Here is a 66,142-nt window from a genome sequence, read left to right on the forward strand (position 1 = left end):
GCTCATATCAAGCTTAACAACCATGTAACCTTCTCTTCCTTTCAAACATGAACTCATGGTATGAAAAGTCTCATAGGCAACTAACACATTATCAGTATTGAGACGACCGGGTATGAATACACTTTGGTTTGGTGATATAATATGAGGCAGAATAGTCTTCAGTCGATTGACAAAGACTTTTGAAATTATTTTATAGATGATATTACATAAGCTGGTGGGATGATAATCTGTTACCTTAATTGATTCTTTAACCTCTAGGATAAGGGTGATATAAGTATGATTTATAGCTATCAAAGAATCTCCATTATTAAGAAACTTGAGAAGACTATGACATACTTTATCACCAAACACATCCAATTTAGCTTAAAAAAAGAGGTAGAATAACCATTTGGACCTAGTGATTTGTAGGGAGATATCTAAAAGAGTTTTTCTGACTTCTTCTATTGTGAAGGTCTTTTGTAAGCAGTTTTTCATATTATTTGTCACTACGTGGTTAATAACTGATAAACAAGTTTCAATATCCTTAGGAGATTAAGAAATAAAAAGCTGAAAGAAATAGTTTGTGAAAACAGGCTTGATGTCATTCTCTTCATGCAAAGTAAGCTTAGTATCAGTTTCAACCCTACGAATATGATTAATTATTTTCCTCTGATTTGTAGAACAATGGTAAAACTTTGTATTGCGATTACCATATCTTAGCCAATCCACTTTAGCTGTTTGCTTTCATCGTATATCATCATTCTCATGCAATACATTTATTGCATATTGTACATCTCTAAGCTCATCCATTGATTCATATGAGTTATCAAACTGTAGTGTCTCTAGCTCTGCTTCCAAAAGATGAAGTTATCTCCTCACATTGTCATATTTGCCTCTACTCCATCTTTTCAAAGCTGCTCTACAATTATTTAGAGTGCAAGTAAGGGTTGCTAGATTATCAGATTAATGATCCTCATAATTCCAACTATTCAATTAATTGTTTTACAACTATCATCTAAGTTCTAGCAAGCCTCATATCTTCATATATTTCTTTTAGGATGAGAAATAAAACATGGAGATTGAACACAACTTAGAATTGGATCATGATCTGAAACTAAGTGTGGAAGAACCTTAGCAGTAGCTCTAGCAAAAGAAGTGAGCCACTCATGATTGGCAAGAGTTCTATCTAATCTCTCTATGGTGAAGGTATCATCTGATCTATGATTACACCAAGTAAATTCTAGACCCTGATAACCCATATCACATAGCCCACAATCCATCAAAATAGATTGGAAGTCATCCATATGTTGAACAAATATTTTAACACCACATTTCTTCTCAAAGGGACTCAAAATTTCATTAAAATCACTCATTAAAACCCAAGGTGAAGAAATACCCCTACTCAAAAATTTGATTATATCCCAACCTTCCTTCCGTTTGTGTGTAATTGGATTCCTATAAAACCCTGCAAAGAACTACCAACATGAACTTTGCAGCAATCTGATTGTAACATGAATGTGTTGTAGAGAAAAATTAAGGAGGTTAACATCAAGATCATTGTGCCAAAATAATGCTAATCCACCACTTGTTCTCATATTATCAACAATTATTAGATGATTAAAGCCTAGTTTCAACTTCAAAGACTAAACTTTATTCTCTATTAACTTAGTCTCCATTAAAAACAACAAATGTGGCTTATATTTCTTTACCAACTAGTAAAGACTACAAATTGATCGATGGTTGCTAAACCCTCAACAATTCCAACTTATGAGATTTATTTTTGTTGGCAGGGTTGGGAGCCAGCCTCCATCGACATCACAAGAGAATTTATTTTATCACCTAATTGTTGCACATAATTTTTTAGTAGCATCTGATCCAGACACTATGTCAGATTCAATATTGCCAACCTGATTCTTACTCTTCACTTTCATAGGCATCTTAAAATTGTTTTGCAAAGTTGAAACATATTGTGGAATGGCTCTAGCCCTACGTTTCCAAGCAATGTTTTGAATACCGTACCGGATAGTAATTGATATGGGTGAGGCATGTGTTTCGTATCGGGTCAAATAATGGTCATTTCGGTGTGTTTCAGTCAATACCGACTAATTTTTGGTGTACCGACCGATTTTCAGTATATCGGCTAAAATTTATATTTTTGTATTTTTAATGTATTTTCATAATTTTGCACTCTAATTTTCACATCTAAAGACTATTTTCTTAACTTTTTTTAATTCTCTTTTCTCGAGGAGTGAAAATCAAATCTCCACTCTCATTTTCGTGATGAGGATGAATAATTTTTTTTTAATAGTTGGATTGAAAACTTACAAGTATTATTGAGTTTTATAAATATGTATTTTAACTTTTTATGACTTGCATTGATGTTATTTTGAAATATAATTTATAAATATATAATTAATTTATCTATATATAAACTATCTCAAAACAGTACCCGAAATGATATCGGTATCAAAATATTTCGTTCCAATATCTTAACCGAAACGGTATTCAAAACTTTGTTTCCAAGTTCTATTATTCACAGACTAGGAGAAATCATCATTGACTTTGGATGACTCTAAAAAACCCATTGTATGTCTCGTATGTTTGCATCACAAATTGGTGGAACATTATTAGGAATAATATCAGAGATCTTAAGAGTAGTGACTAAAACATTGTTCCCATCAATATTTTAAATGTCCTTCTTTTTCGCAGAGGTTCCAACTAAAGAATTGTCCAACCTGCAAAAAACTACTTTTTTTAAGCATCCTTATTAATTGCAAGAATAATTGTCACTTTATCAGTAAACTTCTCCATTGATTTCTCATAGTCTAAATCCCCAGAAAATGAGTGGTAGGTTGCTTTTTGATTGCCGGATTTGAAACTTGACTCGATGCACGCAACCATGTCCCATTTTGAGCCTGAGAATTAGCACCATAGAGAGTGTTGTTAGTAGATAATCGACATCTTATAGCAACATGTGCAATAATACCACAACGAAAACAGAATTGTTGCAACCTCTCATACTGAAAAGAAATCCATGTAGATTTCCCTTGAATGATCACAATTCTCTCTCGTAGTAACAGATGAGTGACATCCAAAAGGATTTTGACCCTTAAATGTTTGCCCCCAACCAATGCCAAAATCATCATCATCTAATGTTGGATAGGACCAATCATCGAACCAATCTGTTCACCAACTTTTGTATTCATACAACCCACAAGGAAGGCTATGTAGTTGAACCTATAAAGAGATCATGTGGAATTCAACATTAGTGGAGATACAAAGCCATCAAAATCTTTCTCACTTTTTTACTCATCGTGGTCTGAACTACATTCTTGTTCATAATCTTATTAAAAAAACAGTTTCCCAAGCAATCTTTCTCCCTTCTTCAGAGTATCTTGAATGTCCAAGTCAAAAATAATAATGCCACTCTTCTCCTCATATGTTAGAGAGAGATTCCCACACAGATGAGATAAATCTTCATACATCGTAAACGAATTACAATCTTTTCAGATCGAAATTTAGAAGAATAACTTGCCACTCCCACCCCTTCAGTTGAAGAGAGAACTTTTTATTTCTTTCTTTAACAATGTCGCATGTAATTGGTTGAGCTCTCTCATTTCTTTGTATCTTTCTCTAATAATATCATTTTGCATGCTTGAGTTAATTTTCTCTTTCTAATATTTTTTAAATCTTACAATTTGTATCCCAAAATCATAAAATCTTGAAAATTTTTAATAAATTTAAATTTGATTGTTAAATTATTTAGGTGTCTTATTATTATTATTATTATATCAATTTTAACCAAAATGTATATTTCTAAAATCCAATTGCTTATGCTACAAATTCTCAATTTTAATACTTCAATGAAGAAAATGAGATTTTATTTTAACTCTTTGTATGAGAAGTTTTAGATTTACAAAAAACATTTCATAAAAATAAAGGGATACTTGAGAAATGAGATAAAATGAGAAATTTATAAATAGTAGTAAGATTATTTGAGTTATAATGTTTTATAGGATTTTGGAGATTGAGAGAGAAAAAATTGAATAAAAATATTATAAAGTTAAAATATTATTAAAATATAATTTTTTAATATAATTTTTATTTAAAAATTTAAAAAAGTTGAATTACTTTTTGTTTTTTTTTTGTTTGAAATTTTGAAAAAAGTGTAATAATTAATTTAAAAATATTTTATATTTAAATAATATTTAATAAATAAATAAAATAAAATGAGATAAAAATTATTTCCAAACATTAAGTTATAAAATTTGTGATTTTATTTGGTTGGACAGAATTATTTTATAGTAAAAATACTTTCAGTTAAACAAAATTTTTAATATGACGTCACATCGAGTACATGAATTTATAAGTTTCCTTTATATATTTTGTGGAAGAAGATAAATTTCTCGTACTGATTCTTAGGGATGTAAATTCAAACCAAAAAATTAGAAAATCGGACCGGACCGAACCAGTTTTACCGGTTTTGAACCGGTCCGGTCCGGAATCGATTTTTAAAACATAAAAACTGGTCGGTTCCGGTCCGGTTCCAGTTCCGGGATTTTTTGGACCGGACCGGACCGGTTGATTAAAAAAAATAAAAAATAATATTTTTATATATAAGTTTTATACAAAATATTTTATATATATTAAATATTAATATATAAGTTTTATATATAATGTATAATTATAAATTTTTATGTGAAATTTTATATATAACATATATATTCATATATGAAATAATTTCTTATTATAATTTATAAATTATTACATAAAATGTTAATACTAAATCTCTAAAAGTTTATAACTAATATTAATATATAACTTATAACTATACTAATAGTCTAATATTAATACTATTATATAGTCTAATATATTAATAAAGTATAAAAAAGTTTTTTTTAAATCAATTTTTTTTTATAAATAAATTTTTAATAACAAATTGTGAAATTTACATTTTAAAAAAATCGAAAAACCGGATCAAAAATCGGTAAAATCGAAAGTATCGATTTAAGAGAGTAACCGGTGCGTAATCAATTTTAAAAAATATAAAATCGATACATTCCGATTCGATTTTAAATTTTATCTAAAATCGGAACGGATCGGTTCTGCGTAGAATCAGGAGGTGGGGTCTGTCCCCTTGGCATCATCGCACGAAGAATTGAACTTGAATTGTTTACATGTTTCCATTTTTCCTCCGCAGCCAATCCAACTCAAATTGTTTTGATTTTCGTTTACTTTTTAGCTAAAATGAGTGAAGGCACCCATTCGGCCCCTCGCAGTGAGGCGAACTTCAGCCCTAACCCTAACAACAAGCGCGGAAGCGATTCCGAGGATCTTTCCGATGGCGGGGGCGTTGTCAAGAAGCCGAAAACCGACGCTTTTTTCGAGATCGAAGCGGATGCCGCGGAGGATAAGGGGTCCAGGCACACCATGGAAGATGCGTGGGTTGTGCTCTTGGACGCCACCGCCGGTTCTCCTGGAAAATTGAGGTCTTTCATTTTATTTCGTATGCTGTATTGATTTTCTTTCCGTAAGCACTCTCGTGCATTTCATTATTTTGCAAAACCTGGGCTTTATTGTTACGGAACTTGTTTTTAGTTGCGGGTAATTGGTATAATTTTAATCTTTGTTGCTCTTGGCAATTTACATTTGCTCCTCTTTGAGCAATTATGGTGTTTGGAAAGAAATTTATTAGTTATGTTATTGGTTTGTCTTTTCCTTGTTAGGTGTGCTCATTTTGCAATCTATGATGGACATGGCGGTCGGTTAGCTGCAGAGTACGCTCAAAAGCATTTACATGCAAATGTCCTTTCGGCTGGCTTACCACGTGAGTTGGTGTGTTAGCTTGGTCTAATTCCATACATTTCGTTTAGTGAGGCACTTTTTTTGTTTTTTTGATAAGTAAGAATCTTTATTAAATAGAATGAAAGAGGCAATGTCCAAGTACACAAGAAGTATACAAAGTGAGATACCTAATTACATTCTAGTAAGCTGGAAAGAAGATAGAAACTCGTGAACATTCCCACCCTTCAATACAATAGCAGAAAACCACTGTAAAAGAGATAATACAAATAAATTCCAGATTTTCCCCATTGCACGCTCTTTGTTTTTAAAGCACCTATCATTCATTTCCGACCATAAACACCACATTAAGTATGAAGGTATCATTCGCCACACTGTTGCCTGTTGAGTGCTATTATGCCTCCTGTTCCAGCACGGTAGTAGTTCCACCACACTCTTAGGCATTATCCAACTCAGCCCGGCTCCTCACAATGTAAAGGCAAATGATCTTTCGATTCCCCATTCCTTTTACACGTAGCACCACTCCATGACCACCATGCCGCGCTTCCTTAGATTTTCAACCATCAAAATCTTCTCAAGTGCAGCTGTCCAAATAGAAAACGCAACTTTAGACAGCACTAAAACCTTCCAAATGCTCTTCCACGGAAAGAATGTGGACTGTTGGACTGTCAAAGCCTTGTAAAAAGATTTAACAGTAAACTTTTTTCTCCCCGTGTGAATCTACAACATATGGTCATCCCCATTGTCTCCTAACTTTGCTGAATACAAGTAACTATAAAATCTGCCAGCTATTCAAGTTCCCAATCTTGAGCATTTCTAGTAAAAGTGACATTCCAAGTTACCGTCCCATTTGCACGACACAACAATTCTGAAATTGCAGCTTGCTGATTTCCAACCAAGTTAAATACAACTGGAAAAACAATGGAAAGAGGGCTCTCCCCACTCCAAACATCGAACCAAAAGCGGATTCTTGCTCTATCATCCACCTCAAACTTAATATGTTTTTCAAAAGTGTTCCACCATTTTCTAATAAATTTCCATAGGCTTACTCCATAAGACCCCATACCCTCCTTAGAACACCATCCCCCCACGCACTACCATACTTGTGATCAATAACCTCTCTCCATAACGCGTTCCCTTCCATTTGGTACCTTCACAACCACTTTCCTAATAGTGCATTGTTAAGAACACACAAATTTCGCACCCCTAAACCACCATTCGCAATCGGACAGCTCACCCTGTGCCAATTCACAAGGTGAAATTTAATTCCCTCCCCGATGCCACCCCACAAGAAAGTTCTAAACAAATTTTCTGTCCGGTTTGCCACACTCACCGGTAATGGGAAGAGAGAAAGATAGTAAGTGAGAAGATTGAAGAGGGTGCTTTTGATAAGTGTTAATCTCCCTTCTTTCGATAGACATAACCGCTTCCACCCCGATAATCTTTTCTCTATCTTCTCTACTATACCATCCCAAATATTATTTGCTTTGAATGACGCCCCCAAGGGAAGTTCAAGATATTTCAAAGGAAGAGAGACAATTTTACAACCCAACAACTCTGCTAGAGAAGCAATATTACTCACATCCCCCACCAGAACCAACTCTGACTTCACCAAGTTCACCTTGAATCCCGAAACAATTTCAAAGCACAACAAAACTGCCCTTAGAGCTTGAATTTGATCACTAACAGCACCACAAAAAATGAGTGTGTCATATGCGAATAGTAAGTGAGAAATGGAACTGCCACCATTACTCTTGTTGCCCACCGAAAAACCAGCAAGAAATTCCCCCCTTCCGGCAATCTCCACCATGCGACTCAATGCCTCCATTACTATAACAAAAAGGAAAGGGGATAACGGATCCCCTTGTCTCAAACTCCTCGAAGTCGGAAAAAATCACAAGATTTTCCATTTACTAAAACCGAAAACCGAGCGGTCGAAACACAATGTTTAACCCATTCACACCACCTATCCCCAAAACCAAATCTTCTTCGCATATAAAAAAGAAAGTCTCAACACACATGATCATAAGTCTTTTCCATGTCTAACTTGCAAAGTACCCCTGGATGCCTTCTCTTAACCGGCTGTCCAAACACTCATTTGCTATCAGAACTGAATCCAAAATTTGCCGACCCCGAATGAAAGCATTTTGAGGTTTGGAAATGAGTTTGTCCATCACCAAACTCATACGATTAGCTAACACCTTTGATATGATTTTATAGATTCCACCTACCAAACTAATAGGTTGGAAGTCTTTCAATTCATAGGCACCAACTATCTTCGGGATAAGTGCAATGAAAGTAGCATTTAATGACTTCTTAAACTTAAGACTAGAATGAAAAGTATGGAAAATCTGCATCACTTCCTCCTTCACTGTATTTTAACACTCTTGAAAGAAGGCCATAGAAAAACCATCCCGGCTTGGGGCTTTATCTTTGCACATACCTCTCACCACTAGATGCACCTCCTCTTCATCAAACGGCCTCTCCAACCAACTTGCTACATCCGAATCCAGCTGGCCAAAAATTAAACCATCAAGTTTGGGGCTCTATTATACTTGTTCAGCAAGGAGATCCTCATAATACTGCACAATATGATCTTGGATCTTTTCAGGAGAATGTAACACATTTGAGCCAGAATGGAGGACTTCAATAGCATGGTTGCGCCTATGAGAATTAGCCACCTTGTGAAAGAACTTAATGCATTTATCCTTGATTTTTTCCTTCAAGATATTTCTTCCATCAACAAAACTTTCTCAATTTTGGTCACCACCACATTCTTCCTTAACAAAGAATCCTCATTAACGTCCCCTTCCTCCAATGCTTGCAACTCATCCCAAAGAATATTTTTCTGCAGTTCCCTGTATCTAAATGCTTCTTCATTCCACTTCTTTAAATCAAACTTTTTGATAAGTAATAAGATATTTTATTTATCAAAGAGTAGGCATAGCCCAGGTACACTGGAAGTATACATGTGAGTACACCTATTTAGGAACTAAAAATAGTTACAAGTAAGTCATGGAAGCTGAGACCATGCATATCTAAAGCATTGGCCCACATAAATAAAGTCTTCCACATAAAAATTCTAAACTCTTCTAAGGAACGTTCATGATCCTCAAAAAGGCTATCATTTCTTTCACTCCAAATGCACCAAAGAATACATAAAGGAGCCATCTTCCACACTGCTGCTATCTCTGGTGTCCCAATAATCCCTCTCCAACTTGCAAGTAGTTCCACCACTCTTCCCGGCATTACCCATGCAATTCCCATTTTACTAAAGAAATAATTCCAAATTTCTCTTGTAAGAGTAGATGGTCCACCGATTCGCCACTATTTCTACACATACAACACCAATCTGTGATAATTAAACCACGTCTTCTAAGATCATCAATAGTCAGAATCTTCCCTAATGCTGCTGTCCAGACAAAGAAAGCCACCTTAGTAGGTGCCTTAGTCCTCCAAATGTTCTTCCAAGGAAAATTCTGCCTCTGTTGAATGGTAGTTGATTCATAGTAGGAGCGTACAGAAAAAATACCTTTCCTAGAATGTCTCCATACCATTTCATCTTCATTTGTGACAGCAATATCAGCAGAATACAACAAGTTAAGAAACTCCACCAGCTCCGCCACTTCCCAATCATGTGTATCACGAGTAAGGTTAATGTTCCATTCTTGTAAGCCATTAGAAATAACCCTCAAGTCAGCCACCATAGCATCTTTGTCCCGAGTAATTCTGAATATAGGGGGATAAGCCTCCTTCAACGCCATGTCTCCCATCCCCGCCACTATGAAGTTAGGGGTACCATCAAAATAATAATCATCCCACCAAGCCCTTACCTTCTCCACAAATCACAACTTCGAGCCACATATTCTCAAATTTGAAAGAACGCCTACTCCCATGAATGCCACCACAATCAAGTAAAATTGGAAAATGATTAGAACATACATGTGGCAACCTTTTCTGACATAGATCCGGAAAGTGCATCTCCCAAGAAGAAGAGACTAATCCAACCTTGACCACCCTTGACTGTTAGACCAAGTATAGCCCCCCACCAAAGGAAGATCCACAAGATTCAAATAAAAAATCAGGTCTAAAAAGTCTTCCATTGCTCCTGTCGACATGGATGCCCCTGCCTTCTCACTAGGGAACCAAACAATGTTAAAATCTCCACAAAAAACCCAAGTTAAATCCCATAAAGAATACAAACCCGCCAATTCCTCCCATAAAAAGCTTATATCCCTATCCACATTGGGCCCATACATGCCTGTAAAAGCCCACCTCCACCCATCCTCAATATTCTTAAAAGTTATAGCCATTGAAAAAATCCAGATACAATCCTCTACCATCTCCACCACTCTCTTATCCCACATCACCAACACACCTCCCGAAGCTCCCAATGAAACTAAATAACACCACCCCACAAAGGAGCAACCCCACAAACTACGAATTATGTTTCTGTCAATACCACTCAACTTAGTCTCTTGTAAGCAAACAATGTCAATTTTCCAGCTGCGGAGAAGGGATCTAATGTGAAGATGTTTATTCACGTCATTAATCCCCCTTACATTCCAAGAAAGGATTTTAGACTTCATTAGAATGCCATGTCCCCCTCCCCTTCAACCTCTCCCTCCCCACACTTCCCTCCTTATTATTGTAGTTAACAGAACTTTTTAGGCGTTTCAACTCCTTGTCCCGTTTCACTGCTGATTTCAGGGCTGTAGAACTCTCTGCCTCTATCGCAATCAGAAGGGCTTTAAACTGATCTTCAAACCCAACACACGATATCCCCACACACTCTTGAACTTCCTCTACTTTTTTTAACACCCAGTTCAGTGGTAAACTGTACACTGAATTTGGAGAGATAGTACATAACGGGATAGGGCTATCCAGCTCATCCTTTTCACCCTTTGCCACGTTGATCATGGTATCTTTAAGGTGATCCATTAACTCAGCCTCCTTCAACACCTCTGATGATAACCTAGTACCCCTATCGAGCCCCCTCCCTTCTCTTAACTCTCCTTCCTCTAATACATCCATAAAAACCACTTCTTTTTCAGTCTCCCATGCCTCCAAAACCCCCTCTACCACTTCCAGCTCCAGAACCATCACCTGAGTCATGCCTGAAGAGTCACCGGTGACCGACCGCGAGGTCTGTGCAATCATTGACTGCCCCGACGAGAAAGTGGTCTCAACAGCTGGATCCACGGCCTTCTCCACTGGAACTTCATACCCCAGTGGATAGGACTTCTGCGTTGACGTCAATGATGCACCGGTGACCATCGTTGCATCTTTTTGTGTAGTTCCCAATGGCTGGAGAGTAGTTATGCCGTCGGGATTATGCCGAGAGGTATTGCCAAGCTCTGTTGATGGCATCGTCGGCGATGTGGCCACTGCCAATGGTTCAATAGCTTGTAGCGAGGCCGCCTGAGTCCTTGTCGGCGACGATGGCCTGGGCCCACTAACCGATGGGCCAGCTACAGCTTGCGACCTCCTTCTCCAGCTGCAACCTTGCTCGTGGGCAGGGGCCCAAAGCCTTACCCTTCCCCTTCGGTTGAGTGAGGTCCAACGCCTCTTTAGTGGGCCCTTTGGGCTTGCCCTAGCCCAGGCCACTCAAGTCCCTTACGCCTTCAACCAATGGCCCGGAACCCAGGTTCAAGCCCAAGCCCCCCCTCCCTGCCCCAAAACGCACCGCTTCAGCCAGATTAATTTATTAGTCAGCTCTCCCAACTGACTTTCCATTTCAGATAGAGCAACCAACACTTTTTCCTTAGTCGAGCCAACAAACTCTCTGCCTCCACCTTCACGACATTGAGCACCTTCCGAAAAGGTGGCACCACCTGACCTGGGCAGTTTTGCCATCTCTGCCCTTTTCACGTCTCGAGGCCTCTCTAGCCAACCTTGGAGTGCCTCCCTGTACGACGGAGGATTCAAACCATGGGACGACATCGCTGATATCGCAGGTAATGGCAACCTATTAGGGCCACCATTTCTGCCAACTTCCTACAACGCCACCATTAAATTCCTCCAACCCACTCCATTCCTATCTTTTGGAATGAAGAGGAAGCCTCGACGCTACCCCCCCTCGCCCGTACTCCACCAAAGCCATGTATGATGCCGTGTGATGTAACCCCTGTTCCCATCCCTGTGAGCAGAGTAAAACCCCTTGCCCGTTGCCTTCAAACTCCCTTCCAGGGCTCTAGAAAACCATCAAGCTGTCTCTAGCCCCACTCATATTTTTTACCACCTTCCATCATTTCTCACTCAAGAACACATAACGTCCGTCCCTTCTCACCTCAAACAACATAGACTCAATTACTACACGTTTTGTGGAATGCATTTCTAGTGACTAGATTAAAAACCACCGTTAAAAAACCGTTACCTCCATTGGAAACGAAAGAGAGAAGAAGTGTATGGACAGAGAGAGTCCTGCCTAAATATTGAGATCTTCAAGGGACACTTGGACTTGCTTCACAAGATATCATGGTATTGTCTGCAAATAGTGAGGCACTTAGTGTACTGTAGATAGACATTATTAACTGTTCCTGTTTATTTGAATTCATCGACTCATTGCGAATGGCTACTTCTACTACTGTGCTGATGCTGAAAATGTGGCTTTTATATTCTCTGACGTTTGATATGAAAAATCTTAATATGCACTTTTGTATCACCGTATTAGGCTCACATGCTTGTATCAATATTTTTCTCTGTCCTCCTTATTTTCTCTCCGTACACTTTTTCTGTTTTCTTCGTCTATTTGGTTGGTGATGCTGTAATGGGAGGTTGAGTGAGGGATGATTGCAAGTATGAATATGAATACAAGCATGTTGAATGCTATCATTATTGATCGTAAATTTCTTGAGGTAGTTAGAACTGGGTGATAGGTAAACATCACAAAAAGGGGGTGGAAGTTGGTGAGGAGTCTTCAGTTAGAGCTAGCCTCAGCAAGGTGGTTTACTAAAGCTCTGGAGGACTGGCTGAAGGTGGGAGGAAGGGAGTTTTATTCCGCACATAGAAAAGGAGATAGGGGCTTCATAGCCCAGAGATGCTCAAACTCCCAAGGGGTCTTCATGTCGTTGGTGGAATTCAAACTTGGGGGGGGGGGGAGGAGAGGAGAAATAGCATTCTTATTCTTGAAGGGAGAGATGGAAGGGGGTGGAGAAATCTGGTGGAGGTCTTGAGGGAGGCAGGAAGAGAAATATGTGTAGCTGGGCAGACACCTCCAATGGTGGTAGCGATGTCGGTAGCTTAACCCACAAAATCGTACATGGAGGCGCTGCAGAAACCCTGTGCTTGAGGTCCTGCTAGCATGAGACGTGTTGTCGTTGCAAATGCAGAGGAGAAGTGTAAGGGGGTGGTGGCAGTGACAAGGATGATGGTGGCCTTAATAAGGAAAACCTGCTGAGGGCCCTGCCAGTGATGCAAAATCAGTTGAATGAGATGCAAACTAATCTAGTTGGTTTGATACGGGTGGTAGAGGAAGATAAAGGTGAAGAGGTGATATGGTGCGTGTCTAAGGATTTTCAGAAGGGATCGAAACGGTGTGTAGAGGGTGTATACGAGGATGTGGGCTTGGGCCATGGGCTTGCTGAAGGCTGGGTTGGAGGTTTGGGCTTGAGACAGGAGACTGGGCCTATGAGAGGGCTGGGCTTGGGGAAAGGCCCGCTATGGGTATGGAGGCCTGTGAGTCGAAATCCGTGTATCGGGGTCACGGGAGGGGCTAGCACGACAGCGCTAGAACCTGTGCTGATGGCGCCACCATTGGCACAGAAAATGTCGCTAGTCCTTGGCGAGTCTTCTGGTGGTGCGACGGAGTCGGTGCTGTCGTCGAAGAGGGAGGAGGGCGTCCTCGATAGGGACTTTAATGCTGATGGTCGTGCCGTGCTTGAGGAGGCTGATTTCGAGGTGGGGGAAATTGTGGGGAATGATGAAGGAGATGAAGGGGTTTTGGGAGCCATGCCATTGGAGGGAGAGGTGCCATTGGTTCTAGACATGCTGGAGTGTTCTGGGTTGCAACAGAGTGTGTTGTTGGGTGGTAGGTTGCAGGTTGCCACAGAACCTGCCGATGGAGGGAGGGAAGCCACTGTTTGAGGAAAACTTGAAGGTTCTGGAGAGGGGGAAGGAGGTGGAGATGGGGGAGGTGGAAGGGGACGGTGCACTGGTTCTTTTCAACCCATCTATAGTAGAGGCGGAGTCCAAAGGGGAGGATCCTTCACCAATACGTATTATGCCACCTCTACCTACTGACTGGGTATTAAAAAAGGTGGAGGAACTGTAGAGTGTGGTGGGGATTTCGTGTGAAGGATATGCTGACCAGTTTAGGGCCCTGTTAATAGCCATAGAGGCAGGTCATCTACAATAAAGGGAGGGCTGAATTTCTTGATAAATGAAGCCCAAAATTCTGATTTTGAATGTTAGAGGGTTGAATGAGATCAATAAACGCCTCCGAATAAGATCATTGTTAAGACAATGGAATATGAACATTATTTATTTGTAGGAAACGAAGTTAAAGAATATTACAAGAAGAACTATTCGGAGTATTTGGAGCTGCCAATATGTAGGATGGACATATTTACCTTCTAAGAGCATCCTCATTGGCTTGGCCAAATGCATCTTCAAAATTTAGCCAATATCACATTTTTTTGCATTTGTCTATTCCATTTAAATTCAATTCTCACATTGGATTAGTCATTCACTCTTTATATAATAATAAAATATTATTAAATTAATAATTTTTTATTTAATTTATTTGTATCACATTTTATAATTCTACCAATTTAATATTAATAATAATTATATTCGAATTAAATGAATATTAAAAAAAAAATCATATTTTCAAAAGTCATTTAATGCTAATAACAAAAAATATTTGATTAAACTCATCTAAAATTCTATCAAAATTTCTTAATTACAAACCAAATAGTATTTTTGCTTGGAGTAAGAAACTAATATTTTAATGTTTGCTTGGAGTGAGAAATTAATATTTTAATGTTTGGTGAATCAATTGTTGTTCTCCATCTTTGGCCAATCACTGTAGCAGAAGTCCATCTTATTTTAGATTTGACCAATCCAATGTGGGATGTTTTTGACATCAATTATGTAAATTTGAGCTAACTTTTCCATTTGGCCAAGCCAATGTGAATGCTCCAAGGGGGCTTTGGGTGGAAGTTTGGTTATGTGGGACAAGAGGGTAGTGGAGAACATTCATGAATTTGTGGGAGATTACTCAGTGGGATGTTCCTTTAAGAATTTTGTAGATGACTTTGAATGGGCCTTTGCTAGGGTTTATGGCCCTAACCTTGATAGTGAACGACGATTGCTTTGGGATGAGCTGGCAGGCCTATATATTTGGTGGGATGTTCCGTGGTGTATTGGTGGAGATTTCAATGTGACAAGATTTCCCACTGAAAGATCAGATTTAATATTCGAACTAAAACTAATGGACTTCCCACTCATGGGGGGTGACTATATTTGGTCTAACAACCAAGCCTGATCAAGGTTGGACAAATTCCTCGTTTCTCCTTCATGGGAAATGCAATTTCTAGAGTTATCTTAGAAAAGACTTCCTCGGGTATGCCCTAATCACTTTCCCCCCATAGTGTTAGATTGTGGAGGAATTTCAGGGGGTAGAAGACCGCTTAAATTTGATAATATGTGGTTGAAAGCGAAAGGGTTTGTGAAATTGGTTAGGCAGTGGTGGAATTCATATCAACTAGAAGGCACCCCGAGCAAGGTCTTGGCTGGAAAATTGAAAGTTTTGAAGGTGGATTTGAAGATATGGAATGAACATGTATTTGGTGATGTAACATTGCAAAAGAAGAATCTCCTTCAGGAATTGCAAAGCCTGGAGGGGGTGGAAGAAGACAATGAACGCAAAGGCCAAGTTGTCTCAGAGATAGAAAGGTTGATATTAATGGAGGAGATCTTGTGGAGGCAAAAGTCAAGGGCATTGTGGCTTAGGGAGGGGGATAAATGTACAAAGTTTTTTCATTGAGTTGCAAACTCACATAGGAGGTTTAATGCCATTGAATCTAGGACTATTGATGGAGGTTTATCATTAGATCAAGCAGTATTTAGAGAGCATGTTGCTGGACACTTTGAACAATTGTTGACGGAACTGTATGCGTGGAGACCAAAGGTAGATGGTCTAGCTTTTGAGGCCATTGATCATAACAATATGGTTTGGTTAGAGAGACCATTTGAAGAGGAAGATGTATGGATAGTAATCAGAAAAATGAATAAGGATAAAGCGTCGGGTCCGGATGGTTTCACTATGGCATTTTTCCAGACGTGTTGGGAGGTGGTGGGAGGGGAGATTATGCAGGTTTTTCAGGAATTCTTTTCGTTTGGAAAATTTGAGAGAAGTTTAAATGCTACTTTTATTGCATTTGTCCCTAAAAAGGTAGGTGCAATAGAGGTGCAAGATTTCAGACTTATTAGCCTTGTGGGCAGTATGTATAAAATAATTGCCAAAGTTCTTACCAACAGGATGAGCACTGTTATGGATAAGATTATTTCGAAGTCCCAAAATGCATTTCTTAGAGGCAGACAAATTTTGGACTCGGTTCTTATAGCTAATGAATGCTTGGACAGCAGGCTTAAGTCGGGGAGTACCGGGTATTTTATGCAAACTAGACATGCAGAAGGCCTATGACCACATCAACTGGAATTTTCTGTTCTATTTGCTAAGTAGATGTGGTTTTGGGGAAAGATGGCAGAGGTGGATGAAGCATTGTGTGACAACGGCTCGGTTCTCGATTTTGGTAAATGGTGATCCTGTGGGTTTTTTTAATAGTTCGCGGGGGTTACGACAAGGTGATCCTCTATCACCACTCTTATTTGTGCTTGTGATGGAGGCTCTTAGTAGAATGGTGTTGGCGGCGGTAGAGGGGGGGTTTTGTTCAGGATTCTCAGCGGGGGCTGCTAACCATGGCTCCACCATTATTTCTCATCTATTATTTGCAAATGATACATTGCTGTTTTGTGATGATGAGGCAAGACATATTCAATATTTGAAGGCCATCTTGCTATGTTTTGAAGCGGCATCCAGATTGGAGATAAACCTTGCTAAAACAGAGATGATTACGGTGGGTAAGATAAGAAATATTAGAGGATTGGCCAACATATTGGGGTGTGTGGTTTCTTCGCTGCCATTGAAGTATCTTGTTCTGCTGTTGGGAGCAACTTTCAAAGCCAAGACAATTTGGGAGGAAGTGTTAGAGAAATTAAAGCGTAGGTTAGTCGGGTGGAAAAAGTTATACTTATCGAAAGGGGAGCAAATCACACTTATAAAGAGTACTCTTTTCAACCTTTCCACATATTTTTTTTCTTTATTCCCCCTTCCGGCGAGCATTGCAACTAGGATTGAGAAACTCCAGTGCGATTTTTTGTGGAGTGGTATGGGTGATGAGTTTAAATTTCATCTAGTTGGCTGGGATTGAGTTTCTACTCCTTTGAGAGATGGTGGGTTGGGGGTCCGTAATGTGAGGTTCTTCAATAAGGCTCTATTAGGGAAATGGTTGTGGCGTTATAATCATGAGAGGGAAGCCTTATGGAAATGGGTGATTGATGCAAAGTATTGGTGTGCATGGGGGGGTTGGTGTTCTAACGAGGGGAGGGGGGCTTACGGGGTAGGGTTGTGGAAGTATATAAGGCAAGGGTGGGGGGATTACTTGAGTAACACTCGGCTGTGTGTGGTGGATGGCAAGAGAATTAGCTTTTGGGAGGATGTGTGGAGGATTTGGCTCTTAAGGATGCGTATCCTAATATTTTCAGAATTGCACGAGATAAGGAAGTTATGGTGGCTGATGTGAGGGCAATTAGTCAAGGTTCACAGGTGTGGAACATCAACCTCAATAGGGAGTTACAAGATTGGGAAGTGAGTGTGCTGGAAGAGTTCTTCAACCTGCTGTACAACATCAATAATGGGGTTCCAGCTGAAGACACGATGGAATGGAGACCTTCTAAGATAAGGAAATTCTCTTTTTGCTCTTTTTATGATATACTTTCAGCTCAAACTAGGCCCAATTTCCCTTGGTAGAACATATGGAGGAGTAAAGCACCTCCCAAGGCTACATTCTTTGTTTGGACAGCAGCTCTAGGGAAGATCCTAATCATTGATAATTTAAGAAGGAAAGGAATTATTATTATGGACTGGTGTTGTATGTACAGAAATAGTGGGGAATTGGTAGACCATTTACTACTAGACTGTAATTTTGCAAGGGACATATGGAATTATTTCTTCAGCAGTATGGGATTAGCTTGGGTAATGCTGGGAATGGTGGTGGAACTACTAGCTAGCTGGAGAGGGATCACAAGGACACCACAGATTGCAGCAATATGGAAGATGGTTCCTATTTGTATTTTCTGGTGTATTTGGAGAGAACGGAATGATAGACTTTTTGAGGATCATGAATGTTCCTCGGAGGATTTTAGGAGATTTTTTTGAAAGACTTTATTTATGTGGCCCATTGCTCTGGAGTTAAATGGTCTCAGCTTCCATAACTTTCTTGTATCCGTTTCTAGTTCAATACAACTATTTATTACTTATAAAAAAAAACATATAATTTACAAAACAATAAAGTTTCAGATATGGGAGCACTATTTCACTTGTATAAAAAAATGGGAGCAGTATTTCATGATTTTCGTTCTTCTACTTGTTCAGTTGGCCTTTTGATTTCTTTGATCAACATGAATTATTAAAATATATGCCAGTAATACCATGCAATTTCATCCATGTGTTGTAATTAACATCCAAAAGATTAAAAAATAAAAGAAAAGATTATGCAATTCACTTTTATGTTTGCATCTTAACAAATTCCTATTTCTAATTGACTGTGTACTGTTCTCATTGATTTATGTCCCCATTTTCTATGCTGTTGCAGTTAGATGTAAAAGCAGCCAAACGAGCTATTATTGATGGTAAGAAATCATTTCGTGTCTCTCTTGTTGATCTCATTATCAGTGTTATGAGATTCTCTTGTCTGTTGTTAATATGTATTTCTTTTCTCGATTAGGTTTTAGAAAAACTGATGAATCTCTTCTCCAAGAAAGCGCTGCAGGTAAGATGATTTTTTAAGAGTTAAGCTCAACATTACTTTCAAAAAAGAGTTAAGCTCCTCAACGTTCTCTCTTTAAATACGTGACAGTATCTTTCTCTCACTCTAGATAGGTGTCTCTCTTGTTTACTTCCTGTGTACTTGAGTTGTGCCTTTTGTGTTCTTTAATAAAGATTTATGCCAAAAATAATAATAATAAATGAACCATATCTTTAATGTATTATGTCATTTTTTTTTTTTTTTTCCAGAAAAAACAGTGGTCCAAGTTAGGATTTATGCTATAAGATTAAATTTATTATACCTAGTTAAAGACAGTCACTGCTTCAACTGAATCTCTGACCTGGAAGTTGAAAATTTTTTATGTCATAGAACCTTACAGATTTTATGGATGGAGTGAAGTGTCTTAAAATTTTTTCAATCATTAACTATAAAAAAATCAATCATTACACAAACTAGTTGCTTATTAGATCAATCAAATTTTACTAAATAATGCTTTTTAGACCACAATATTTTTTTCTTTTGGCCTTCATTGCCCTGGTCACTACGAGAGATGATATCATAGGCTGCACATGGGTGAAGTCATTTGTCACTTCTCTCTCTCTGGCTAAAAGTTTTGCAATGCTTTACTTAAGAATTTATTCTTACGGCTTGTGATCTAATCCCATTTTTATCAGCGGGATGGCAGGATGGTGCTACTGCAGTTTGTGTTTGGGTGCTAGGACAAGCGGTGAGTTCTTAATTCTTTTCTTTCTAATAATATATTACACTATTAGAAATAGGTGCTTAGCAAGTTTTCCTTCTTTATGTAAGATGTAGTTGTTTGAATTTCTTGGGAATAAACTTTGGTGTGTAAGGGTGTTGAGAAAAGTAGAAATCTTTGGGTGGACAGCTAGTCTTTGTAAAATATTGACAATTGATTACCTGAGAAAAAAGAACTAGGAGTGTGGATAAATGTTGCATGCGAAAGAATTTTGGAAAGATGGTAGACTCTCTCCTTTTCACATTGCATTGTGGCAAGAGAATCGTGGTTGTTAGCCTTAACCATATTTGGATTTGCATTTGGGGATCTCTGCTTCTATGATAGAAGTGTTTGAAAGTTGTTAAGGGAAACTTGGTTTTCATGAGAAATGTGTTTTGAGGAGCACTTTCTCTTTGTACTATGTGGACAATCTGGTGGATGAATAGAATAGCCAATCAGCCTATGTAGTTAGTCTTCTTTACATGGACAGCTTCTTGGGGAAGATCCTGACCATGGACAACATATGGAAACGCCGCATTATATTTATGGTGAAAGTGGTGAAACAGTGGATCCTTTGCTTCTATATTGTGAAGTTGCTAGGGCCTGCGGGATGAGTTCTTCGGAGGGGTTGGGTTAGCTTAGGTTATGCTTGAGAAGGTGGTTAATTTTATTGCAAGTTGGATATGTCCTCAAGGTATACATCAGATTGCTGCAGTCTGAAAAATGATCCCAATTTGCCTACTATGCTCATTTCTTTCCCTCTAAGTACACTGCAACAAATAGGCTGGTATCATCTTCCACTATTGTGCATACTAATGACTCATAATGTTTCCTTTACAAGATAAACTCAAGGATATCATGTGCCAAAAAGTGAGAGTTTGAGGTGCAAATTGATGGGTTTCGTAGTTTAGGATGGAAGTTGAAAAAATGTTTGATCGTTAAGAGGTGCAAAATGTATGTTGGCCTTTAATTTTTTTTACAATTTTTATTACTTAAGAAAAATAGGCCTCAATATAAATTCAAAGCTTTAAAGTATCAATTATTTATTTTTTTATCGGTAAACAAGATATTATTAATCAAACGAATAGGCAAAAGCCCAAGTACACAGGATATATACAAGAGCAACGCCTATGCGTGCTTAATTTGGAGATACAAGAAATTCATGAAATGAAAAGCCATGAAAATCAATTACAATCGACCAATGGAGTAAGTATTGAAAAATAGACTTCTAAGCTCCTTCATTGAGTGCGTTTGATCTTCAAAACTTCTTTCATTCCTCTCCCTCCAAAGTCAATTATTTATTTTCACTTCAAATGAAGATTTTTTTACTGAATATAAAGCATTGTAGTCTAGGAAAAGGGTTTTATCAAATCCAACCATTTACAAGCTCCTACAGAAGGAACCAGGTAAAAAATAATAGTTTTACTTTGTTCTAGTACAATACAAAGAATAGCGCTCAATCTATATTAATTTGGTTGTTTCTTTAAGTTTAAATTAAGATATGAATATTAGAGGTGTAGCAAATAGAGGGACTAGGGATCATGAACAACTAGTAGAGACATTATCTAGAGCCAAAGTTTTTGTGATTGTTTTTTTTCTTGTTAAGTAAGAAGATATTTTATTGATATTGAAATAGGCATAGCTCAAGTACACAGGAAGTATACATGAGCCGCATTTTCTGATGGGCTTTCTAATGGGCCGCATGTTCTCTCTCTAGGCCACGGCTTTGGCATCATGATGATAAAGGAGAGAAGTTTGATGGGCCATATTGCGAAAAACTTCTCGGCTAAAACCGAGACTAGCTACTTTTCACACTCATGGAAGTTGAATGAGAGTTCACTTTCGCTCATTTCATGAGTAAAACCAGACTAGTTACTTCCCTCTCTCTCTCTCTCTCTCTCTCTCTCTCCACACATATTTATCTATTGATCGATCATAATTGGTGTTTGGGGTCTTAAAATCATTATGTCACAGGCGACGTTGATGAAGGCAATATAAAAGGCCTCGTAAATGTACTGTGTACCGGTTTATGATCCGGTTTATGATCCATGCTAGTATTTTATGCTGCTTTCTTAGATGTCCTGCAAGCCTAGCTTGTTTTTGGCTCATTTTGAGGACAGTAGCAGATAAATTCCCATGGCTTCTTGGAAATGTGATAAGCTCACAATACTAGGGTTAGTTCTGCTTTGGATTATGCATTGTGCTGTTTCCTCTAGTTTATGCCATTGAAATTTTAATTGGTACTCATGGACATTTTCTAGGTTTTTCTTGCTAATGTTGGGGATGCAAAAGCAGTGGTAGCACGATCATCTACTATTGATGGATTGCAGAATGATTCAGATGGAGTAAGTTCACTGAAGGCCATTGTTTTGACTAGGGAACACAAAGCCATCTATCCACTGGAGCGTGCTCGCATTCAAAAGGTGAGGACTGCACATATAGGAATGCGCGTATATGGTTATTGCCAGAAACCAGCATTAAAACACAGGCTACTCAGAAACAAACAGTAGAACGTATGGTTAGCAGTGAAGTTGAGCAATAGTCGCAGGGTCAGTTGCAAAAATGCTTTTTCATCCTCTTCTAAACAAAATTTTAAAGATTTCTGATGTCAAAATGCTTTCATCTTTCTGTTTGTGTTTTTCCCTTTGTTTTCCTTTTACTTTCCAAGTTAATATTTATATATAATAATGACATCAGGTAATTGTAAAGTTTTGAGATTTTTGGATAATTTGGTTGAATGACATTGACATTTGAATATAATGAAATTAGGTTGAAAAGCTTCAAGTGGGAGATAAATGCACAAAGTTCTATAGTTCCATTAACTCTAAATATATGGATGGTGTAGTGTCGTCAGATCCTTTGGTGATTAGTAATTACATAATAAATTTTGTCAGAGTTTATATACAGAACAATTCACTTGGAGACTCAAGTTGGATCAACTTTCGTTTGCTTCTCTTGAGGAGGCTGATGCTTGGTGGTTGGAAAGAACCTTTGACAAAAGCAAGTTGTGGGGTGTTTGAAAGCCCTAAACGGTGACAAGGCTGGGTCTGTATGGTTATTCCTTGGATTTCTTCCAAGCATGTTGGGATGATGTGAAGAAAGATGTTATGAAGGTGCTGGTGAGTTGCCTTTAAAAGGCAATTTTGAGAAAAGCCTTGGTGCTACTTTCATTGCCCTTATCCCAAAGAAGCTAGGGCAATGCGAATTAAGGGTTTCTGGCCCATTAGCCTACGGGTGGTGTCAGCAAAATTTTGGCCAGAGTCCTTGCAAATAGAATGAAGTTGGTACTGTCAGAAAATTCTTGTCTTGACCTTATAACCAATGAATGGAAAAAAATGTCTTGATTGTCCACTAAGATCAGGAGATCCAGGAGGGTTGTGTAAATTGGTCATTTAAAAAGCTGATGATCATGCGAACTGTGGTTTTTAGATCTATTTGCCAAGAATGTGCCGTTGGGGAAAAATGGTAACTGGTTGCCCAGTGTATCTCCTTAGTGCATTTTTTGGTATTGGCGAATGATACTACCATGGGATTCTTCAATAGTACAAGAGGACTGCCTTATTCTCTTTACTCAATTATGAGTTCTGATAACTAGGCTCCTGAATGTTAGAAGAATATGTTACGGAGGAAGTACAAATATTCTTGCCTAATTTCTACTTTAATATCCGGTGCATGTAGATGATATGTTTTTTATTTATTTGTTGGTAAACGATAAGTTTTATTAATAGTTTTAGCAGGGCGGCTCAAGACTGGGAAGTTGGGAGTTTTGAGTTCTTTCGACTTTTGTATTCTGTGAGATCGAGCATCCAAGGAAATGACAAGTTGTGGTGGGTACCAGCAGGTAAAGACACATTCTTGGTTCGATAGTTCTATAAGTCTCTCACGTAGGTGCAGAACACTCAGTTTCCATGGAAGAGGATCTGGCGTAATAAGGCGCCTCCCAAAGCGACTTTCTTTGCATGTACAACTTCACTGGGAAAGATCTTGACGACGGATAATTTGCGAAGATGTGGGGTGATCATAATAGACTGATGTTGCATGTGCAAGAAGAGTGATGAAACTGTGGATCATCTTCTACTGCATTGTGATGTTGCTAGAGTGTTATGGGTTGAGGTGTTCAGTAGATTAGAGTTAGCATGGGTTATGCCCGCCACAGTGGAGGCGCTCTTGGCTTGCTGGACAAATCTAGGAGGTATTCCACAAATCAAAGCTGTGTGGAAGATGATTCCTATTTGTATCTATGGTGATTATGGCAGGAGCGAAATAACAGGACGTTCGAAGACAAGGAGATCTTTTGAGGATCTTAGATCTTTTTTTGTTAGAATGTTATTCCTATGGGCCATAGCTATAGATTTTAATGGTTTAGACCTGCATGATTTTATTTTTTTTGAGAAGTGACCTGCATGATTTTCTTGTTTCCTTTTCTTCATCCTAGATAGGTTTTCCTCTTGTATACCCATCTTGTATACTTGGGCTATGCCTATTCTATTAATACAATCGTTTACTTATCAAAAAAGAAAAAGAAAAAGAAAAAGAAATAGGCATAGCTCAAGTACACGGGATATTCTTTATATCCATGTTCATACGTTTGGAGTGATGCATCATATTCATTCCTTTGCTTCTATCCTACGGTAAACATGAAAAAATGAGTTGAAAGGATCAACCAAAAGTTCATGGTGGACAAGTAGTGATCCTCAGTGCAACAGTCCACATGATAATATGGTATTCTAGAGAAGATTGATTCCACTGTATGATTAACTATGTCCCAATCTACTTTGAATGCATATTTCTGGTCTTTTGATATCAAGTATGCTTTGATACCCAGGCTGGTGGTACAATAAGTTCAAATGGACGACTACAGGGGCGCTTGGAAGTTTCTCGGGCCTTTGGAGATCGGCAGTTCAAAAAGGTTTTTAATTTCTCTTTTTTCAGACAATTTATTTTGTGGTTTCATGTTTGCTTAGGTTGTATCTTATCCCAGTAGAATTTGGGCTTGGAAGATTGCGAGTGGGCAATGAATAAGCTTAAAGTTTTTTTCTTTAACACTTTGTTCCTCTAGGAAATTGCAATAGACTTTAACAGGCTGTGTGCCCATGATTTTCTTGTTTCTGTTGCAAATCTTAGTTAGGCATCTCTCTTGCATATGTCCAGTGTACATGGGTCATGCCCATTATTTTCATCAAGAAAATTCTTGATTAGTTATCAAAAAAGGGCTTAGCTTTGTCTTGATAAATGCTTAATATCTATATATGTCGATTCTCTTCCTGTTTTCTTCGTCAAATGTTTTTTGCTTAATATCTATATATGTCGATTCTCTTCCTTTTTTCTTCGTCAAATGTTTTTTTCTTACTTTTTTTTTTAATTTTTTATGTCGGGGAACCTCTCCAAGGCAGGGTCCTTTGGACCCACCCCTGTAGAGTAAACCCCGGTCCCGTGCACCTCTTCGTCAAATGTTTTGAAGACATTTTTAAATGAAAAATGAATATATGTCAACATCACCTTTGCCCTATTCCCCTGTAGATTGTAATGTTTTGACCTGCACCTAGATTGAGTGAAAACTTGTGGTGGAAAGAAACTCTTGAAAGATTGAAAGAAGCGGCAAATGTCTTGAAGGTTAAAGCAAGACATCCATTTAGCTTTCAACGTCCATCATGAATTGAAATATTCTTAATAGGATCTATGGCTTATAGACTGTGCACTTACAAATATCAAGTTCTAGACAACAATGGAGTTACCAATGGTCAACAAAAAGGACAGCAATTTTTAACCTCGGTAATTTATTAGAGTGGACTTTTTTTCCTTTAATTTTTTGTAGGGGTTGGAACAGTTAATAGTCTACCCCAATATAGTCACTTGGTATTGTTTGATAACACAGAGGAAAAGAGTCAACAGAAAGGAGAGATCAATTAGATGCCAAGTAGAAAGAAATAGATATTTCACATAACAATAAAAAAATGAAAAAAATTATCTGTGTTCTAGAATCTTTGCAATGATTTTGGTTGATTTTTTTCCAAGTTTTTGTATGGTTTGGAACACTTCATTCTGTGACCCTATCTAGTGTACCTTTATATATATTTCAATCCCCCAAATGCACCCCATCCGGAAACATGCATTGTGTTAGCTCCTGCCAATTTGAGTCCACCTCTCTTATCTCTCTCTACCCCTCTCTATTTGCTAAACTATTTTGAAGCCGCCTAAAGATAAAACAATTTATAATGAACTGATTCTTGGAAACTTCATGAGTGGCAGGTGGGTGTTGTTGCAACTCCAGATTTTCACTCTTTTGACCTTACAGACAGAGAGCACTTCATCATTCTTGGTTGTGATGGCCTCTGGGGGGTATGTGTTTGATATAATGTGCTGTTCATCTTCACATGGACACCTACAGGATGTTATAGAATATTATTTTCACTTTTATAGCTGGATCTGCTTGTTTGGATTCTATTGGTATTGCATGAAATGTAATTCCAATTTTTTTTTTTATAGGTATTTGGACCAGGTGATGCTGTTGATTTTGTTCATAAATTATTGAAGGTAAGAATACACCTTTTACTTTCTTTTTGATCATTTGTTAGTAAAAGAGCATCTTGGAGTCATCAGGGAAGTTGAAATAGTCTTATAGTGCAAATGCTTCCTTCAGATTTATTTGACTTGTTTTTCTCTAGAATTGGTTTAATATATGGCACACTAGGTTCTATTTAGATCTTTTTTAGGTTGTATTTCCCTATCTTCATGTCTATTTCCACTCTCTCCTTATTACACAATTGATCTGCAATATCATGGGGAATATGGGTTAATTCAATCTGCAATAGAGATAGAAGCACCTATGCATTTTATCTTTTGGAAGTCCTAGACTGAGTTTCATCACAGGCCTCTCTCTCTCTCCCTCTCTGTGAAACCATTCACTGTCCGAACCACTGAAAGTGCTCGACTTGTCACATAATACCGTTCCATCTGCTAAACTATCCATAACATGAAAAATCTCCCATCATTTTAGTGGACCCCATGTTAACATAGAGCTTATTTGGCTAGCCATATACTATTATATCAATAGTGGTATAAGCACAATTGTCTGTATTATCCCACAAAGCCAGAGACATCTATATTTGTTTCCCTTGGTGGGGGGGTTTGAGAAGAGGAAAATGTTTCCTGGGACTGCTTACCCTATTATGCTGTTTCATCTGTATAATCAATTTTTTTTGTAAGCTCCACCTCGTGTTGTTATTATGTCAAATTGGTTATTTAGAAGGCTAACTTAGTGCTTAACAGGAGGGGTTACCCGTCACTTCTGTGAGCCGCCGTCTTGTAAAGGAAGCTGTTCGTGAGAGGCACTGTAAAGACAATTGCACTGCAATTGTAATTGTTTTCAGGCGCAAGTAATTTCATGGGCATCAACTTTGTTCCAGATGGATATTAATTGCATTGAGGTGTTGTTTCTTCTTCAATTGTGTAAAGCTCCTGGGATGTTGCTTGTGTAATCGTCTGTTGCCGTTCAATATCTCGATGGTTGGTCGGTTTTGCATGCTAAGATGGTAGAAATAGACGTTGGATGCCATTTTATGAACTGGACACCTGACTGTTCAAAAGGTTTGAAATAGGTGGCGGTGTAATAACAGTTTTACTCCTTCGGCTGGCGTGTTGGACTGTGTAACAATCACTGGGTAGTTTGTAGTATCCTTAATGCCAGATCTACTTCTGCTGTGCTCCCCCAAGTATGGAAAGCTCCTACGCTACTTGCTTCGTCAAGTGGGCTGCTTTTGCTTTGTTCAACTATTCGTCAAGGATTGCATGCAGCAGCATGTTTGTACATCTTCTCGTGTGAACCTGACTTAAATGGTTCTATAATGTCTCGTACAATTTTCCGTTAATTTTTTAATTAAAGATTGAAGAAATTACCTAATTACATATTTCTTTTTTTTAAAAAAAAAATTAGTATCAATTTTGAAAAATTTGGAAACCTATACCTCAACGTATAAAAATGAGAAATACCAATTACCGATTTAAAATTAAACCAAAACTATAATCGGAAATAGTGAAAGTAACAGAACGTAGGAGATAATTCATTCGATATGATCTGTGGGATTCAATGTACAACTTTCGATATTAGACGTTACGAGGAAAGAAAGGAATAGAGTGGGAAAAGGAAGCCTTGTCAGAACATAATTAAAACGAATAAAAACTCTTTACAGAATACAGTCAGTCACAAACTACACTAATTAGATACTTTTACATTGCTAATTAACTTATTCGAAGAAATTTAGCCAGACCCATTCGAAACACAATTTACATTCTCGATATTCAACAAAATATTGTAAACCAAGTCACTATTCCCAGTCATGATAGTGATGCTTATACGCACGCACGCACGCAAAGAAGTACTACAACTATAAAAAGATATTTTACTTGGCTTAATATGATATGTTGGATTTACTTTAACAATAAAATTACTTTACAATCTAATTTACCACATAAAATCAAGTTAGTTTATAAGTTTATGTTTGTAAAATCTTTTTGTAGCTAAAATATTTGTGTGTGTGTATATATATATATATGTAAGTAATGCTTCTAGAAATTCAGCAAGTCCTATAACAAGTCTAATCGGGTAAAATGATAGGGTGTGGAACATTGACACTGCCAGGGAAGAATCAGCATGAACACCAGCACGAATCAAAACCAAATGGAGAGGACAAAGCTGGACGTACCCTTTTACTTGTTTCAAACCTTGAAATAAATAAACCCTGATTCCCAAGAATACTAGCGGAGAATATTGAAAGAGAAGGCATCACTTTTCAATTTTCAATAGCCCACCGTCCAAGATGCTAATACCTATTCATTGTTATGATCAATACCTATACAAGATTGTAAAAATTCCTAGGTCGCAGTTATTGCCTACATTAATAATAGATATCATCAATAATTTCCTATGAATCCCTGGGAAGAAACAAAAACACGGTCACTCAATCATGGAACACATATATGGGTCCAGCATGTAACAATCTAGGCCAGAGTCAGTTAAAACCATTTGTGATAACTCTTTAAAGGGTGTATTTACTGCTGTTTGTGCGACCAATTCAAGCAGCCTAAATCCCACAAAAACTTTCAAAATCCTCTAAAAAACTATCTAATTAATCCGTAACTCTATTTATTGTCACATGAATGCAAGTTAAGCTTTATCTATCTAATTAATCCGTAACTCTATTTATTGTCACATGAATGCAAGTTAAGCTTTATGACAATGACTAGAAATTAAAATGAAGAGCATTTATGTAGAATAAAGAGTAGAGCTAAGTCGCAAAGGGGAGAAGGTCCAACAATGGGGCGACTCAGCATTGAGGCCATGACAACCTCAGTAAAATATCAATGCCACATTTGCAGTACCACAGCAAAATTGCATTTCAATGAAAGTCAAAACCAGATATGAATTGAGTTATCCCATATCCAAACGCAACATAAACAGATGACTGACTAAAATGCATAAGAACAGATAAAGACCAACAAAATCTCCAGCAAGCATCAAACAATACAAACTCAAGAAAAATGGTGGCAACGAAAGCATGTCAAAGCTCTTCAACATAATGATCGTAATAGAGGACATAACACAAACTAAAACAGCAAGCAAAGATAAAAAGATAACAAGGCCAACATTTGTCCTCTGATGCTGTTCAAATTCCAAGCAAAACTACCTCACTGTGACAATGTCATCGATCTTCAAGATCATCCTCACGCACTCTGTCGCCAGGGTGATCGCACTTGTGCTCACAAGCAGCGGCTGCACCACATTCTCCTCCAAGATATTAGTAATCTGCCCCTTCCTCACATTAATCCCTGCATTGATCTCACCCTGCGCATGCCGGTTCCTCAGCTCCGTCACAATGGAAATTGGATTCAACCCTGCATTCTCAGCCAATGTATACGGAATAACCTCAAGCGCCTCCGCAAAGGATCGTACACAATAGCCCTCCATCCCATGAAGCACCTTCGCCCAAGCACCCAACTGCCTGGACAGCTCAATCTCTGGCGCCCCACCACCAGCAATCAAAAACCGCTTACTCACCAAGCACCTGACCACACACAGAGCATCGTGCAAGCTCCTGTCCGCCTCATCAAGAACCAACTGATTTGACCCACGGACCAACACCGTCGCGGTCCGTCCCATATCCTTGATCCCGGTAATCTTAACAATCTTCCCATCCCCAACCGGAAGCTCCTCAACAAGATCTGCAAACCCGAACTTCTCTGCCCGAAAATGCTCAATGTTCGCAATGGGCAAACAATTCAGTGTGTTGGTGATAAACTCAATATCTTCGCGCTCCACATCCTTGACCACCAAAATCTTCGCCTTGGCGAGATAATGAAGCGACAAATCAGTCACAGCATCGCGCAAAATGCTCTTCTGAATCAATAAGACGTTGCACCCGGTCGACTTAATCTTTTTAATCATTCCCAGAATGTACTGCCTCTCCTCCTTCAGTATTCTGTCCATTTGTGCATAATCTGATACCACGATACTCTGCTCGATATCAGTCTTTGGCGGTGAAATCTGGAACTGAATGACCGCGATCTTAGCGTTCTCCATACGAGTGAGACCTCCAGAGGCATGACTCACTTTCTTGTCAAATACAAGGCCTTTGACAAGCTCGGTGTCGTCGACAGTGCCACCGAGCTTCTTGACGATCTTGATGTCCCTCAGGTCAACCTGATTGGGCTTCTCCGGGTCGACGACAGAGAGTACGGCGTCAACAGCCAAAGGAGCGAGGAGAGTTGAGTACTGGCTAACGACTTTGCTGTTCAGCGATGTACTGGCCGATTTGACTAGAGATTCGCGGTCGGAAAGCTCTACGGGGACTGCCATGGCGGTGAGGACTTCGACGGCCTTGGTGGCGGCCTTGTGGAGGGAGTCTGAGATGACAGTGGGGTGGATTCCGTTGGAGAGGAGGGAGAGGCAGTGTCCAAGAAGGGCGCCAGCGATTACGACAACGGTAGTTGTGCCATCTCCGGCAGAGGCGTCTTGGGCCTTGGATAGCTCGACGAGCATCTTGGCGGCGGGCTGGAGTACCTCCATCTTGTTTAGGATGGTGGCGCCGTCGTTGGTGATGATGACCTCGCCGGAGGCCGTGGAGATCATCTTGTCCATGCCCCTGGGGCCGAGGCTGGTGCGGACAGCATTGGCCACAGACCGCGCCGCCACGATGTTGGCGTGGCGGATGTCCTCCTTGCGCTTGTTATCCACGTACGACTCGGTCTTGGAAGAGGAGGCCATTGGAGAAGACACCGCGGCTGACATTGCAACAACACAGCTGATATTCAAAAACCCTAACCCTAATCCCAGAAAGAGAGGGTTTCAGAGAGAGTGAGCGAAGCGGGAGAGGTTTCTGGAAGAGAGAGGGGTCGAGTGAGTTCGGGTGATCAGAGGGAAATTAACCTACTTTAAAACAAGACCCAACGACAGCGTTTTCAGGATCTTAATTTCTTTTATTTCTCTTTGGTATATTTATTATTATACATTCAATTTTTTCAAGAATTCTCTTAATAAAATAATAAATTTTAAAAAAAGAAATATTCACATTAACTGTGCGAAATAATTATTTACATATTATTATTTTTTGAGTTTTACCATTCATTAACCACTATTCACTCCAACATTCCAAATCCGCCAGTTTTTTTTTTTTTTTTTTTCAATGCAGAGGGTTTTTCATAAGATGTTGAATAGGGGGTAATGAAAAAAATTATTCTAATTTTTTATATGTAAATAATTGATATATAAAATCACTTAAAATCGCATCCATAACATAACATAACAAATTGAGTTCCATTCCTCTTTCTCTTTCTTTTTGAGTTCCTTGAGAACATATCATCCCATTGTTCATAGTGAGGATAACTTAATAATAATCAAAGGTAAGTAAATAACCTAACATTTGGAAAGATTGAGATGCTGAAATGCTCTTAAATTAATAACATTGGTCTACAATTCAACAAAGGTATTAAAGCCTGAACCAATCATGTCTATATGTATATATGTCTGATACTTGGGTCCCGACTTGTGAAAGTTGACCCACACTATCAGGTGGCATAGGATTGACCAAAAATGGGTTGCATAAATTGGTCTAATATGTACATTTTTGCATTAAGCTTCTTCTATCACTGCAAAATAATTTCTGTTTTCACCCTTTCACTACTTCACAACTGCACTGAAACCTCCATGTAACAAGGGTTAAGGTAATATTTCTTATGCAGCATTAACCTGCCTCCATAATAATATAGCCATTATCTGTCTACAGTGGTGCTTGACACTTGAGGCAGAATCTCCACCTTTGGCCTCCCAGTGATGTTATCCCCCCTTCCAGAATTATGGGATTCTATAATGTCAGCACCTGTCATAGATATCATAAACTGTAGCATCTCCTCCAGTTCTAACTTCATGTCCAGAAATATATTCTAGAGTTCACTAGGGTCAGCACCTGGTTATGATTTTATGAAAATGCAGCTTCCCCACTCTGGTTGCCACTCCATCTCTGGAAAGATATGAACTCCATCCTGTTCTGCGAAACCTTTCACTTGGGACTAGGAATTTTTTGTTGGTAAGAAATAACAATAAATTACTCTATCTGATTAACCCCACTTCGCAGCACCACGGATTGAGGTTCTTTTCTGATCCTTCTTCTTGTTCTTCTTTAGAAGCACAGACACGTGATCAATATCTGTGGGAGTTGAATGGCTCTCACCCTTCAACCACAGCAGAGCCTCAGTAGCTGCATCTTTTTCTGCAAGTTTCTTACTGCTGCAAGGTTGCCCGGAAAAATTCATCCCATTAAAGATCACAGTGGAACGGAACTGGTTGTTTTTCAGTTGTCTTGTCTTGTAGGTGGGTGCTTCATGTCCTGCCCTGGCAAGCAATGTCTGTAGCAGATTCTTTGAATTACCACCCTCACCTCCACCTCTCAAAAGGGTTCCTGGTAGTGTCTCTTTCATCTTCTTTTTTGAGGGTGTTGCCACCTGGCGATTGAAGACAAATCTACCATTGGATTGGTCCTCTGAGACCAGTAATCTTACAGCCAACAGGAGCTCATTGTGCGACTGCATGTCCAGCTTGGGATCCAAAAGCTGCCCAAGAAAAAAACAAGGAATCAATGTATACATCAACAAAAATACATACATAGACACAAACACAAATTTATTTACTAGCAATAAGCGATTTGTTCATGAAACCTTTTTTTCATAGTGCCCAATTCATTGAAGTTTTGATCCCTTCGTTAGTTACACCCAAAAATATATGGTGTGGAACATATTCGAGTGGGCTGTATTTTTTTTTTCATAGGTAATAAAAGTTTTATTGATAAAAACAAAAGGCAAGCCCAAATACACGGGATGTATACAAAAGAAACAACTAATTAAAAATAGAAAGATTATATATTTACAGTGGGCGGTATTATAATGGGTCCATTCTAGAGAGACATATATATTGTTCATAAGATTTACCTTTTACTTTCTCTTTTTAAACATTTGCAAACTGCCCAGTTAGCTGATAGAGTGGGGCAACTAACCTTGATTTTGCAGTCATTTAAATTATTAACTATTTCCTTTTGGAATTTTACTGCTCCATTCTTTTTAAGTTCCTTATCTAAATATTGAACATCTATCAAATTATTGATTGGTATTTCAGGCCAATCAAATTTTAGCTTATGAAGTCCGTGCTTATACATGAATTATATGTGTTCTCGCATGCAAGTGTGGAGAGAGAAAAAACTTTGGATCAAGAAAAAAGCCTGAAACAGATCATCTCCGGGGACCGGAGATTCCTATTCATCTGACTTTTGAGCTGGAAAAAATGGTCAACTCTTACTTTCATCCGTATCAATTCTTCAAGTCCTCGCTTTAAGCTTATATACGTATCTGCCAAAGCAGGTTTCATGAAAAACTCCAAGTATCCTCCCAACATTTTTAGGTGTCCATCCTATCAAAAGCCAGTTATAGCGTCAGTGCCTTCCATCAATAACACATCCTGGAAGCAATAAGCATACTGAAGTGAAAGAACTTACTAAGCCACCCCTGGAAATGTTCCCTCCAAATAAGAGCAGCAGAGAATCAGACACACCAGTTGAGTCCCGGAGGAATACAGAATTCACTTTCACCTTTTCGTTGAAAACCAGCCATGGATATGGAATTTTGGGTACCGCAGCATTCACAGAATTCTATTTGATGGAGTACACAATTAAAAACCACAAGTGCAATCAGAATTTTGATGCATTAGAGTTCTCAATTGATGATGTTGCACGTAAGATTTGACACAAGAAGCTGAAAGACGAAACTAACCGAGTACAGAAGTACTTGACCATCCTCCATTGTTTTTAATGTTATCGACTTCTCTTTGTTCTGTGGAACCAAAATTTTATCAGTGCATGCTTGTATACCACAGAACAAGTCATTGGCATGCCTAAGAGATCAATATACTTTCAGGAAGCTATTGGCCAACCAGATTAATCCATTAAAATTCCTTTCTTTTTGCTAACTGGAACTTCAGCTTAAAAGAAAAGCAAGACCAAAAATAAAAAGATATATCTATATGTACACCTTCCAACTGCATGGAGGGGGAGGAGGGGTGCTCCTGACTTACCACAACAGAACATATTCCAGGAAACAAGCCTGCACAGATGACTGCTCGGATAAGATGCTCATCATGGCTCCATCTATTGCAGTTTTCAGTGTTGTGATCAACTAGACCACCATCCTTGAGCAAACAGAAAAACTGCTTCCGAAGAGAGTCAATGGCTTTCAGGGTTTGAGCAGAAAGGAAATTTTTCCAGCAGTACTCGTAACCAGATTGCTGTCTTTCAGCAACTTTCCAACCCTCATAAGCTCGGACAAGTGCAAGATGGTCACTATATTCACGGCCAGAGAACTGCGCTTTTGCTGACTCTGCAAGCTGTAAAAATGAGAAAAGGAACAAAACGTGATTCCTCACTCCTTGGGAGTTGAGAACCTGATACCTGATATTAACTGGAAGTCTGATACAAGCAGCATAAGTCATTCTAGACAGCATTTATTTGGAGGAAAACAAGTTAACAAATACAGCGGCTCTTCCAAGTTGAATGTCTTACACCTACATATTCCAACTTCTCCAACAGCACTCACAATCAATTTATGATCTCAACAATCTCCATTCCCTCACTTTTAATCCACACTTCAAAATTATGTGCTTTATACATAATGTCATACGTTAGTATTCAGTTTCTAGATGATCACTCACAGTTCAATCAAAGGATAGGTAAAAGGGGAAGAAGCATATCAATTCCAAATGACTCAAAAGTACATCATGCTGGGATGCAGGGAAGCTGAACATAAATTAACACACTAACTAATACATACTAGAACATATAAAAACGTCAATATATATTGTTCAACAGAGGATGATACATACATCCTTCTTGTCGAATGGCATCAGAAATGGATCTCTGACACTCAGGCCAGCAACAACGGTCATGATTGGATCTAGACAGTTGAAAATAGCCCCAAATATGAGCATTTTCCCAAGTTTTGGCTCAACTGGAAGCATCGACAAGTTGCGTCCTGCTAGCAAGCAATGTCATGATGGATATTTACCACAAGCAATACCTTGAAACAACATAGAAACATAAATAAAATCTGGTGTGTGGGCGCATGTGCATGTATAATTTCCATACCTAGCAAAGTCAGATTTTCATTCTCATCCAAAGCCCCAATGACCTTCAAGTAATCCACGGCATTTTGAACCTGCACCATAAAAATGATTGAAAGAACTGACATGAAAGTAACAATGGCCATAGAATCAGAAAAAAATAGGGGCATTATGAAAAGAATATACTTAAATATCAGTGAAAAACTGCAGACGGGAATCAAGGTGTTGGGTTGGTGCTTGGGTAGAGTTTTAGTTCTACAGGAAACAAGGGGTTGGGGTTGGGTCTGGTGTATTTTGTGTTTTCTTTTATGGGCTTTTTGGGTCATTTCGGGCAAGGTGTTTTCTTGTATACATTCAGTGTACTTGGTTTCTCCTTTTGATATATACAATATTTTTACTTATCAGAAGAGGAAAAAAAAAAAAACTGCAGATTCTGAGAAGTAAACTTGACTTGAAATTTACCGATAGAGGTTCTGGTGACTGCAATGCCCTAGATAAAAATTGTGAAATGCTCCCAAGTTGCAAACTTTTGATTTGTAAACATAATGACTGTAATGGCGTCCTTAAAAGTTCTGGCAATTGGTAATCAGCAAAAGCATCATGTACACATCTGGGATAGAGATGGTAACACTCGCCAGGTTGAACCCGTCCAGCTCTTCCCCTCCTCTACAATACAGAAGTGAAAAACTAATATTATCAGTTTTCAATAAGAAGAATCAGAACTCGGAATGAAACACCTTAAAAATTAAACTGAGTGCTATATAACTCCTAAATAATCCAAAATTTATTTTTTGGCGGCACTTAAGCTGTACATTGTGTGGCACAAGTTCTGCCAATGAATTTCACGAACACCTTCACTTAGATAAACGGGATGACTTTATCCAGGACGACATACACAAACAAATTCCCACTCACTTCCACTTCCTTTCTTGGACCTTTATATGAACTTCAGAGAAGTCCAAGAGGGTTTTAAAGCTCCTAGTTACATCATACATTATACAACCATACGTGCACTACAATGCAATTGGAAGTTTTTCTATATTTTTTTTATAAGTAATGTCCATTAGTGGATTCAAGGGACACTACTCCTGTCAGTCCAGAACAAGTGTGTGTACTTAGCTAAACCATGATTTAAATTGCAGGTGGTTAAATCATTATTAAATGGAAAGGGAGCAAACCTCTAACCTTGTTTAAAAAAGCAAATACAAGAAACAAAATAAGGTTGTTTAGATGACGCAAGTGAGCCATCAACCAAACACAAATAGACCTGCTATGACAGGTTTATGATATTGATGATGAACAACATAATGGAAAGCATTTTGACGAGGATCCTGTTACAAGATAGGGCATGCACATATGACAGTAACTAATGCGTTTTGTGCACAGAACAAAGAAAAATCCAACGTAGAATAAAATACTGTCTCATGTCAGATATAATCTCTTAACCTGGGTATGATAATTAACTTCAGAACATAATGATCTTACTTGACGAGCAGCAGCCTTTGATATCCATGATGGCAGCAAACAAGGAGTGTTATTTAGTGCATCATATGATGTCTCTTTTGCCTTTCCACAATCAACCACAAAAACGACATCGTTGATGGTGATACTAGTCTCAGCCATATTTGTAGCTAGAACTATTTTCCTCACTCCATCTTCGGGCTTATCAAATATTAGCCTCTGTAAGCAAAACAAATAAAAAAGAATCAGGAAAATCTACAATCACTAGATGAATGGTACAATTCATATCTGAACCTGTAGATAAGATATGATGTAAGACACACAAATGCTAGAATAAAGCATTGCTGTAGTCATCTTCAGTGCAAACTACCAGGAGTAAATGGATATATAATTCAAGGCAAAAGGGATGCGATTGGTCAATAATAATTCAAACACAAACACAAACACATTACAGACTTACTTGATGCCTAAAATGGATCTAATTTACGGAAATATATATATTTTTTATAAGTATATATATATATTTTGGATAAGTAATAAGAGAATTTTATTACCAAGTAAAGAGGCATAGCCCAAGACTTTACTGGTATATATTAATATTTTCAAATATTTTTCCATGACAAGATCATGGTAATATACATGAATAGAGAAGACAACAAAGGATAAATAATGCAATCACCTGCTCAGAGCTTGCCATGGATCCATGGCATGCAAGCAGCAACACCCTTCCCGGATCACCCAAGAGAGGATGAGCTTGGAGTTGGTCCTTCAAAGTATTTATGTCATCCCAACCAGTCATAAAAACCAAAATAGCACCAGGCCTTTCTTTTCTGACTATGTGGCAGAGCACGTGCTCAATGAGGTTAAAGCCAATTGAGTCCGGATTCCAACAGGATAAAGACTCCCGAGTACGTATGCTGCACTCCTTAAAGTCAGCTGCTTCAAGTGCATCCTATTCACAAGGGCAGGAATAGATTGCTATAGAACCAAGAACAAACAACAAAAACCAGATAAGCTCACAAAATTTGTATACCTCAACAGCAGAAGCAATCTGGCTCTTCCTTTTCCTAAGAGCTTGAGCTTGTTTCTGCATTTTCCACACCTTTTCTTGACCATAATCATCAATTTGATTATAGGGTGTCAATCGATATCCTGTCATTTCCAGGATATTCTCCAGAAAATGTGTGCGCACTGGGTGTGTAAAACCCTGAAATTTAAATTGGACAAAAGAGCACAAGAAAAAAGGTCAGTCCACCATTCTTTAAATTCAGATCATGTCATATACTCTCTTTTTCTTGTAGATGTAAAAGAGGATAAAAAACAGAGTAAAGGAATCTGTACTAACAATTTTATCACCACCCAAAAATTAAGTGGATGAGAATATATGTCCAGTAAGAACCAATGAATCCAACAACTAAGAAAACATTATTAGACCCATTATAAATGGAATAATTTTTTTACCGATAAATTCCACAAAGACCTGGTGATTCGACCCACAGCCTTACCCTCCACTTTGTTCTTACAAGGGGAGAAGTTATGATTGCTCATTGACTATGTGGTGCGGTTCAAACGCACATATATTATTAGTAATTACCATCCTGAAAACTTACAGGAATATGCCTTGTTGGAGCACCACCAAAGTACGAAGAGAAAAGCTCAGCATTTAGGGTTGCACTCATCAAAATCAGCCTTAATTCTGGTCTACGAGTGAGGAGATCTTTGAGGACAATAAGAAGAAAATCTGGCAGAAAACAAAAAACATCAAACATCACATTTGATAAACCGATGAACAAAAAGGAAATCAATTCTAACATTACCTTCATTCATTCCACGCTCATGAATCTCATCGACAATAACATGAGTTACACCTTTCAAATTTCTGTCGATAAGTAATCTCCTCAACAATATTCCAGTGGTGCAAAAAAGAAGGCGAGTGTCTCTCCCTTTCATTCCCTCCAGCCGAACTTTGTATCCAACCTTTCAAAAGGAGAATATTTAATTGGGGACAGTCAAATTTCGATCTGCTAAAGAATAATGAAAATATTTGGCAAGCTTAGGCCATGTTTGGTTCATTAAATTTTGAGAATTGTTTTTGAAATTTATGAGATGTGTTTTTTATTGGATTATGTGAAGGCAGATAGGAAAACTTGAATATATTTTTTCAAAAACATGTTTTATTGGATTTGTAAAAGTTGATGGGAAGAGTTGAAAATTTGTTTATATATAAAAGTTTTAGGATATTTGTGCTTTAGTTTTTGTAAATGTTGTTTTAGTTTTGTGTTTTGGACTTGTCATTGAAATGTAGGCAAATGATTTGATGAAAAGTTAAAAGAGCAAATTTTTTTAAGATTGAAACATATTTGGTTTGATGTTGAAATTTTTTTGAAAAACTTTGGAAATTGGACTTACCAAACATGGCCTTAAGTTGTTGAAGCAAGAGTAATAAGATCAGCCAAAACTTACAGATTCTCCCAGTTTCTCCCCTCGTTCTGCAGCAACTCTTTCAGAAACTGACATGGCAGATATGCGTCTTGGCTGAGTACATATAATACTACAGACAGCTCCACGAGCAGCCTCAATTTCAGATTCCAAGATGTATTGAGGAAGTTGCGTGGTTTTGCCGCAGCCAGTTTCACCTGAGACAACAATGACCTGCAAAATCGTATATGACATTAGTGGACTAATTCGAGTCCATGCAAATCATGTTATCTACACAGAACTTTTTTGAAAAGAATTGGGGAACTCTTTGATCAAGATCAACTCTGTATGCCTACCTGGTACTGCACATTTACCTCTGTGACACTTCAGTTTATAAAAAAGCGCACATGGTAGCTTTACAGCGGTGTGATGGAAAATAAACTTCCCCAATATGAAATGACATTCAGGATAACATAAAGCACTAGTGACAAAAATTGGTATTTTTTTTCCAGCCCGCTGTTTTTAAATTCCTTTGGCACAGAACAGAGCGTTCTTTTTCCAATAACAGAAAATGGTCTAATTTAGTGTCTGGATGGAAAGGGAAATATGGCCCTACATGTAGATAAATGGTAGAAAGGATTCTTGTCGATGTTAAAATTTTAATAGAGTGCATTGGATAAGTCCAGAATGTTCCAGATGATTGTTCATTGTTAAGTACTGAAAAAATAAATATTTATTATTATTCCTTGCATCTTTTACAACAATATAACAATAAATAATGAAATTGTTTAACTTGTTAGTGAGAACCTCATTAGGGAGGCACGTGATTGGGAGGTTGGCGTCCTTGTTGAATTCTGTAACCTGTTATAAACCATTGGAACTAATGATACAGTGGTGGATAAGTTGGTTTGGTCTCCTTCTAGTAAAGGAAAATTTTCTGTACACTCTTTCTATGAGGTTCTCACTACTCAAGCTAGAAATCACTTTCCTTGGAAGAGCAATTGGAGGAGTAAAGCACCTCTTAAGGCTGCTTTTTTTGTTTGGACCGCATCCTTAGGGAAGATCCTGACCATTGAAAACCTTGGGAAACGTGGGTTTATCCTTATTGATTGGTGCTGTATGTGCAGAAATAGCATCGAAACAGTGGATCATTTACTTTACATTGTGAGTTTGCAAGGGCCTCATGGAATTACTTTTCAGCAAAATTGGAATAGCATGGATTATGCAGGGGAGGGTGGTTGACCTATTAGCTAGTTGGAGAGGGATCGAGGGGATATTGCAGCTGTGTGGAAGATGGCTCCCATTTGTCTACTTTGGTGCATTTGGAGTAGAAGGAATGAAATTTTGAGGATCGAGAGCACTCCTTGGAAGGGTTTAAGAGTTTTTTCTCGAAGACTTTATTTATGTGGGCCTAGTTATAGACTTTAATGGTCTCACTTTCATGATTTCCTTGTAACTGTTTCTAGTTCCTAACTAGGTGTAATCACAAGTATACTTCTTGTTTACTTGGGCTATGCCTATTTCAATCTCAATAAAATATCTTCTTATTTGTAAAAAAAAAAATAATGAAAAACTTGTATAAATTACGATACATATAGCAAATTAATTATTGATGGAAGTCATAAAAGACATTAGTGATGAATTTCTTCTTCAGGAAAACTCACGCATGTAAACAAGTATGGGGGTGCCTAGGGAGGTTGGTATTCAAATGAAGCAAAAGAAGCTTATAGAGTGGGATTGAGAAGAATATTAGAAGAGGTCAGGATGAATTCTATAGGCATACCTTATCCCTTCCTTTAATTATCACAAAAAAAAAAAAATCTATAGGCATACCAGATACGTGGTGGGGGATGGCTCCACGATTTAATTTTGGCACGACAGGTAGTGTAGAGACAGGGCCTTCAAAGATGTATTTGGAGGGAAAGGAATAACAGGAGCTTTGAAGATCGGCAATGCTCATTAGAAGAACCCATGTCTCTCTTTTAAAACATTTGTTTTCTGGACTACAGCTATAGATTTTAATGGAGTTAGTTTTATTAAGTTCCTTGTATCCATCACTTCTCGTAAGTTTTCTCTTGTATACTTACTGTGTATTAGGGCTATGCCTCTTTCTATGATTCAAAAAAATTTGATTCTTGTCAAAAAAGGAAGAAAAAAACAAGTAAAGGTAAGAAAGTTAATTGTAATCTACAATGGTAACCAAACAATCGTAACTCACCTGATTTTCAGAAATGGCTTTTAATAATGCATCTTTCTCTTTAAATGCAGGGAGACTTCTACGAAATTCAAGCATCTTTTGGCCTTCAGTAGATTCCTATAGAAGAACAGATACTTAGCAAATCGCTTTCAGTTATTTCATAGTGACAACAAGGGAAAAGAAAACATAATATAGTATTTTTCAGACTAATTAATGGATTGTTAGGTTTTGAAGGAATACATAAATTATGAAAAATAACAAAGGCAGAAGTGCCAAATAGGATTACTATAGAAAAATGAAAGCACTCCAGAAGGTTCCTTGGTTTCAGACAAACCTGCCAAATCTGTTGTTTATTTCGCAATTGCAAACTTTTCGGTCGGAAGATTTTTTCCATGGCAGCACTATTTGGTATTGAGGGCTCCTGCTGCTTGTAAAACCCCTCATCATTATCAACATTTCCAACACTGCTTGCACTTGACAAGGAATTTGAGAAACTTCCACTACGCATAGGATTTTTAGAAAGATAGGCTTTGAGATGACCATCTACTTCTCTTTGCAATCCCAAAGGTAAGATCACCTGTTGGTACGCAACATATTAAGTAAACCACCCTGGATTCACTAAGATTCAAAATCTAGTACCCTCAGGAACTATACACATACTTTTAGCATTAAAACCATAACTGCCCTCCTCCTCTTCCATTATGATAAAGAAGCATTCAGGGCAAGCATTTTACAAAATGGTCAGAGAAGCAAGTCATCCCTTTTCCCCAAACAAGAAGTAAACTACAGATGCAGATAAGAGATAAGAGTGAGGACACAAGAAAATACCTCTCTCTGCGGCCGCTTATCATCCAGGTCAGATCTGTAATTTGGCAGAGGGACTTTACTAAATACGACAACTTTTGCATATTGACGGCTGCCAAAATAAATTATATTATAAACCACAGAAGATATCTAATTATATTACGAAAGATTACTATATACATTTAATTAGACACCTATGTAAACCCATTCTGCTAGCCAACACTGAAAGTTGCTCAAAATCACGTCTATCTTTTTTCTCCCGTGACACCACTTCTTGCTCATCTTTGTCGCGAAGCAGCATGGTCAACTTCCATCTCCAACCATCAATATTATCAAGAGTTGAAGTGCACTGCTAATAATAAATCAACATTGTAAAAAGACAAGCGCTCTATCTATCAGAAACGCACGTTACACACAAACATAAAAGAAGCATCCATTGACAAGTAAATTGATGAACGCATGAGACAACATCACCATAAAGAATATATAGCAAGAAAACATTAACTTGTAGAAAAATGAAATGTGTGACACAGAATCACCAATGCTTAACAACATTCCAAAATGACAGTGTAACTGCTCAATGGAAACAATCACATATTATTAATAAGGTACAAAATGTGAAACGTTCACATAGACTGATCCAAACATAATAGTCCATTTATATCACATGGGCAGTTGAAATGCACATAGTAAGCAAGTAGATCAAAGAGTGAGGGCAACAGTAATCTCAGTGCAACTTTATATAGAATCTTAAACTTCAAAACATCTTTTGAGCCTTTACATATATGTACACATACATATATGAAAAGTGTGAAAATTATTTGAGGTCTGGAATCAATCAATCTTGCCTTGGGCCCAGTTTCATGTATCAAGTGTAACTTAGTACAATAGGAAAGAATATGAAAACGAAAAAAAAAAAATGGCACATACACCTTATGTCACTTAGTACGATAGGAAAGGAGATGATAAAATAAAAACAACAAAATTTCACATACACCCATGAGTTCTTTTAAGGGTCAATTTCTGAGCCTCCTTACCCGGAAAATAGAAAAATATTGTTTGTTTGTTCACTTGAAAGAAATCATAAATATGTCACCCAGAGATCAGATGCATACATGACATGGTTTCCTTAAAAAATTCACAGAATAAATTAGGTGAGACATCTGGTATCCATGCTACTAGCATTGGTTGGTTTTAGACCAAGTTTGTTGGCATGGGCCAAGAATTCACACTGAAAATTCTGTAGCAGCACAAGCAACATGGTCTCTAGTGACCAATAACTAAGCCAAGCTACTTCTCACCATACAGTACAACCAATTCCCCATGAAATTGTACAATTCTTTACAAGCGAATATATAGGTGATAAACACCTTTCTGCTCTTATCATCACTTGAGCTCAACAAAGAGCGATCCATGCTCACATTGAATACATAAACTGCTGATTAACTGGCAAACTAGCATTTTAATTTCATATATTTAGGATCTTATTCCCTATATGCTATTAGTAAAATAGGTCTAGGTCGTGGATGTGATTAGTGTCTTCATATAAGAGAGCCTGAGTTCTAACTTCTATACTGTGATACCCCATATGATAAGGATAATAATAAAGGTAGGTGGTGTATGAGATCTCACATTGCTTGGGAAGGAGAAGTTCTTGCTCTTCATAAGGTTCTAATGGGGCTCCAATTGTATCATTGACTAGTCCTTTTGGAGTATAGGTCATGTGGTTTGGTTCTTTCATTGAGGCGTTACATATACGCTCAAACAAAAAACAAACTTAAAGAGTTTTAAAATTTTATAATTAAAAAAATTCTCAGATGTAAGTCATTAATCCAAGTGTATATTTCAGAATTTCTATATTAGATATGTAGCCTCAATTTTTAATTTTTAATTTTTAACTACTTATCAACACAAACTTAGTAAACCTAGTTTAGGAATTGGTTTCCTCGATTCTTATTTATAAAACAAGGAAAAGCGAAAACAGACAAGTGGAAACAAAAGAGGGTTCAGAGCCCACCAGTCTAATTCTATGATTCAACTCATTCTAGAAAACATAATCCCAATTCTAGTGGCATCAGGACAAATTGACTTAGTAGTCTATGATTTTATGCATGCAAGTAGTAACTAGAATTAATAATGAAGGCCAACAATATAGCTGCTTGTCAATTTCAAGTTATATGCATATCAATACAATGCGAAATCGAACATAATATGCTCATGTCAAAATATGATCATAGGGCAGCTAGAAAACCAAAGGAATTTATCTTGATAAGTAAAACCAAAGGGATTTTTTTATATCTGATATTTCTTTATCGATAAATGCAAAAGGCGCCACTCAACATATTTTTCTTTTTCTTGGAAGATTAAAGTTGTAAGATTGTAAATTTCTTTCCCTTGACGCTTTTGGCTACTCAACATAGGACTAGAGAAAACGGATAGTTCACGGCTGTGCCATATAAAACCCCACTGTCCAAAACTTTTCTCCTCTAAGAAAATAAAAACAAGCATCACAAAACACTAACAAATCGAACTAATACTCAACAAAACTACTTTCGATTCTTACGAAAGCTAAATTCAGCGTAATTCTAGCTTCTGAAACCAATAAACACTTGGAATGGTCAAAGAAAAATTTCCAAACTCAACAAAATGCCATAACACCAATAAAAAGAAGTGAAATTCAACGTAATGGGCGAGTCTTAAACTGACCAATTGCTGCTCAGAGGACCCCAACTCACGGTCCGACTCGTCGCTGGACTCGTCCTGGTACGCGAACCGGCCGTAACTCGAGCTCTGCTGGTCCCAAAACGGGATAGGAAGACTCCTATGCCTCACCCTCCGGTCCACCTGAACCGCCGAGCATATGAGCCGCGGCCTCGAATAGGGCCGCACATGCGAGTTCCTAATCCCAGGTGGTCGATGCCTCGTCAAGGCAGTAAGCAGGGAAGGTTTCAGGGTTTTGTGGACCCTCACATGAACTGTGGTGGTGGGTCTGAGAGACATGACAAGAGAAGAAGAGGTTGTGTTTGTTCTGAAATACGCCCGGAAAATGGCTGAGTAGGGCATGGTAGAGGAGGTTTTGTGAGTATGCCAGAGAGTGAGAGAGAGAGAGAGAGCAGGGTTTTGGTGACGGTGGCGGACTGTTGCTATGTTTTGGGTGGTGGGTAGGGGGACAGGTGAAAGGGGGTCGACACTCGCAGATGTATTGCCTCGGCCAGTGGCTGGGGTTTTCGCTTATATACTACTCTGATCCTTTTTCTTGTTATTTTATAAACAAAATAAGTTGTAGATTTGTACGTCTTAAAATTATATATTACTCTTAAAATTATTAACTTTAATCTAAACATTTAAGAAACAAGAAATTGGTTATCCATGAATCTCCTAACAAAAAAGAGTTATTCTATTTAGCTGGCACGTAGAGTATATAATTCACTTAAATAATAAAATTAGATTTGTAATAATTAAATTTTTAAAAAAAAATTAAATCAAATTATGTCTTGTAAATACTTCGTTATGTGTGCTCCACATATCGAGAATAGAATTTTTGAACGAAAAATATTAACAGGGCAATTAAGATGATATGCAACTTATTATTTAGGTATGATTTAGATAATGGATTGAGATGAGATGAGTTGAAATTAAGAGTGGGCAGCGAGACCCTGCACCCTGCCCCGTTCGCCCCACCCCCGCCCATACGGGGCGGGGGTTCCGTCCCGCTTGAGCGGGGTGCGGGGGGCCCTGCCCGCACCCATGGAGGCTAGCGGAGGTGGGGGCTGAAGGAGCTAAGCACCGCTCCGCTTTTCCCCTGCCCTGCATAATATATATATAATTATAATTATAATTATCTATATATATATATAAACCCATAAGTAAGTGAAACGGCGCCTTTGGCGTCTTCTCGAACTCTCCTCTCTCAGACTCACTCTCTCGCGCTCTCTTAGTCTCTCTCTCTTGATCTCTTCTCTCTCTCGCACGACTGCACGAGCACCACCAGTCCATCGTCGTTTGAACTTTGCAACTTCGCTGTGTCAAACTCCAAAGGTAAGACTCCCAGACCTAGATTTTATTTTTTATTTTTTTGAGTTTTAGATTGGAGATTGGATGAATGATGGGTTGAATAGGAGATGGAGGATGGGAATGATTGTGAATTTGTGTGTTGTGGATTCTGATTTGTGCATGTGTTTGAAATTGATGTCGCCTCGGTCACTGTGATTGATTTTTTTTTTTTTTTTTGTAGTTTGTAGTTTCTGGGTATTCGGATTTTGAACCCTAAATCAATTTAGGGTTTCAGATCGGAACCCTAATTGATTTAGGGTTTCAGATTTGAAACCCTTGAAATTTCAAATCAATTTATTTAGGGGTTTCGGATTCATTTAGGGGTTTAATTCGAAACCCATAAACAAATTGATTCAGGGGTTTCGATTGAAACCTCTAAATTGATTTATTTAGGATTTTTGGATTGAACCCATAAATTGATTTAATGGTTCAATCTGAAACCCCTAAATAAATTGATTGAATGCCTAAATCAATTGAATTAGGAGTTTCAATTGAAACCCATAAGTCAAAAGGCTAAATCAATTTATTTAGGAAATCCGAACCCCTAAATTGATTTAAGGGTTTCAATCCAAAACTCCTAAATTGTGTTAGCTTTACTTTACCTTATTTTTTAATGTGTGGTGTATTATTATGATTTTTTTATGTTTTGTGTTGATTGATTTTATAATTTTTATTGTGTTGTAGAATCAGGAATGTCTTGTCAAAGGGATTTCAGTGATAACTCTCATACCCCTACCAGTAACCTTGCCCCTACCAGCATCCCTGCCCTAGAATCTAACCCTATTCCTATCCTTGAGAGTGGGAATACACCTTGCCCCACCCCCAAGCCCACACAAAGCAAGAAACCTGTTTCTGTAGTTTGGTCTCATTTTATCAAATTAGAGGGTGGTGACCCCAATAACCTCCAAGCTAAATGTAATTATTGTGAGAAAATATATGGATGTCACTATAGGAAACATGGTATATCTCAATTAAAGGTCCATTTAGAGGAACAATGCAAGAAGAGTCCAATATTAAGATCCTTACTGGAGAAGAGTCAATCTAGACTAGATATTGAACTAAAAAAAATGGCAAATGAGAGTAGTGGAGGCCCAATGTTGAAGGGGTTTACGAAGTATAATGCTGATGAGTGGAGAATGAAGTTAGCTCGTATGGTTATCATAAACACGCTATCTTTTCAATTTGTGGATGAGAAATGGTTCCAATAATTGAAACCTAGATTTACGCTTCCTTCTTGTCACACCATGGCAAAAGATATTCAAAAGATGTACTGAAAAGATAAAGATGTTTTGAGGGGCCAATTGACGGGTTCGGTAGTTTGCCTCACTACTGATATTTGAACTTTTGTCCAAAATTTCAATTATATGTCTTTGACTGTTCATTTTATTGATTCTGATTAGATTTTTCATAAAAATATTATTAATTTTTGTCAAATAACTGATCACAAAGGTGAGACGATTGAGAAAACCTTGGAGGCCTTAATAAAGGAGTGAGGGTTGGCACGAGTTTTAACATTTTTGGTTGATAATGCCTTGTCTATTGATGTCGCCTTGAGATATCTGAAAACTTATCTTAGAGAGGCAAATAAAACATTCTTGGGTGGTGAATATTTGCATGTTAGATGTTCTGCACATAACTTGAATATAATTGTGACTGAGGGGTTGAAAGATGTTGATGACTCGGTTGCACGAGTTAAAATGACTGTAAAATTTGTGAGGTCTTCTCCTTCTAGATTGGAGAAATTCAAGATTGCTGCGAAGATTGTGGACATAACATCAAAGAAGGGTCTTTGTACTGATGTTCCTACCAGATGGAACTCAACCTTCTTGATGTTGGAGGCAACCCAAGAATATAAGGCAGACTTTCAATTATTGGGTGATGAAGACATTCAATATGTCAAATACTTTGATAAGCACAGAGGATTAGGAAAGCCTAATGATGATGATTTGGAGATAGTTTCTACTTTTGTTGATTTTCTCATGCTTTTTTACGATGTCAAATTGAAGTTATCTGGTTCTTTGTACCATACATCCCATGAATTTTGTCAACAAATATGTAAGGTGAAAGAAGAATTAGACGACATGTGTAGGGGTTCCAATCTAAGGATAAGGGGAATGACATTGACCATGTGGGTCAAATATGACAAGTATTGGGGAGATTTGACTAGACTAAATATTTTGTTATATGTGGTTGTTATTCTTGATTTCTGTCTAAAAATTTTAGGCATGTTATATGGTTTGAGACTTGCGCATGATTAGGCATGACTGATCTTATTGGTGAGATGGCCCGAGATACCCTGACTAAATTATATAATGAGTTTAATGCAATTAAAGGTGCTACTGCATCTACTACACTTACACCTACCCCAACGCCTCATCCAGATACCAAGGCAACAAAGAAGAGTAGATTGGCATGAACTAAGACCCTCGCACATAATCCCACATTAGTCCGTCAATCTACGGAGGTGGTTTTAGAGTTAGACAACTATTTGTCAGGGGATTTTATTCAAGATGATGATGATTTCGATATATTAGGATGGTAGAAGACAGCAGTAAAGAAATATCCCATCATTTCTGAGATGGCTCACTGTATGTTGATCATCCTTATTAGCACCGTTGCCTCGGAGTCAGCTTTTAGTACCGGATGGCGCATATTGGATCATTTCCGTAGTTCATTATCTCCTACAATTGTGGAGGCATTGATATGCACACAAAGTTGGACGATGGAAAATAATATTTATATTCTGGATGTTTTAGATATTCAGGAGACCGACGAAGAGGGTGGTGATCAATCTGGATCTGGATTATCTGGTAATTATTGTTTTTATTTTATTATTTTGATTTATTTATATACATTTTGATTTCATCGATATTAATTTTAATATTCATTGTTGTAGCAACACTTGAGACGACTCATACGATGTCTACTTCCACTGCAATATGAATATGTATTCAAGCCTCAAAAGAGTCAAAGACTACCCATCCGTGCCACCCCAAATGTCACAATCAAAGACCCAAACAATTATATGCCTCTATCTTTAGATTCTTTTCTCATAATATTGAAATTTGAATCATTTGTACATATTATGTATTTGATTTGTAATTTTGTAATGTTGATTCAATGTCCATTGGATACTTTTTTGTTTGTAATTTTGTAATTGTTTAGACTCTACATTTTATTTTTGTAATAGCTTAGTTATTATTATTATTTATTAGTTTATTAAATATTAGGTAGTAGACTTGTAGTCTGTAGTAGTACTTCATTAGAGTCTAAATTAGTAAATTTGTATCATATATATATTATTTTTGTTCATGTAACTTTTTTTTTAATCAGGTTTTTTAACTCTTTTTTTTTAACTTCTAATTTTATGGGCCCAAAATGGCCCAGAAGTTGTTTCTGGGCCATTTTAGGCCCATTTCAGCGAAAATGGCCTAGAAATCACTTCTGGGCAAACATGCCCAGTAGGAGGCGCTGGGGGTGGGGCAGACGGATTGACTCTCCACCCGCACCCTGTTATCCGGGACGGGGTACGCCGTCCATGCGGGGGGCGGGTAGCACCCCTAGTTGAAATGATTTGTGAATAATATTGAGATATTTGAGTTGAGATGAGATGAATTATAAATATTTTGGGTTAAAATGTTTAATGAGATTTTTGGTAAGGAGAGAAAAAAAATTGAATAAAAATATTATAAAGTTAAAATATTATTATAATATAACTTTTATTTTGAGATTTGAAAAAAAATTAAATTATTTTTTATGTTTTATTTAGAAGTTTGGAAAAATTGTAATAATTAGGTAATGATTAAATGAAATAGTTGAAGAATTGAAATTAAAAAATATTTGTCTTTATGATATAAATGAGATAAAATGAGATGGAATAAGATAGAAATAATATTTCTATCCAAATTAGGCATCGGTGTTTAATATTGAAAAAATATCTTTTTATGTGACTATTAACATGTAACCTCAGCGAACAGTAAAAAATTAAAGAAATACTAAACAAAAAATTAATTTAAAAGGTAAAATATAAAGTTATAAATTTGCTAAAATAAAGAAAACAAAAACCATAAAAAAACTTATGAACATTAAAAAAAATAAAAAAACATAAAGTTAAAAGTTTTCTGACAAATTCTAGGAAATAAACAAAATAAAAAATAAAAACACATAAAAAAACTTAGAAAATAACAAAAAGTTATGTAAAAAAAACATAAATAAGAGTTATAAAACCAAATCTAAAAAATAACATTAAAATTTCTAAATCACATAAGTTATAAAAATATATTATGAAAATTTTTAAAGAATTATAAAACGCTTAGAAAGATAAAAATAAAAGTTTAGATAAGATAAAATGAATTAATAGAAATTAATAAAATGAAAAAGTGAAAAAGGATGGTTACCACCTGTCCTGGATGGACATTTACTAAAAAAGATTTATTTTATTTTATTATTTTTTTAAAATTTAGTCTTAATTTTTAATACTTTTTTAGCACCTTGCCAGAGCTTGCTCGACTTGAGGCACCGCTCGCATGGCCAAAGCTCCCCCACCCACGACGGGCAACCATTCCAACTTGAGTAGCTTTTTCAACACCATTGCATGCACGACCCGAGCTTGCTAGACTCCCTTGAGTTGCTCAGCCATAGAGCATCACGACCACATTGTACTTGCTCAGCCAAGGTTTGCCCAGCCACCAAAAGTCACTGGGCCACAAGGAGAGGCTTGACCCAGTGTGGGCTGCCTCCATGACACGTTGTATGGGCCATGCAATGTGCTTCACTGACCTGGCTAGGCCACCACTTTTCCTTAGCCAAAGCATTGCTTGAACATGGCAACTATAAAAACCACTCAGACCATGTGGTTCATTACTCACCAGCATATTCCATCATTGATAGCTTATAAGGAGTTCCCCGGCCACGAAAGTCTTACTCAGCCACGCGTTGCATGTCCCATGCAACGTTCCAAGTCCTCCATCGCAACGAAGACAGTGTTTGATTCACCATCTTTGACCGTCACTGTCAATTTACTTGCCCACGCATCGTCCGAATTTGACTGGAAGCCATGGCCTATGGACCCACCAGTCCCACCTAAAAATGAATGCTCATCAGCCACATTCAGCAGAACGTTAATGAAACTAAAGTTACGTGAACGGTGAATTTCTCCTAATGTCATAGTTAAAAAAAAAAAAAAAAGAGAAAAAGGAAGGAAAGAGTAACAATCAACAATGGACAATCTCAGTCAAGTAAAGACCGGCTACAACAGCTAAATCACCCCAGTTTGTCTCCCTCAAAATTTATATGAATTCCATTTTTACTAACAAAATTGGTTCATGTAGCATGAAACAATGGCTATATAGCCCAATTGATCACCGCTCGGACGTCCTAATATGTCTCCATCAGAATAAACTGCTTGACATTAACATGCACGCGGGCACCCTTAGTTGCGAGACCAACAGAAAATGGACCCTAGCAGCTTGATCAACCAACAAAGATCCTATGGCCGTGCATTGAAAATGGGTTAACCAATAGAGTTCCTTAGCCACACCTTGCACATCCTATACAAAGACATAGTGTTGCATGTCCTCGGCACACGTTGAGTGTCCCATGTGACATTCCATATTTTTACACGCCCACATGTCCTCGGAGACAGTTAAATTTCCATTGCTACAAAGGTGTGTGAAGGCGGACAACTTCCCCAGCAATTGTGGTCACCGTTCGGATTCACACTCAACATATTCCTACCATACTTCAGGTTGTTGATGTTTTTATCAAGAGTGTCTCACGGCCCCATTCACGTTCTTTCGATCCAAGCTACGTGTGTGCTCTAATCCCATGCTTAGCTTCCGCGCGCGCAGAGGGGGGGGGGGGGTTAAGGATTCCTCAGAATCTTCTCTTGATTCTGAGCCATCCTTCCTAACTTGTTATAGTTGACCCGTAATTGTAGGCTTGTAATCCTCTTGTAATCCTTTGTGATTCTTTCCTTATCAATTGTATAGCTACACTTGTATATATATGACATTCGGACTCCACCTAAATTGTGGTGGTTTTACAAACATTGTTAAATGAGACTTCTTAACATGTACTAGTACTTGTTAGAGATAGTGATCAAGATCAAATTACATCCGAGATTACTGCTGGCCCCATGCACATACTCATCAGATAAACAAAATAATTCAAATTCAAATGAAGATAACACAGATATGTACTCTATTGAAGATCATACCATAACCAACTAGTATTTGACTCTTGAATATTTGTACTTATTTATAGTTGTAACACTTATCTGTAGTTTCAATTCAAATACTTGTACTTTTTCTATATAAACATTAAATGCAATACGACTGGTATAATCTTGAACCAACCTTTTTCAGTTTACTTTCTAACTTGGTATCAGAGCTTATCAAGGTCAAGCCTTTTTTTTTCGATCCATCATGGCCTTATCACTTGCACCTGTTGTGCCCTCTTTGTCATTCCAAACATCACCCCTTTAATATCTGTCAAACTTGATGAAACCAATTATTTAAACTGGACTACTCAATTTATTCCATTTCTGAGAAGTCATAACATTTTAAGCATTGTTGATGGCTCTAGGCTTGTCCTTCTCAATATCTTCTTGACACAACTGGTAAATCCACTTCTGATATCAACCCAGCATACCTGGTTTGGCAGAAGAAGGATCAGTTCATTTTGGCATAGTTGAACGCCATTCTTAGTGAGAAAGTTTTATCCACTATGGATGGACTCACTACCTCCAAGCAAGTTTGGAATGCACTGGCCAACTGGTTTGCTCCTCAATCATGATCTCGAATCTCTCATCTCAAACATCAACTTTAGACTCTTCAGCAAGGATCCAAAAACTGCTCTGATTATTTGCTTATAACCCAAGAGTTGGTCTGATCAACTTTCAGCTGTTGGTAGACTTGTTGATGAAGAAGACTTAATCTCATATGTTGTTGGAGGACTTAATCCAGTCAATAATCCTTTTATCACATCTCTCAGCTTTGCAACTCGTGATAACCCCATTTCCTTTGATGAATTCCAAGTTGAATTGCTCAATTATGAGCAACTCCTTGTGGTCTAAAGCAAATCTCTCTTTTGAAGGCACTAAATTATCATTTTTCACCCATAAACAAAAACCCCATCATGGAAAGAAACCAAAGTTCTCAAACTAGAAAAACCAACACATCTCTTGACTTCTCACCAATTCCAACTCTACTCTCATACCTCTAAATCCCAGTCCTCCAGCACACTTTCTTCTCAAACAGATTTCCATCTTGTCAAATATGTTGCAAGACCAATCATCAAGCTGCCCTCAATTGTTACCATCGAATGGATTTTTCTTATCAAGGTAGGCATCCCCCATCACAATTGGCAGCAATGGTAGCTCATGCTCATGTTGAACAAGAGATTGAACAACCTTGGTATCTTGACAATAGAGCCAATAATCATATCACTTCTGAGCTTGAGAACTTAACCTAGCAGCAGCAGCCCTACCAAGGAAATGAAAAAGTGATAGTGGGCAATGGAGGAGGTTTGCTAATCATCAATATTGGTTCCTCTTTGCTCTCTAACTCCAAAAAAAAATTCTTTTTAAACAATATACTACATTCTCCTCATGCATCTTCCAATCTCTTATCTATCCAACGTTTTTGTAATGATAATAATTGTACTTCGTTCTCACTGCAACTCGATTTATTGTGAAGGATCTGCAGACCAAGGAAATCCTTCTCCAAGGGCCGAGTAAAGCTAGCTTGTGCCCTATGTGCCTGAAGCATTTAAAACTCAATAAATCACCCTATAAAGCTACTATGCACTCCTCTTGCACTGCATTGTTAGGTGTCAAAGCTCCCATTCAAATATGGCACTCAAGACTGGGTCACCCATTAGAGTCTACTATTTCCAGATTAGTCAAGAGTTCTATGTTGCCAATTTCTGGTCCAGCAAAGTCTAAACAATTATGTGAGTTATGTCAAGTATCCAAGAGTCATAAACTTCCTTTTGTTGAGTCCAATAACAGGTCCACCCCTCCTCTTGAGTTAATACACTCGGAATGTGTGGACTTCTCCTATAACTTTAGTTGGTGGTTGTAAATTTTACATTTGATTTATTGATGATTTCTCTAGATTCACATGGTTGTTTCCCTTAAAATTCAAATCTGAAGTGTTTAGTTGCTTTGTTTGATGCCTAATTGAAAATCAGTTTTCCAGCAACATTAAACAACTTTTAATTGATAACGGTGGTGAATACTTGTCTACTACTTTCCAATATTACCTTTCTAAACATGGCATTTGCATAAACTCACATGCCCTTACAACTCCGAACAAAATGGCATTTCAAACAGAAAGCATAGACAAATCACCAAAATTGGCCTCTCCCTTCTAGCTCAATCTCACCTTCCACCTCTTATTGGGTTGATGCTTTTCTCACTGCTACTTACCTTATAAATAGACTCCCTACACTGATCTTATCCAACTAGTCCCCATACTCTACTCTCTTCAACAAACAACCAGATTATTCATTCCTCAAAACTCTTGGGTGCTTATGTTTTCCACTTCTTAAGTCCTACAATCCACATAAACTAGTTTTCTGAAGTAAGAAATGTATGTTCCTTGGCTACAGTGCTAATAAAAAAGGCTACCGCTATCTTGACCCTCAATCTAAATGAGTTTACATTTCAAGACATGTAATCTTTGATGAATTGAGTACTTTTCTTGCTTAGGCTACACAGGCTACAACTATTGTTTCTCCAACCTTACAGGTTTCTTCCCTTGGTTCTACAACTCCTCCACAACTTGGTTCCCTCTCTAATCCTTTGTCCTTTATTTCTATTCTTTTATTTTCAACTTTTCATGATTCACCCACATTCGACCTTGCTGCTAATGTCTTCCCTCTCTCTCTCTCCCACACATAAAAACTCACATGCCTTTTCACTTGATCTCCACCTTAATCCAAAGATTACTCCTTCCAATATTGATTTCCATTCCAATGGCATTCCAACTCTCATTACTAAACCTGTTTCTCTTTCCCCTTCTTCACACGTGTCTGAAACCAACACCCCCAGGCCTACCCTCCAATCTATACCCATCGCTTCATCTAAAATCATAACTCGATCTCAGACCAACTCCTTGAAGCCTAAACAATTCCAAGATTATCAACTCTACTATTCTACTAAACATCATCTTTGAGCCATTTTCACCCTCTCTTTGCCCTCTGAACCTAGAAGCTATAAACAGTCAGTGAGGGACTAGCATTGGATGAATGCAATGCAAGCTGAATATAGTGCACTCTTGGCTAATAAAACTTGGACTCTATGTCTGAGACCTAGTTATAAAAAGGTAGTGAGGAAAAAGTGGGTATTTAAAATCAAACAAAAATCTAATGGTACTCTTGATAGGTACAAAGCTAGATTGGTAGCTAAAGGTTTTGATCAAGCTATTATAAAATATGCTACAATCAAGTTGGTTCTAGCCTTGGCAATCCACCATGAATGGTTTATTAGTAAGCTTGATATCTCCAATGCTTTCCTCCATGGCTATCTTGAGGATGAGGTTTACATGGAGCAACCTTAAGGTTTTGAAGATCCACACCTCCCTGATCATGTTTGTCTTCTAAATCTATATATAGCTTTAAAAAAGCTCCTCGGGCTTGGTTCTTGCAGCTGTCTCAGGCTTTATTGGAACTAGGTTCCAGGTTTCATTGGTTCCCCAGTCGACACATCCCTATTTACTTTCCATCATAACATCTGTATTTTTGTGCTTATATATGTAGATGACATCATTGTCACCAACAACACTTCATCAAATTTCTTAGGGATTCAAGTCACCAATACATCTAATGGTTTGCACCTTCATCAAGGTAAGTATGCTATTGATTTACTGCATCATATGAAGATGGTTGGTGCTAAACCAGCACCCACACCGTGCACCTTAGGTGGCAAGCTATCCAAGCTATCAGGTGATCTACTTGATAATCCTACAGAATATCGAACAATGGTGGGAGCTCTTCAGTATTTAACTATCACTAGACTAGATTTATCTTGTAGTGTGAATTAGTTGTGTCAGTTTCTATACTGCCTAAGAACAACTCATTTTACAGTTGCTAAGAGAGTATTACGATACCTCAAAGGTACCCTACACCTTACTCTTCAGGTCAGCAAATGATCCCTCCAACTTAATGGCTTATGTGACTCAGACTGAGCATGAATTTTAGATGATCGAAAGTCCACTTTAGGTTACTACGTCTATCTTGGTTCATGTTTAATCTCTTGGGCTGCTAAGAAGCAACCAATTGTAGCCATATCTAGCATTGAAGCCAAATATAGATCAATGACTCTTACAATAGTTGAACTTTATTGGTAGAGAATGTTGTTTAAAGAACTTCACATACCCCTAACCAAAGCTCCTTGTCTTTGGGTTGACAATATTAGTGCCTTCGCACTCTCTTCCAATCCAGCATTTCATGCCCGGACTAAGCACAACGAGGTGGATTACCATTTTATCCGTGAGAAAATCTTCAACAAAGACATCCAAACCAGATACATTTCAATTGCTGCACAACCCTCTAGTATCTTCACTAAAGGTCTCTCCTCCTATTGCTTTCAGTTACTTCGGAACAAGTTGATGGTTCGTGAGCTTCCCATCACCTTGAATGAGGCTATTGAGATAATGATCAAAATCACACTACTACTGAGATCATTACTGCTAGCCCCATATACTCATAAGATAAACAAAATGACTTCAATTCAAATGAAGATAACACTGATATGTACTTTGTTGAAGATCATAGCAGAACCAACTAATATTTGAATCTTGAATAATATTTGTACTTATCTATAATTGTAACACTTATATGTAGTTTTAATTCAAATACTTGTATTCTGTCTATATAAACATTAAATGCAATACGATTGGTATTCCCTTGAACAAGCATTTTTCAGTGTACTTTCTAATTATACTCCCAAATATTAATGCAGGGCACTCAACTACAAGTACTTTTGCTTTCTTGTACTTGTACAGATCAATTACGTTTATAATTTTGAAACAAAAGAAAAAAAAAACTTTATTTATTACCCCACATTTAATTAAGTGGTTGCAGAAAGCCATCATTATGAATTAAAGCCGTGAATATTTGAAAGAGTAATCTTTGTTTTTTCATCTTAATCTTAGTCATCTTTAATTTGTCACGTACGCTTGATTACGTGAAACATTTTAAGTAGATATTATTAAAGTGATTGATATAAAAATTATGGAATATATACTATTTAAAATCATGAAGAGTAGCATTTCTCTTATATATATATATATATATCAAAATGACGATTACACAGATCAATAACATAAACATAAAATAAACAAACAAAATTAACTTTGACAGGACATATAAAAAGAAATTAAATAAAACTGGCATGGAAAGTTTTAAATGTTCTCACTAATGTTTTCTTGGAAACACGTCGATCAAAAAGCTGATCCATGTTTTCATTTTTAACATGTTTGAGGAAAACGCCATCAAACCCATGCATGCATGCATGCCAGCACTTATTGAAGTACTTGTAGTCGTGGGTTTGAGTTTGAGCAAACAATACAGTTCTCACAATGCCCAAACGTATTAAGATTCCTGGCCTCTAATTTCATGACTCATATATGCCAAAGAAAAACTTAATGCTGGGTTTCTATATTGTCTACGGACAACATTTAATATTCATGCGGACTTTACACATTCATGTGTCTATTGCTCTCCAAATTATAGAAGATGGTTGGTTAAAAAATTATAAGAAATCTCAATCATGTGAAAACACCCATATTTCAAATAGAATAATTCTAAATACAGTCATGCGCACTGCTTTTGAAAAAAAGTAGAGTCTACCATTAAACATATGATTTTTTTTCTCATCTAGATCCTAGATTTATTCACCTGTTTTAAAGAGAATACGCAAAATTTACATACCCTACGATTATAAATATAATTTCTCTTAATTAATATAATTGCAATCTAGATGAAGCCAAGAATTCTAGTATTATTATTTTTTTTTGAAAACAAGAAATCTAGTATTGGTTCCCCTTATTGAATGAGTCAACAGATTTGATCACTCATCTGCCCAGCTTGATTATTGAAATGTCACAAAAACTGAAAAGAATAAATTAAACTAATAGATCAATTGTTCCCTGCATATATAGCTAGCTAGCTAGCTAGGTTAGAAAAGAAATGGCCATGCATACAGAGTTTTAGATGAAGTTTAATTTTGATTCATTTAATTCTCTAGCTATATGATCTTTGGTCCATGTCATGAATATATAATATACTGATATATAAATTAATTAGAACATATTATAATTTTCTTTGGTTGATCTTAATTAATTTATCGATCGTATTCAAAGTTTAAACCCAACCAACAGCATTTGATCATCATCTACCACTCCATTTTTGGAGGTTTCGATACATGAATTTTGTTACAAATCAGCAACTGTTCACATCACACACTCCACATATGATGTGAAATGTTTTTTTCATAGGGCGTGTGAGTGTTTTTTATAGGGTGTAGGGTATGGGGTATGGGGTGATAAATAGTGACTAATGAGAAAAATTTTTCTTCCATATATAATAACAGGTAATACTAGCTATCTTTATATACAATATCTATCAATTCCTTATTCTCCTTTGATCTAAAGTCTGCTTAATTTTCTAATCTATTTTCTTGCACACAAACACACACATATGTGTGTGTGTATATATATATATATATGTATGTATATGTTGAAGTACGACTATGTGGATCAATATATTGAAATTGGGTATAATATTGGATTGGTGATGACATTCTCACATACCACAGCATATGCATGCAGCCAGCTTGAGAAGTATGCATTCACTAAAATTTGTGAATTTTAGTGAGATGAGTTGAGATCATCTCAACTCACCTCTCAATCCAAACTGGCTTTGAATTCCACCCTTCCATGCATCTATTCCACACTCCCAGCTTCATTTTTTAACCTACCATGTACTGTATTTTAATTTTATGGAATAGTTTGGATACTAAATATATTTTAGACAATCTATGAATAGTAATAAAATAGTTTATGAATAGTAATGAATGATTTGTGAATAGTAATAAATAGTTTGTGAATAGTAATAAATAGTTTGTGAATAATAGTAAAGTAGTCTGAGAATATTTTATAAAAATTGTGTTCCTAAATAGAGCCGGGCTGGTTTGGTTACACAAAACTAAACTATCTCATATCATCTATATAATCATTACAACTTTCTCTACACAAAATATAATAAATAATTCACATTTTTCAAATTTCAAAACAAAAATAATATTATAACAATTTTTTATTCAACTTTCAATAAAACATCTCATTTCATCTCATCTGAATTGCGTAACCAAACGGTGCCTAACTGAATGTGTGTGTTTCTTTAATATTTAAAAAAAAAAAACACACACACGCACTTTGCACTAGTGGAAAAGTAGGGGCAGACTAGCAGCTCCCTTGTTTTTATGAGTGTTTATTTATTTATTTTAGCTTTAGACATTTTTCAGGAAACAAAAGTGGCATGCAGTCGAAACTCTTAATGAACATAGCAAGTACATTCAACGCACGCATGACAGATCCATGGAAAAAAAAATAGTTCTAGAGCTGATTATTTCTAATTTCTAACTAATTATTGCAATATTATTATTGCATTTTATATGTGATTATTAATTAGATAAAAAGAAATATGTATCTGCGATTATGTTCGACATTTGCTCAATCAGCCTAAACTCTTTGCCTGGACTTCACTCGTGCTACTTGTAATGTAAGTCTCGAAGAACTCTCTACTGCTACTTAAGTGAACTATCTGCTTGAGTTATGCTCGAGCGATTCATCTCGCGACTGTCGAACTTTTTGTCTGATGTTGTCTCATCTCATAAACTAGACTCCACAAACCCAATAATATCCCACTTGGAGACTGGTTCAATTACAACCGTCAACCACTATCTCCAGCACACACCTTTTACCTTTGTAGCTCACAGCTCCTATCTTCAAGCTAGAAGACCAACTAAAGTCGGTCCTCACACTGTAGTTCCCTCAATCAACACATCTGCAAGGTAACTCAGAATTTCCATTGCACTAAAAATACTTGGTCTCGTAGAGACCTTGGCACACATTAGAGAACTGCATGTAGCTGAGGCCCATTTCTTTGACTTGGGTGACTGATCCCTCCTCCTGTTGCCATCTTGTTCAGTCTTTAGACGACGTGCCCACTTTTTGTGCAATGTCTGCTTCCTCCCTAGAAGTCTAGTCAGTTTCTTTGCACCTAACTCCCACTTGCTCGAACTCCCATCTCGCAAGATTTTCTTGTAGTTTAGTGGTTCACCACCTTCAGTCAACACGATATAGTTCAAGGTAGGTGGATATCACTGTGGAGGTCTGGCCATCTTGGCAGCCCTACTAGCAGCAACTGTAATGGTAGATAACCCTGGATCACTAGGCGTTCTTTCCTTGGCTCTCACACCATTACTCTCTGCATTGGTCTCAGGAACCTTTCCCAAGCTTACATATTCATGAGGAACTGTAAAACTGACTCATTTTTGCTTTCCCATCCTTACATTCACATGACCAGACCTGTTTTGCCACAACTATGTAGTATCAATTACATCACTGAATTTAGATGTCAAATGCAAAATATCTGTTCTTTGACCACGATCCAAGACCATCGCACCCTTCATGACTTTTCTTGTTCATGGAGATCATGGTTAAGAGATCATGATTAGGAGTCTGAACTATTGCCGCTGTAATTTTGTTTCCTAAAAAAATCTATAAAAACAATTCATATTCCCATATTTGTAATTGTGAAATTGTTGTATTCCGACACTCGTAGTAAAAAATGGTTTAGCATTATGGTAAAATTTGTATTTTTGACTAATTTAAGATTTATATTTTAGGATTTAGAATGTAAAAATTATATGGTGTTATTTAGCTTTTTCAATAAAACATATAATCACTTCGTGGCAAATGAGGATTGAAGGGTATAAAAATGAGACTTACAATTAAGAGAAATAATATTTATAGTCTTAGGGTGTTCAAGTCTCGCATATTTATTTTAAAAAATATGATAATATCTATGACCTATATATAAAAAAATATTTTTTATGGTGGACTCTACTTTTTTTTTTTTTTTGTTAAAAACGATAATACATAAAACTTATATACTCTAAAATTATATATAACATTATACTCTTACACTTTATGCTGTGGACTCCTTTGTTTTGAGTAATTTTGGAAGGACTTTAATTTTATACATGATAGCCCTTAAGAGCCTGAAGTACTGCCGCCGCAATTTGTTTTCTGAAAAAAAAAAATAAAAAATAAAAACAATTCATGACAAGTCCTCTCATATTAAGAAAATAATAACTAATTAGAAGCTAATTAGATGCACCTCATGCATGGCAGTACTGTACGTTGTCTAAAAAAATAAAATAATTAATTGGACCTCATGACACGTATGCATTACGTACTACGTCAAATAAGATTACTTTATAAATTTATTTTTATAAAAAAGATGTTTACCGTTAGAAGTTCTACATATTCTTTTGAAAAAAATAACGATGAATTTGAAATTCACGTAAAAATTATTTTTTCAATAATAAATTAAGTTTTTTAAAATAATATCTAAATTTAAATACCTAAAAACTGTATCTTCTATTATTTTTTTTTAATAAATCAAATATTTCTCAATACAATATTATAAAGAAAAACCTCATTGTAAGCAAGTTCGTACATCAAATTATGTACCGATACTAACATGTAAGGCATACGTTTAATAAAACGGTACGAATTGAGGCGAAAATAATTTACGTGAGATAGATGACCTTTTTCTTCTCTCAAAATTTTTCTTCTTTTATTTTTTTTTAATAGAAAAAGTCATATCAGTATCGGTACGCAGTTTGGTGCGCCAAATCGTTTGTACCTAGCACGACTCATATTATAAATTCTTGCCACTTATGGGTAAATGAGTGAACACAATGCTCTTTACTTTGGGATCACATCAGTTATATAATATTCAAAACATAATTTTTTTACACTAATTATTGGGACGACGTACGTACGTACATATATTGCGTGTATCAATAATATTAAAAGAGTTTTTTTTTTAGGAAGAGGATGATACCCTAATTTTATTGATTGCCCTCGCTTATGGTTGAAGAATACCGTGGTAACGAGCAGGACACTTGAGATTTACAAGTATTCAATAAAACCATCACATGCATAAAATCCATATAAATAACAAGCCTATACGGTAAACTAATCAAATAAACCAATAACCAATCAAAACATGCTTATTTTAAAGCAAAACTGCAAAAACAAAATACCAACAAAACAAACTAAAGACCAAGAAAAATTAAGTTCTAAGACAATGGAGACCAATCTTGTCAAGTCGAACAATACCTCGCAACTGCGTAGGTAGAACTCCTCCTTCCGCATATCTGCATGTCAAGACAGCTTCTCCTTGTCGAGCCAAAAAATCCATAATTTGGTTTGCTTCCCTATAAATGTGTCTGATAGAGAAATGGAACCCTTGGAGCTCCTTAACTACCGCTTCCCAAAACTCTCAAAGGTACCAAGCCATACAATTACCATATATAAGTACCTTTTACATTACCATAAACATCTCAGATTACACCTCCTCCCCCGCAAGAACCCGGGCTACCTCTTCATCTCCCATCAACATTCAGTTTCACACCTCCAACGTTTGGTTTGCTCCATGTAACTAGGTGTGGTTTGCGTCTATGAATCTGCACCATAGGAATTTCTAAGAAATCAAGCACCTATGCATCAATGGACGGAACCGAACCAAATTTTGCATGTTCTGCCATCATTTTCCTGAGCCAAAATTTAATAGAAAGCCGGGCTACCTCTTCCCCCGCAAGAACCCGGGCTACCTCTTCAACTCCCATCAACATTCAGTTTCACACCTCCAAAGTTTGGTTTGCTCCATGTAACTAGGTGTGGTTTGCGTCTATGAATCTGCACCATAGGAATTTCTAAGAAATCAAGCACCTATGCGTCAATGAATGGAACCGAACCAAATTTTGCATGTTCTGCCATCATTTTCCTAAGCCAAAATTTAATAGAAAGCCACACCCCTTCCACTGATTCATTTATGCCTTACATGCGCACCTTGCAACGGCATTGCCAAAGCCTCCAAGTTATAATCGTCGGCATTAAACCAATAAGGACGTCCCTTTGAGAAGATTTCTTAGCCAATGAAAACCAGTTAAGCACACGACTCCACCAAGTTCCCACAAGCATAACTGGAGGACCCATCGCCATAGCAGCTCGATCCCAAACCTTCGACACAAACTCACCTAAACATAGAACATGTTCAAGTGTCTCACAATTCCTAGTAGTGCAACAATCACATTTAGAAGCCAATTGTATTCCACATTGCTGCACTCTAGAGTTCACAGATAAACACTGAAATCTCGCCCTCCACATACACAATGAAGTTTTTTTTGGCAAAAGGTTATGCCAAACCCACTCCATTCCTGAAAAATTTTCTCGTTTCATGCATATCACTTCCTATGCACTCGCTGACGAAAACACCCCACCCAACGTCGGCTTCCAAATGAGGACGTCCATCCCTTCTTTCCATGCAGGTAAGCTACATAAAATCTCTCCCATAATCTCCATGCCAACCAACTCCTCCAACTATTTGAAATCCCAACCAGTTGCATTCCAGCAGTCTTTTATTTGAAGAATAGGATTAGAGATCATTGACGCGCGCAAACAAAGTGACACAGAAGCAAGCCACCGATCAAACCAAAAAGACACTCTTCCTTCTCTAACCCGCAAACTAATATTATCACAATCATCCGGCATAACTCTCATCACCGATTTCTAGAACCTTGAGCAAGCCTGCGTATTTTTCGCAAGTGAGAGGTGACTACGTTTCACATACTTAGCTTTGAAAAAGCGAGACCTGAGATTATCCATAGACAACAGGCGCCACGCGAATTTGATATGAAGAGAGCGTTGTAGTCCCCGAACTCCCTAAGACCCAGTCCCCCTTCCAAAATCGGCGAGCACATCTTGAACCAAGGAAACACTTTCTTCTTTGCCTTACCATTAACATCACCCCAAAAGAAGGTAGATAAGATGGAGTTTATTTTCTTCAAAGTAACCCTCGGCACATCAAGCACAGCTAACAAATGCGTTGCCATACAAGAGAGCACATGCTTCAAAAGAACCAAACGACCCCTTGAGAAAGCAACTTAAATTTTCGTCCCGCCACCTTATTATGGATTTTTTGAACAAGAGGCTCAAGAAATCTTGCATTAAGACGACCAATCACGAAAGGAACCCCAAGACAGGTTACAGGGAATGACCCTTTTACAAAGGCCGAACAAGGAATGAGTCGTGGCACCTTGGTGGATTTCCTTAGAAAAATAAAGAGCAGATTTGATTTCACATGTGGAAGGGAGTATTGGTAAGTTTTACCATCTGGTTGGAGCACATTTGATTTCACATTTATTACTCTATGCAGATGACCTATTGATTTTTGCTAATGGAGATGTAAGGTCATTTCAGACATTGTTGAGAACCTTGGAGCTTTATGAAAATTGGTTTGGGCAGCAAATTAGCAAGGAGAAATCTGCTCTTTATTTTTCTAGAAGGTTGGAACACCTTTGATTTCAAAAATTTATTCTATAATAATAAAAAGATAAGGCGAGAGAGGGTCACCTTGCCGCAAGCCTCTAGAAGGTTGGAAAAAACCTTTATAGGTTCCATTCAGCATAATAGAAAACCAAGGGGATTGAATGCATTCCGCAATCAGCCTACAAAAACTAGCATTAAAACCAAAACCATTAAGAACCTCTAAAAGGAATGGCCAATGGACTTTGTCATACGCTTTTACCATGTCAATCTTCATCATGATATTGCTGCCTTGATTTTTTCTATGAATCCAATGAACTATCTCCTGAGCACAAGTAATATTTTCAAAGATACTACACCTAGGAATGAATGCTCCCTGTTCCTGTGAAATCAGGTTTGGCAACAAATTTGTCATCCTTTGAACCAAAATCTCTGACAAAATTTTTATAAGCCACTGAACAAAGGCTTATGGGTCTAAACTTGTCAAAAATTTTTGGGTTCAGCACTTTTGGAGTCAAAACAATGTAAGAAGATGAATAAAAGATTGGCAAAAAAGCACCATTAAAAAAATCTCTCGCTGCTTCCACCACGTCATCCTTCACTATCTCCCAACAAGACATATAAAAATCAGAACCAAATCCATTCGGTCCAAAAGAACTATGTTTTAGAATAGAAAACACTGCTGCCCAAACCTCATGAACTGAGGGAACCTCACAAAGCATTACATTATCAGCGACATAAATCATAGGACGAACAAGATCGAAAATGTCCGCCTGTTGCAATGTTGCACATTCGGCCTCATGGTTAAATTTTTTTGAAAATGAGTCGTGGCACCTTGGTGGATTTCCTCTAGCGTTGATAAAATGGTCCCATCCGAGAGATGCATGCACGACACAGTAGATGACTTCCATCTTTGATTAACAGAGGCATGAAAGAACCTAGAGTTTTGATCCCCCTCTTGCAGCCATTTCCTCTTAGCTTTTTGAGCCCATCGAGTTTCTTCCCTAACCTCCCAATTGGCTAGCTCCATTTTAGTCATCAAAAACTCTACTTCCACTTCCGGATCATGTCTCTCCTGTAGTTGGAAATTAAGAAGCTCCAACTTCTCCTCTAACGCCATAAGAGTGAGATAAACACGACCAAAGATATTCTTATTCCACAGTTTCAATGCAACCTTCAGTTTCTTAAGCTTTGCCGCCAGCTTCAACAAACCACTACTAAATTCTGGTTGAAGCCATACATCCTCTACAAATTTAAAAAGAGATTCATGCAAGCACCACATATTTTGAAAATGAAAAGGAGATGGACCATACAAAGATCTCGGCAAACTCAAATGCATCACCATAAGACAGTGAT

At 37.4% G+C, this 66,142-nt stretch overlaps 3 protein-coding genes across 3 annotated transcripts; 1 reads left to right on the plus strand and 2 right to left on the minus strand.

Moving 5' to 3' along the window:
- The first annotated feature begins 5,078 nt into the window (after positions 1–5,078).
- Positions 5,079–27,379, plus strand: LOC109016775 (probable protein phosphatase 2C 8). The gene is made up of 10 exons (XM_018999153.2): positions 5,079–5,468; positions 5,706–5,814; positions 18,660–18,696; positions 18,792–18,836; positions 19,508–19,560; positions 21,834–21,995; positions 24,398–24,481; positions 25,822–25,911; positions 26,059–26,106; positions 26,842–27,379. The coding sequence occupies exons 1-10, from the start codon at positions 5,227–5,229 to the stop codon at positions 26,950–26,952; spliced, it is 981 nt and encodes a 326-aa protein (XP_018854698.1). The 5' UTR covers positions 5,079–5,226; the 3' UTR covers positions 26,953–27,379.
- A 1,502-nt stretch (positions 27,380–28,881) lies between these two features.
- Positions 28,882–31,001, minus strand: LOC109016773 (T-complex protein 1 subunit delta). Its single transcript, XM_018999148.2, has one exon. It carries the CDS (start codon positions 30,854–30,856, stop codon positions 29,252–29,254), a length of 1,605 nt encoding a protein of 534 aa, XP_018854693.1. The 5' UTR covers positions 30,857–31,001; the 3' UTR covers positions 28,882–29,251.
- A 498-nt stretch (positions 31,002–31,499) lies between these two features.
- On the minus strand, positions 31,500–45,311 carry LOC109016774 (DExH-box ATP-dependent RNA helicase DExH3). Its single transcript, XM_018999152.2, has 19 exons — positions 44,811–45,311; positions 42,299–42,453; positions 42,129–42,216; positions 41,635–41,877; positions 41,322–41,417; positions 39,149–39,337; positions 38,503–38,662; positions 38,296–38,426; positions 37,719–37,892; positions 37,365–37,637; positions 36,710–36,904; positions 35,687–35,890; positions 35,250–35,319; positions 34,988–35,136; positions 34,184–34,492; positions 33,883–33,942; positions 33,609–33,761; positions 33,413–33,523; positions 31,500–32,673 (listed from the first exon to the last, which is right to left on the minus strand). Exons 1-19 carry the CDS (start codon positions 45,165–45,167, stop codon positions 32,182–32,184), a joined length of 3,609 nt encoding a protein of 1,202 aa, XP_018854697.1. The 5' UTR covers positions 45,168–45,311; the 3' UTR covers positions 31,500–32,181.
- Between the last annotated feature and the right edge of the window lie 20,831 nt (positions 45,312–66,142).

This window comes from Juglans regia, chromosome 15 (genome assembly GCF_001411555.2).
Source record: "Juglans regia cultivar Chandler chromosome 15, Walnut 2.0, whole genome shotgun sequence".
NCBI lineage: Eukaryota > Viridiplantae > Streptophyta > Magnoliopsida > Fagales > Juglandaceae > Juglans > Juglans regia.

Excerpts from the sequence above, each read along its gene's own strand:
- LOC109016775 (XM_018999153.2), top strand. The coding sequence starts at position 5,227 with ATGAGTGAAGGCACCCATTCGGCCCCTCGCAGTGAGGCGAACTTCAGC. Across the intron at positions 18,697-18,791 it reads CAAACGAGCTATTATTGATG|GTTTTAGAAAAACTGATGAA; the intron begins GTAAGAAATCAT and ends TTTCTCGATTAG. Across the intron at positions 19,561-21,833 it reads TTTGGGTGCTAGGACAAGCG|GTTTTTCTTGCTAATGTTGG; the intron begins GTGAGTTCTTAA and ends GACATTTTCTAG.
- LOC109016773 (XM_018999148.2), bottom strand. The coding sequence starts at position 30,856 with ATGTCAGCCGCGGTGTCTTCTCCAATGGCCTCCTCTTCCAAGACCGAG.
- LOC109016774 (XM_018999152.2), bottom strand. The coding sequence starts at position 45,167 with ATGCCCTACTCAGCCATTTTCCGGGCGTATTTCAGAACAAACACAACC. Across the intron at positions 38,427-38,502 it reads TGAGCGTGGAATGAATGAAG|ATTTTCTTCTTATTGTCCTC; the intron begins GTAATGTTAGAA and ends GTTTTCTGCCAG. Across the intron at positions 35,137-35,249 it reads TGAAAATCTGACTTTGCTAG|GACGCAACTTGTCGATGCTT; the intron begins GTATGGAAATTA and ends GCTTGCTAGCAG.